Source organism: Haliotis rufescens, unplaced genomic scaffold (genome assembly GCF_023055435.1).
Source record: "Haliotis rufescens isolate VD_foot unplaced genomic scaffold, xgHalRufe1.0.p SCAF_1, whole genome shotgun sequence".
In the NCBI taxonomy this organism is placed as follows: domain Eukaryota; kingdom Metazoa; phylum Mollusca; class Gastropoda; order Lepetellida; family Haliotidae; genus Haliotis; species Haliotis rufescens.
Window position 1 is genome coordinate 78,029,385 of NW_025963779.1, and position 59,119 is coordinate 78,088,503.

Genomic DNA, 59,119 nt, shown 5'->3' on the forward strand with positions numbered 1-59,119 from the left:
GAGAGAGAGAGAGAGAGAGAGAGAGAGAGAGAGAGAGAGCTGATTCTGTGGAGACTGTATAAGCGTGAGTTTATGGTGTAAGAAAAGATGGACTTGTTAGCTGGTCTCCGAGAGTGAATGCGTGAGTTGATAGCTGGCTGGCTGACTGGCTGGTTGGCGTCAAAACATAATCCACAGAAAAACGAAAAACTGATGGACAGACAGACAGACAGATAGATAAAAGGTTTATGGATATATTCGTTATATAAATCCTTTTAATTTGGCAAGTGCTCTCAGCTCCACAGAGCATCATCAGGCTAGACATCCGTAATGTGTGTCTTGAAGAGGCTCGTTCGAATTGAAAGCACACGCCTATAAAAGGATTACTTCAAATTTGTATTTGTATCTGTATACTGCCCATGAGTTGAATTATAATATATACAGATATAGAGACATAGATATATAGTAAAGGTTATAGTTATATATAGTCTCTACTGTATGTGTAGTTTATATTAATGGCTGGGTAGAGTATGTGGAATTCATTGGGGGAATTGGAGAACAGTGAGTGAATGAGTTGGGTGCAACGTTTTAACTGTATTTCAGTTGTACCGGGTATGTCAACATAATGTGGGACTTAAGAACGAACTGTTATTGTGTATGAAAATGATGCAGCTTCGATCTAAATCTAGGCAGAACCGGAATTTAGTGTGTGTGTGTGTGTGTGTGTGTGTGTGTGTGTGTGTGTGTGTGTGTCTGTGTGTCTGTGTGTGTGTCTGTGTGTCTCTGTGTGTGTGAGTATGTGCGTGCATGGTTTGTGCCTGTACGTCTTTCATTCTGTGTATGTTTGTTTATTTGTTGTTTGTTGTATTCCAGCTATGTGACCGCGGTCTTTAAATAATCGAGTCAGACAATCCAGTGATTGACACCATGACATCGATCCACGCAATTGGAATACGATGACATGCATCAACCAAGTCAGCAAACCTGACCAGCCGAACCCGTTAGTCGCCTCGTACGACAAGCATAGTCTGGGTTGCTGAAGACCTATTTCACCCAGGATCTTCACGGGTCCAAAGGCAATCCAATTGTTAGCCTGAAGAAAGCAAGTTCGAAAAAGTCTACATAAAACAGTCTTACAGAGGCCAGATCTTACATGCAGTAAGTATTAGCCTTACCCACTTATGTTTGACCTACACCCATGTTGCCTGTATATTGAACACAAGAGATATGTTTTTACAGTTCTGAGATGTGAATTGTATAGTCACCGCCAAAGGAAACGTGAATACCATACACGTCGGTTAATATATAAAGAATTACTCATATTCAAGGATATTAGATATTGGTTTGATGCAAAACGAACATACTGGTATGTTGTGTGAACCGATGCCCATGAACGCATCACATGTGACGTCATGACTCGAGATTTGTCTTGTACAAGATTAAAGTTTGGAAATCACGTGCAGCATATCGTGATACGAATAAAGACACTCTATGGTAACACTGATTGTTAGTTTTGACATTGATTGATACATATTTGAACATCTCTTCTTAACGAACATACTTTTACATACATGTTTCTATGGTTCGCGTTTCTTTTGGCCGTGAGTATATATGATATACATGCCACTGACCTCCCATATTGACATGCCAGCGCGCCCACACTTTCCCTGCTTAATGTCAATATAAGGAGATTAACTCTGGTGTTTCTATTTGTGTATTTGATAAGGTCTATGCATTATAACAATTTGACTACAACATTTAAGATAAAAATCACATTGGTTCTGTCGCCTTAAACGAGATATTAATGGTTAGATTTAATACACTCAAGTGATTGTGTATACACTCATGAATAGGGGTATCATTAAAGAAGGTCGAATTTCCGAATCTCGTGACAGGTTATACAGGCAGTCAGCGAGACTATGACGTAAATCGGCGAGAGTTTAATGACTGTGGCGCCATCTTGGCAAACTTCTGTCGACATAATTTTCACCATGCCTGTCATCTAAGGGAATTAATGTCGGTAAATACCATAAAGCGATAGACTTTATTAGGTTGGGGACTGGTAAATAGGATAACTTAATCAAGCCCACCTTTGTATTGTCGAATATTGGTGTATATATGTCACAATCTACCTGTGCCAATTTCATAAGGCAACATCTCATTGCGCCTTTCACATCACTGTCCAACGAAGCATATGCGATAGAATATTTCCTTGCGATCGTCAATGAGTTGGTTCGTTAGTGCATGTCTGTGTGTATTTGTGGGGGGTAGATTCTGTAGATTCGTTCTAATTGCCATAGACCGCCTCCGTGGTCTTGTGGTAGAGCGTTCGCCCGGTGAGCGGAAGGTCCGGGATTCGATCCCCGGCCGCGTCATACAAAAAGACGTTAAAAGATGGTACTTGTTGTTACCCTGTCTGGCGCTCGGCATTAAGGGACTAAAACAAGGACTGATCGGCTCGGAGTCAGTATACTGTGTCTGAGTGGGATATTCATGTTAAATTGCGGCATGGTATCTCAGTGAGCTAGCACTATAAATCGGCATCAGTTCGGACTAGTACAAGCAGCCACACACACACATACACGTGCATGCACGTCGCTATATATGTGCAATAATCTTGGACGCGACATTAAACCCAATGTCACCTCACATCTTATTGCCATATCGTACCAGGTGGTTTTGACACTATGAAACACTAACGCACATTATTCTTTGTTATACTGAAGAGGGGACACGGATTGCCCAGTCGTCTGAGGCGCCGCGATTCGCTGTGCAGGGTTGCGTCCCTTGGGCACGCCAGAAACCAATGATTGTGGTTTCGAATCCCGGTTCGCCCTGATTATGTTTCTAGGTTTGTCAGCACCATACCCGTGCTCGTGGGTTTCACCGAAGTGGTAAACGTTTGAGACCTGCATCGGGCTTTCCTTCCATATTAAGCTGACACGCCGTGATATAACTGGAATAATGTTAAAAGCGGCGTTAAACCCAACTCACTCACTCACTGTTATATTGAAGACACCAGGTTTTCTTTTGCTAAACTACTTCCGCCCTAAGAGCAGCAGCCGTTAGTTTTAAGGCCGAGTACTTGGGTGGTCCTACATTACAGTTCTTTGGTGTCTAAGATCCCGACGGCATCAGTGGTCTAGTGGGTAGAGCGTGTGTCCGGATCGGAAGGTCGGTGGTTCGATCCGCTGGCCGCATCGCACCATAAGAGGATAACTGTTGTTGCCATGTACTCGTTGTTATTGAGATAAAACAAGGAATTGACAGCTCGTGGTCAGTATACGTGTCTGAGTGAGGTAGCCTTGTTAAACTGCAGCATGGTAGCTCCGTAGGCTGGCACTATAAAACCGGCTTGAGTCCGGACTAATACAAGCAGACACATGCACACGCACACGCAAACGCACACATAATTGCACATCCACGTAAGTGAATTATCTTGAATGCGACGTCATACCCCATTTTACCTCAACTCAACTCTTTCATCCAAACACATTGATGTGTGTTGGAATAATTCAACTGGTTTGAATTATCTTGAACGCGACGTTTTACTCAACTCAACTCAACTCAACTCACAGATCCCAACACATTGGTGTATGCTGGAATAATTCATTTGTATTTGGCATTTTGAAATACAGGAACAAGACCAAATATATAATCGTGCGTGAAAGATAATTAACCTCATGAATACACGCATCATTAGCCCTTTGGGGGACATAGACCAAAGCCAAATGCAACGATGACTTTAGTATCAATGTCTAGAGATTACAAAATCAATATTTTCTGCTTTTAATATCACCTCTGCTTTGTTGCAGCTGATCGAGAACATTTGTATGGTCCATGTTCCAATCGCCTACAGACGCCAATATAGCGATATCACGTGGGACAATATATGCCAGACACAATTCAATGACATTGATGACGTCCATCATTTTTGCATGGTTATAATGTACATTTAGCCTTACCGAATCACCAGCACACCAAAGCAACAGCTGTGCCATCAGCAATTGAATCTGTGTATTGGCTCAGAGGTGAGTTCCTACATGACTTTCTACAAGTCCAGGTTACGCGGGGTTCTTTGGACGACGGTCAGTCAACAACCTAGTGGCTGAGAATAAAAAAAATGCACACATTTGTGAAATAAAAAAAATATAAAAAACACAGACTTACCTCGATTCCCTAGTTTCGCCAGCTCGCTAACGCATACTTCAGTGAAGTTGTGTCAGCTGTATACAAACAAAAAAATATGAATACGCAGTATCGTTTATACTGTGTTGGCTATCAACACTAACGAAATCATTGTCGTGTCGACCACAGCCGGTGCACAACGGGAGGAATAAAAGTCGCATTGTATCACATACACGATGCCATTGTACTGATGGCTACAATTGTTAAGGTTTTGTTTGTTGTTTAACGCCGCACTCAGCACTATACCAGGTATATGACGGCGGTCTATAAATAATCGAGTCTGGACCAGACAATCCTGTGATTGACATCATGAGCATCGATCCATCGAAGACCTATTCTACCCCGGATCTTCACGGGTCCCAACTGTTAAGGAAATGTCAGTGGAATGTCAGGTTTTTCTGAAGACAATGATGGTGTCCGGTTCCTGAGAGGTTCGTTGATGCATCAGTGACCAAAATTATGTCCGATACAGTTCCATATTTTGACCTGTACCAAATGTGCCTGTCTGTGTTCAGGTGAACAATTGAGTTGCATTTGCATGCGTTTGTGTCAGGTGCCACCTGGAATCATCACTATTTGATAGTGATTCATAAACAAATGCTCGTGATTTAGACAGAATCGTACAATGGACTCTGCTGTAAGCATTGATAATTTTCTTATGATTACGGAAAGGGATTTATCGCCTTTATTTGGATCTCTTACATATATACATAAGTGTTTCTGGTTTCTTCAATGAGGCAAAGTGAACATACATGGATACATGGTTCCTTATGCCAACGTCTTACTGTAATACGGTCACGTTGTTGGCGTTCAGAAAGTCGCTAGTGATTCGAGCTGTGTGAGGGGAGGCGTTTTCCTGCTAAAACCTGCGTCCGTGGGTGTCGTTGCAGGAAAGGCAGTACCACAGGCCGCAAAACCTCATCAATGTAAAGACGTGCAGTGAGATTTCCGTCGATGATGACAAGATTTGTCTTTTGGTCCCCGCAGATGCCACTACCTTATGTAGGCTCCACGTCTTTGACGCAACAACGTGCCGTCCGTTCACTACGTCGTCGTTAGATTCGAACCCGCCCATCAGACTTGAAGAGCTGGCACCTACTCTTAGCCAATTTCTCTACTGCCACTGCTTTACAATCCTGGCCAATCTTAGTCTGTGACGTCGGTGTAGAAATGTTAACGTCATGCCCTTGAAAGGTCGATAGGCACAGAGACCATACAGGCGGAGTTGTCTAGCAACGGCCCTCCTGCTGACAGGATGTCCAAGGCTGTTTGCGGATGATGACGTCACAATTAGGAGTCTGGACCTTAGGTGAAGCAATCGTGAATACCGGTCTTCCTGTGGGGTCGTGACCTTGGGTCTTCCACTCCTCGGCCAGTACTGCCAGTTTGCCTATGACGTGTGACAAGTCTGGCGATGGTGCACTTGAAGCAGCCCATGATCCTGGCAACGTGCTCCTGCGTCGCTCCCATTTGCAACATGCCGATGGCTCCCTCCCTCTGCTCTGCGGTTAGTCGAGGCATGTTCGTTGTTTTAAACGGTTTCATGTGATGAGAGAGTACAATCCTGCTCATTTTTTATACCAGAATTTCCTACGGGTAACTTTGTGCACGTTTTGCATTTTTTTCGTGATTAAATGCACTTTTCTCGCAATTCACGTGAAGCACGTGCACATGTTCATAGGAATGGGTAAGTTGCATTTCAGCTAAGTGTTTCCATCTGTTTTCTTGCTGTTTGGCAAATTTGTTTAAAACTGACGACCCTTCATTATTCGGTGGCGTTTCTTTTGCCCGCTAGACCGCCTCCCTGGTCCAGTGAATGGAGCGTCTGCTCGGACAGTGGGAGGTCGGCGGTTTGATCCCCGGACGCATCGTACCAAGACACGTTATATAATTATCCTTGTTGATTTCCTGCCTGGCGCTTAGCATTGGGTGGATAAAATACTGTCTGGTCGGCCCGGTGTCAGTATACTGTGTCTCAGTGGGGTGTCCATTGTATCTCAGTGAGCTATCGCAATAAAACAGCATTTGTCCCGACTAGAACATGCACACATACAGAGAGAGAGAGAGAGAGAGAGAGAGAGAGAGAGAGAGAGAGAGAGAGAGAGAGAGAGAGAGAGAGAGGAGAGGGAGAGAGAGAGAGGGGGGGGGGAAATGAATTTAAATCCAGTTGCAAAAACCAACGACCAATCTTCTAATAACCTTCTACCTCTCCAATAATGGGACCCTGTAAAGTCAAATAATTCTTCATTGTAGAAAGTGAGTGGCACTTAGCCTGTGACGACATAAATACAAATACTTGTAAATCACTGAACCAACAGTTTAACGTCAGTCTGTGAACCTATGAAAAAGGGACATTTCAGTGGAGGTTGTCTTATGTCTTAATTTGAAGTAGAATTTACAAACTCTATGTTGAACAAGATCATAGTTCTTGGGATGATCACAGTTTGAATATTTCCATCGATCATCGGAAACATCTTAAACGCATTAGTTACTAATTAAGCTATTTCTCTATGTTGATTACAACGTAACGACGCCAAACAACCTTTGTCTCTGAAGTACTCGGGCCGCCGAGTTCGACACTTCAAGGTTGAAGCTCCTGTCAAAATTACCTCTTCAGACTCCAATCCCTCGCTGACCTTATCTATCAGAGTAAGACACGAGCGAGGCCCAGGGATCCCCATACATCACATATATATAGTATAACACGTCATATAAGCTGGCCAGCACTCCTGTATGCAATCTTCAGCATAATTTCAGTGCACAGATTCCGGCCAGACTGAAGTCTTCGCGATGGACTCCAGCCACTTATGGACTTCAGTTGTGAGGAGGTCATCGCTGCCAGCCCGGGTCATGTAGGTTAGCATTCAAATAACGGCGAGGTGATGGTTCAAGAGGGCATGAGTGGCTAGGAAAGATAACCAGGTTCAAGTGGTACTTTGAAGCTAGCCCACTGCAAACTTACTGTCAATGTACGCTGCCAGATTCCAACAAGTGTCTGGTGTTGTAACGTTTTTGAACACTATGAACATGACAGTACGGTGTGAAATATTTTCAAATTATCCTTAAAGGGTTACGTATTATGTTGTGCTACATCCCGTCACCTATAATGTTAAAGCACTTACATAAACCTTTGACTAGACTTGGCTCTTTCACTCAAAACACGGATACGTTTGTTCTAAAACTAGTTCAATATGAACCGTTATCTCAAACTAAACTGAAAAAGAAACTATACCTCCAGTGGAATTTATCGTATGTTTGATTTTCAGTTGAAAATATCTTAAATAAACAATGTTCTATCCAAAAATTATCTGTTATAGCCCTTCGTCAAAACTCAAAGAATACTTTCTACATGGTTTTATTTTTATAAATTTTGTTTATATATTATTTCATTTAAAACTTCTAAAAAAGCCAAAACATCACATAATACACAACAGTTGATATGTATCATTGACATCTTATCTTTGAAAATAAATAGATTTGCTTGTTTCGGCACAAATTCACAACATGTCAAACATGGTAGTGGTCATGTGGATGCTAATTATTTTCTAACCCCAGCTTTCATTGAACCAATATATTTTTACTCAGCCACAGATTATTTTCACATACTGCTCCAGTAGTTAATGATGATTAAATAGACATTATCAAAATAAACGGTTATTTAAATTTTCAGTTACAAAAAACAAATTTGGTATAATGGTATATTTTGCCCCTTAGTTTATGTGATTTGTCATGAACGTAGTCATATGTTTTTTCGTTAGCTACATTACATTCACAAAGCGGAAGAATCTTTGCACTTACGAAATCTCAACAGAACACCCTGAATTTCCGGGTTAGAACTGGTCTTCAGCAACCCATGGTTTTCGTAACCTGCAACTGACGGGAAAGGGTGGCCTGGCTCGCTGACTTGCTTGATGCAGGTCATCGTGTCCCAATTGCGAAGATCGATGCTCATTATATCAATCACTGGATTTTCGGTTTCAGACTCGATTATGTACAGGCCGACGTCATACAACTGGGTCCCTTTGAAGTAAGTATTTGTTAAATCACGGGCGTTTCGATTGTCTGATCACTTTGTTGAACGGGAAAATGGATATTGCTGAGTGAGGCTTTAAACCACAAACAAATGTACTCAATAGCGAATACCCATATAAGCTTGTTTTACATTAACCAAGGAAATACCAGTGTTGCAGTACGCGATCCAGGACTGTACATGTAATTTGCTGGCAACATGTTCTCCACTGCACAAGTGATGAAGCCGTTTTTGCCTTGTCTCCCACAGTCGCCGGTAATTATCAATCAGGCTACTGTCACAACACTTCAGTCAAAAAACAATGTGATTACATCCCCATAACCTTTTTGTACGGGTTTATAGATAAAATGACATTTTAACGCATAGCAATTTCCTCTCGGTTCACCCCTGGAGCATAAAACGCATACCATTGAATACAGAGACCTCGTTTACAAACTTTAATTTCACACACATGAAGTCAACTGAATTGAAAAATAAAAAGATTAATAGGAATGACAGAAGTTCATCTCCTATACATGTCATTCACGTGGTTCCCCGCCCTTCAAAAACTTTTGAACTGAAAACTACATATTTGCTGTTACTTTAACATATCTTATGCACTTAACAGAATGTGTGACACATTGTTTGTAATAATTAATGGAATTATTAATATTCATACAAAACATTAACAAGACTTGTGGGCGAAGTGAAATGGGGTTTAACGGTGCGTCCAAGATTATTCCACTTACATAGCGACGTGCATGCATGTGTGTGGATGGTTGTACTAGTCCGGACTGATGCCGATTTATAGTGCTAGCTCACTGAGATACCATGCCGCAGTTTAACATGAATACCCAACTCAGACACAGTAGACTCTAAAGCGACCAGTCCTTGATTTAATCCCTTTCAGCCCGGCGCCAGGCGGGGTAACAACAAGTACGATCTTTTAACGTCTTTTGGTATGACGCGGCCGGGGATCGAATCCCGGACACTCTGCCATTAGACCACGGAAGCGGTCTTAAATGTTGACATGCGTCTATGCATAAGTGATCTTTGTCAACATGTGAAAAAAATCCACACAAACTTTCGATGTTGTAATTTTAAGCTAGCAGTTGAGACTATCAGAGAATAAAAAACTGTGGGCACAAAAAGCATACACTTGAAAATTGTATTTGACAAACACATTACAAACGTTATCAAAACGTCAGTAGGCTGCAAACAATGCCCTGCAAACCTAGGGTCCAAAACTCAACTCAAAAACATCACCATCCAATAACCATTTCTTCAACCATCCAGGTTGTTCAATTATAGGAACGTGTTGCAGATCGTGCACCTGGCAGCTGGTGATGTAAATGCCACTACTTGAGGCTGCCAAGACTCATCCTTCTGCTACCAACCTGTAGTTCGTATAATCACAGGTAAGGTCTCTGTTGTTGACAACTTTCGTCAGTTATTCAAATATGGACCAAAATATCGTAAGTAACCTCCTACCAATTGGGATCACAACAATCTGCCCAAACAAAAAATCAGTACTATCAACTATTGACTCTAAAACATGAAGACCAGTTCATTCTTCTTTTGTACTGGATTCCAAAGCACCATGGGAACCCGTACCAAGCGAAATATATTGCTTGGTCCAGCAAATGTATCCCCGTCTCAAAGACTAACCATCCTCCTTAATGCAATCAAGGAATGGCTTTCTTTATATTCACAAAAATTATTCGAGACAAGTTGAACTAATACCATGTGGATTCTCAAAATCTCAAAGGCTTTGCTTGACTTTTTGCAATCTTTTGCAAGAACCAAGTATAGTTCTGTAAACAATATTGGATATTTTTACTTTGTACACCCCTATCCCACATGACTAACCTCCCTTGATGCATGTTACAAATCGTGGTGACCACAGATACAGTTACGTATGTATCTTTAGAGGTTCAGGACAATTTGTCAAAAATGAAAGTAAATGCCAATAATATTTGAAATGCTGGACTTCCTCATTGATAGCATTTATATAACATTTGGGGATAAGACATTTAGGCAAGAAGTGGGCATCCCCAAGGTTACATCATTCAAGACTTCACTGAAGCTTTCAAACAGTTTAATGCTAGACATGTGGAGGACATTTCCAAATTTGACGCATCGGTGTCAATATGATGTCCGATGCAATTCCCTACTTTGACTTGTACCATATGTTCCCGTGTTTTTTTCAGGTGAACAATTGACTTGCCCCTGCATGTGTTTGTGACGGGTGCCACAGATGGAGCAGGGTACGCTCAGATTTTTGCGGACACCTGGTATCATATATATTTTATAGTGATTCATAAACACATGGTCATGATATAGTCGGAGTCGTACAATTGACTGCTTTCTGCAGAAATTTCTTATGAGTAGGGAAAGGTTTTTGTTTTATTTTTAGCCACCATCAAACATGGGTGTATACTTTTTTTGCTCTAAGTATATCATCATGATGAAAGATATTGTTTCATGTAAATCCATACGTCGTTTTGTTGATGAAGAGCATATGTTTTGTCTGTGATTCCAACACTGAGGCAAGGAATAAATTTATTGTAAAATATCTTAGTAAGTTTCCTAAAATTACCAACTTCATGCATATTAAAAACTTGGCATTTTCAAGCATGTCAGTTAAATTTATACCATGTGAATAAAGAAACATATACATATACATACATATGTAGGTGACTGAATAGCTGGAGGCCTTTTACTTAATAGATTGTCAGTATGTCTGTCTACACTAGTAAGTATTGCACTAACCCCCGGTGAACGCTCATGACCTCAGTCCGGGAATCTTCAACGATTAGGGCGTACAACCACTACTGTAATCAATCGACGTTGTCTTCATTAAAATCTTCTTCTAATCACCTGAACAACTCTCCCTCAATTGCTCATGATGTCATGTGTATGTAAGTGGAAGATATGTGTTCTTTCTGTCTTGCTTTCGGAGCTATTCATGACAGGTGTTATTTAACGAGTGTGGTCGGGTCAACTATATCCGACACATCCTCGTACAGTTTTATTGACTGCCTGAGTACGTGAGTAATTTACTCGGTGCTTATTTCTGATTAACCAGGGTCACAAATTGCCAGATTGTTTCAGTGATCCGGTTTAAAGGAATACGGTGATATGTGCCTTTAGATTGCCTTTAGATGTGCCATATTTACACTAAAGTGTGCAGTCCTGGCGAGGTTTAGGGACCGATTCCAGGCAGACGCCACTAATCAACTGTCCGTTAACAAAGTTAGTTATTTCTGTCCAATTGATTCCCCAACGAAGCTAGTCCTGCAAGTGTATTCCTTATGGGGACTCTGTAATGAAGTTGTAGTAAACTGAATGTCTGAAAGATTAAACTGTGTGTCTCTGTGGTGGGAAGAATGACACGTTGTTGTTATTCCTGGTGGAAGGTATGGGCAGACGAGGAATCGTCAACGTGCGATCAAAGGGAGGCAACTTAAGCCCAGTCTTGAAGGGTCGTGCTTTTAGTGGTGCAGGTTAGGTGGTCTGGAACATGAGATCAGCTGAGACTGACTGATGTTGTGAATATTTGTTGTGGAATATTGAGATCAGCTCAGACGGACTTGGTGTTGTGAATATTTGTTGTGGAATATTTAGATCAGCTCAGACGGACTTGGTGTTGTGATTATTTGTTGTGGAATATTGAGATCAGCTGATATTGACTAGGTGTTGTGAATATTTGTTGTGGAATATTGAAATCAGCTCAGACGGACTTGGTGTTGTGAATATTTGTTGTGGAATATTGAGATCAGCTGATATTGACTCGATGTTGTGAATCTTCCCTTTGGAATATTGAGATCAGCTCATATTGACTCGGTGTTGTGAATATTTGTCGTGGAATATTGAGATCAGCTGATATTGACTAGGTGTTGTGAATCTTTCCTTTGGAATATTGAGGTCAGCTGATATTGACTCCGTGTTGTGAATATTTGTTGTGGAATATTGAGATCAGCTGATATTGACTAGGTGTTGTGAATATTTGTTGTGGAATATTGAGATCAGCTCAGACGGACTTGGTGTTGTCAATATTTGTTGTGGAATATTGAAATCAGCTCAGACGGACTTAGTGCTGTGAATATTTGTTGTGGAATATTGAGATCAGCTGATATTGACTAGGTGTTGTGAATCTTTCCTTTGGAATATTGAGATCAGTTGATATTGACTAGGTGTTGTGAATATTTGTTGTGGAATATTGAGTTCAGCTGATATTGACTCCGTGTTGTGAATCTTTCCTTTGGAATATTGAGATCAGTTGATATTGACTAGGTGTTGTGAATCTTTCCTTTGGAATATTGAGATCAGTTGATATTGACTAGGTGTTGTGAATATTGTTTGTGGAATATTGAGTTCAGCAGATATTGACTCGGTGTTGTGAATCTTTCCTTTGGAATATTAAGATCAGCTGATATTGACTAGGTGTTGTGAATATTTGTTGTGGAATATTGAGATCAGCTCAGACGGACTTGGTGTTGTCAATATTTGTTGTGGAATATTGAAATCAGCTCAGACGGACTTGGTGCTGTGAATATTTGTTGTGGAATATTGAGATGAGCTGATATTGACTTGGTGTTGTGAATCTTTGTTGTGGAATATTGAGATCAGCTGAAATTGACTCCGTGTTGTGAATATTTGTTGTGGAATATTGAAATCAGCTCAGACGGACTTGGTGTTGTGAATATTTGTTGTGGAATATTGAGATCAGCTGATATTGACTAGGTGTTGTGAATATTTGTTGTGGAATATTGAGATCAGCTCAGACGGACTTGGTGTTATGAATATTTGTTGTGGAATATTGAGATCAGCTCAGAGGGACTTGGTGTTGTGAATATTTGTTGTGGAATATTGAGATCAGCTGAGACTGACAAGGTGTTGTGAATATTTGTTGTGGAATATTGAAATCAGCTGATACTGACTAGGTGTTGTGACTATTTGTTGTGGAATATTGAGATCAGCTGAGATTGACAAGATGTTGTGAATATTTGTTGTGGAATATTGAGATCAGCTCAGACGGACTTGGTGTTGTGAATATTTGTTGTGGAATATTGAGATTCAGCTGATATTGACTAGGTGTTGTGAATATTTGTTGTGGAAGATTGAGATCAGCTGAGACTGACTAGGTGTTGTGAATATTTGTTGTGGAATATTGAGATCAGCTGAGATTGACAAGGTGTTGTGAATATTTGTTGTGGAATATTGAGATCAGCTGATATTGACTCCGTGTTGTGAATATTTGTTGTGGAATATTGAGATCAGCTGATATTGACTCGATGTTGTGAATATTTGTTGTGGAATATTGAGATCAGCTGAGAGTGACAAGGTGTTGTGAATATGTGTTGTTAAATTTTGAGATGAGCTGAGATTGACTAGATATTATGAAGTCCGCCCAATCTCGTCCGCACCCTGGGCATGTAGACAAGACGCAAGTCAAGTCGAAGAAGGCCAAGAATCGTCCTCGTCTCGCTCTTATATACAGACAGATTTCCAGAAATTGTCACTTCACGAAACTGTTCTAAGGATGTCGTTTGTCCCGGAGGTGAGATGGAGGAGAGGCGGGAGGGGGAACTCTTATTGCTCTGCCTGCCGCAGACTACTGCCCAAAGCGCAAAATTGTATGAGCGGTTCGTTCACATGCTGCCACTTACAATGACCACCACCTTCAACATCATTTTCTGCAACATTACACGTGGATCATTGAAGCACGGGCCTGGTGCTGGCAATCAGGTAAAGAGTGCGATGTATTCAATAAACGTGATGAAATTCTTTCGGAACCACATGTTCGCATAGGTCAGTTGCCATAGTGTTTGCTTGTCTCGCAGACACATGAGGTCAAATTCCCCTACAGGGAAATTATTTCAGGGGCTATTTTAAAGATTCCTCGGGCATTTCTATTCCATTATAACACAGAGGAATAGGTCTGTCGGTCATCCAGTAACATCACCTACTAGATACAGTCAGTAGATCAGAGTGTGCATTAGTGTCTAGACCCGTGAAGATCCGGGTTAGAATAGCTCTTCAGCAACCTATTCTTGCCGTAAAAGGCGACTATGCTTGTCGTAAGAGGCGACTAAAGGGATCAAGTGGTCAGGCTCGCTGACTTGGTTGGTGCATGTATCCCAATTGCGTGGATCGATGCTCATGATTTCAATCTCTGTATTGTCTGTTCCAGACTCGATGAATTTACAGACAGCCATCGTATAGCTTGAATATTGCTGAGTGCGGCGTTAAACAACAAACAAACATTAGTATCAGGTTGTAACAGGTTGTTTCACAAAGATATACATATTTCTCTTGATTATCACTATTTTCATTTGAAACGCGTCATAAAACACCTTGAGAAGTACCATCGCTTCAAGTCTTGAAAATAAAAAAATCAGTGCAAGTGGATAACCAGACTTGATTATCCTCCGAAACAGATTCCAGTTGGCGTAAAAAGCAAAATAGCTATAAAAAGAATGGACCACTGAAAATCAGTGATGACACCAGGTCTTCTCGAAAAAAGTAAGCACACCCTGCCCTTCACACAATTTGCCGCTGTGCAGAATTGCGTCCCTTGGGCACGCCAGAAACCTATGATTGTGGGTTCGAATCCCGGTTCGCCCCGATTTTGTTTCTAAGTTTGTCAGCACCATACCCGTGCTCGTGGGTTTCACCGAAGTGGTTAACGTCTGAGACCTGCATCACTTCGGGCTTTCCTCCCACATTAAGCTGACACGCCGTGATATAACTTTAATACTGTTAAAAGCGGCGTTAAACACAACTCACTCACTCACACAATTTGCATAGAAAAGTAAGTATATATTGCCTGACGCCGCACAGCAGGACCCCTGCCATGCGGCTGCAGCCTGTAAACACTCCAGACAATCATGTGATCGATGGACCAGAACATCCAGTGACACGATAGCGCATTTTCTGATTTCTTTTGATTATCACTCTTTTCATTTGAAAAGTTTCATCACGCACCTTCAGACGTATTGTGTTTAAAGTAAATCCCCCCAAGTCTTGAAAATCTCAATGCACAAATTTTACCATACCCCTATACCAACACCATAACATCCAAATTATTAACTTCAGAGACGTCCTGCAAACTGTACAGCAAAAGTGTGACCGGCAAAAATGCCGCTTGTGCTATGCGCCTGCAGGACATATCATCACTGATGAACTTTCCATAACTGATCAATGTCCCCTCCACAGTTATTTGAGAGTGTTCCCAGAATGCAAAATCAGTTTGGACTATAATTTCACCTGAGACATAGCTGCCATTGAAGTTTAATATGCTGAAACGTGGTCAAACCGAGAGAATGAACAAGTTTAATGTTTTTCTGGGTGGATCGAATCCATGGTTGCTGGAAGGAATCCTAAACACAAAACACCTAAGTACAAAAGACTACTGTTGTCACAAAATTCAGTTCTTACAAGTCTTGCTGAATTACAAACTTCACTTTCATTAGTAAACAACATAATGTGAACTGTCTACAAAGGATCTCGGCATTGGTGGGATAGCTATTAATCCAACATAAAAAGCCATTTGTACTCAACAACAAAAGTTCCGTGTCACCAATATTTTAGTTATCATATAATGGGTAGGTTTCTCGGCAGGATAAAGCCAACGGATAAAAACGATATCCGTTGGGGTCATATGCGGATAGAGATGCAAATATCAAAGGTCAAGTAGGAACTACTTTCACTGTTTATAAACAAACATGGCGTCGCCCTCGTCATTCGGCGATCGAGTCAGAATTAACCATCGGGAATCTGGATAAACTACACGAATAATTGCTATCATTATCAAAAGAACAGTCTAATATACTGAAAATCAGTGTCTAACTGTGACGTAGATAAGGCATTTTATAAGTTTTGGCAACTTTGGAGATATAAATTTCGAAACAATTTTGCGAGGGCACGAGGCCTAGCCAAAGCGGGATCAGTAGCCATATCTGTGCTTGTAGACCTCTGCGGCTTGAAACCTTCTCCACAAACGAAAATAGTTGGATTTGGCCGAAATATGTTTGAATTGTTACCGTGTTTCGTTTTGTCGCTGTGTGTACATCTGACTACACTTCTTAACGTTATGACAGGACAGACCGACTGTCAACAACGTCTGACCGTGGGCGTGACGTCTCATAGACTAGGGTAAGAGTAGCTTCCCTTTGACAAAGGGCAGTTACTCTAGCGGACAGACCGATGGATTGAAAGGCAATTAAAAACAATTGCTGTTTTGCGTATATGTTGCTTCGCCACTGCATAAGAAACAGATTTCAGTTGGAACTATATTGGCTACTGTCACTGTCCGACTGACACGTCACTTACCCTATGACGTAATAAATATTAATGCGCGCATTCCAGGAAATGTCGCAATGTTTCGGTAATGTTTGTGAGAGAGGGAAAGCGATTTCGAAGCACAGAATTAAAGAATGACATTATATGATAAAGAGGTTATCACGCTTGTGTGTTTGGGGATGGTAAATATCCTGTATTAGGAATAAACACTATGTATTTAGCTCGCCAAGGCTTGCTAAATACAATCATGTTTATTCCTAATGCAGGATATTAACCATCCCCAAACACACTCGCGTGATAACCTCTATGTATTTTTCAAACAAGTAAAGTTTGGTTTTCAATATTGTAGTACATGTATGGAATCAAGTCAACGCAACTGCTACAGAAAAGCATGCATTCCATGCAAAAGTTGACTTTTATGCAAGCCCCATGCATTTCACTCCCCAAGAATGGGTATAAAAACATGTGCGTTAACGGGATTCCATATGCATTGTTTAGCATCGTGCTGACAACAACCACTCATAAAAACGACAAAATTACGCAATTGTTCAACATTACGGAATGCCATGCCTGTCTGAAAATGAGCGTCTGCGAGCCATTGGTATGCTTGAAGCAGGATCGAGTCAACGTGATGTTTCAAGACAATTTAACGTCCACAGAAACACCATTTGGTGTTTATGACAACGTAAGCAAAAGATGAATGCAGTCAGAGACCATCCTCGGAGTGGCAGGCCATGCGTAACCAATAATCGACAAGAAAACTGGATTCGAACAACACACCTACGAAATCGATTCCAGCCAGCAACAGTGACTGCGAGAAGCATCCCTGGCCTTCGACGAATATCTTCACAAACCGTACGTCGTCGCCACAGATGTGCAGGGATTGCCAGAAGACCCGCCAGACGTCCCATTTTGACAGGAAACCACCGTCAAGCACGTCTACAGTGGTGCAGACAGCGTCTACGCTGGACGACCATGCAGTGGGGACAAGTTCTATTCACTGACGAGTCTCGTTTTCACCTCAGCCACAGCGATGGACGGATTCAAGTGTACCGACGTCGAGGTGAACGTTACGTCAATCATTGTGTCATGGAAGAAGATCGGTTCGGGGGCGGCAGCGTTATTGTATTGGGTGGGATTACAGCAAGACAGAGGACCCGTTTGATAATGGTAGAGGGAAATCTCAATGGACAGCCCTACCGCGACGAGATCATCGGCCCTGTTGTTCTACCGTTTTTGCGTCGTCATGGTCCAGGCATTACCTTTCAACATGACAACGCCCGGCCTCATATTGCTCGACTTTTCAGGATTCTCTTCAACAATACAACGTGAATATCATCCCCTGGCCGGCTCGCTCCCCTGATCTCTCACCAATCGAGTACATGTGGGATAAGATTGATCGTCGCCTTCGACGTCAACCACGTGTTCCACAGACACTCCAGGAACTTCGAAACATGCTCCAGCAGATACGGACAGATATCCCACAGGACTTTGTGCGACGCCTGGTCCATTCCATGAGACGAAGATGTGTAGCTTGCATCGCAACCAGAGATGGACACACACGCTATTGATTTGTAAATTGACATTTTGGCATGTTCATGTTTTTTTCGGCATTTTCTGATATCAGTATGGCAAATTAAACCATTTAAACACTACAGAAGTCTTTTATCTGTTGCAAACCGAAATTGTTTCAGATTTGGTAAAAAAAATAACTTTGCATGAAATCGTATTCAATGTCACAGGAACTTTTGTTGTTCAGTATATGTATACGTACTCGTGGAATTTCTATAACGTATGAACATAGACGTATTCTTGTTTTATACTGAATTTCTATGCTTCGTAATGATCCATATAAAGAGAGACCAATTGCAGCGTCCAGCCAATGTACCACCAAATCCATGTCAAAACTACTAAGAATAATTCTGACAATAATCAAGCAAGGACAAATCAGTGAATATATGAGATAAGAGGAGTTAATCACATGTGGATCTTGCAAAGGATTTTCAAGCTGAAGCATTTTTTACTTTTCCATCCATTACACAACTGTCCCTCATGATAAATTGAAAGAAGAATTACATTCTCGAATCAACAGGGCTTTTGTTTCCAAGGTGAAGTTCGGGAATGTAATTTTATCACAAATTTTGAAGGATGTTGGCAATTAATTAAAACAGAAAGTAACTCTACTCAGAAATAACCAGATACCCAGAGATGTGAGTTGCTGGATTTCCTGACTGACAATTTTAACAATGCCAAAATAAATAAGTAACATCATATCATCTACCCACCACACTTGGAAATCAAAGAAACAAATGAGAAAACCACATTAAGTGTCAATTCAGGGATTATACATAGTCCCTGTATTGGACATATTCCCTGTAACATATAAAGTGTCCAAATCACTTATTAAAGCATGTTACCACCTTGATCTTTTTAATGCCTTTTATGTGAAGTGCGCGGCGTGCGCGTGCGTGTGCGTGCGTGCGTGTGTGATTCATTGTACATTTGAAAAGCGACTTGTTTACATTATTCCGTTAAAGTGTATAAATCTCTTATTATCACTTGATCTTAATTGAATACATATCATATGTTATATAATATGTTATATACATGTATATGATATGATTTAGACACTTTAACGAAATAATATAAAAAGGTCACTATTCAAATATACAGTGAATCTGGATAGATGTTTCAAAGTCGATATATTTTAGGTGATGAAGGTTTTTCGTAATTTAAACATATCTATCCAGATGTAACAATTCTTTGGGGTATAAAGAAGTCGTTGTTGGAGAAGAGCTTCACACCTGAATTAATCATTGAAGCTCGTCTGCATCAGCAGATGAATTGCATAGTGTACAGACGCGGTCTCCTCATCATTGTCACGTCATGCCAGACCGTGTATGGTAGACCCAGGAATTTACTAGACATTATACGTTGCTTGTCAACAATATGTGCGAAGTTATCCCAAACCATGACCTTTACAGGGAGTTTCCATAACTTCTTACGTTAACGGATCGGGTGATCTTTCTGAGTGTCTTGGTTGACAGCGTGGCGTTATACTTCGACGACATGGGTTCTTGCTCATCATACAGTAACTGATCACTGAATTTTCTGGTCCAGACTCTATTGTTTACAGTCGACCGTCAGACTACAAACAAAGCTACAAACAAACACTCTTATTTTTATGACGTTGGTGGTAGATACTACCGATGGAGCCGGATATGCTACCCATTTTCGCAAACACAGGTGACACCTCTCATTTTAAGTGATCCATTCATATAAGTTGGATCACTGGTTTGCCTTTAGACTAACATCTGTTCTCTGAAATGAACATCGTACAGAAAAAAACCAGAGACTCTCTTCATTTTTAGATACTGCAGACATTTAGAATTGCCAAACATTGTAGACTTGCATGGGCTGTATTTGATTTCCTTGTATCAGGGTCTGTAAGACAGACTAGTTTCCCTGCTACGCTCTAGGAAGCGTTGTTGTTGTTAGGCACATCCTTCTCCTCCAATATGGATCGTTGGTCACATTGTACCTTCTGTCTCTGGTTTAGCTGTAATAGAGATGACACACTGTCACTGATAGGAAATATTCGATGGGGTTTTCTCTTAAAATACATTTTCTTACGGATATAGTTTCTTTTTTCACTCTATCGTCTGTACTTCGCAGCAGTTACCGTAACTCTCTCTAAACAGGTCTCTCCTTCTCCTCAATAATGACCTGATACAACGATCACACAATTGTTCCGACCTTCCACGCAATAGCGTGCTGTCAGGATGTTTCGAGTAGCAGGTCGACGTGCACGAATCCCATCTTCCTTCGGGCAGTTACCAACGGTCTGATCAGAGATAGCATGACAGGAATGCGGTTGGCGGTAGTGGTAGCTGTTGTGAAGCGATTACGAAGGTGCTGACGTCTAATGTGGTGACTCTTGGTTTGACTGCCCTGGGCCTATCCGAGACACTTCCGGTGCCATGACCTGTTGATGTTGCCCTGGACACATGCATGGTCCGAGCTACATCCTGCTTGTTAGCCCTGCCGCCAGACATCCGATGAAAGTGTCGCGTGAAGTTTGTGTCAGTATTGGTGTTGTTTGCCTGTCTCATATCCGATATCCTGTCATTGTAAAGTTTACCCATGACTGTCGTTGAATACGAGAAAGGACAACCTCATTTTGCACGTGAATGGATTCAGAAACATTTCACGTTAAACGTCTTCTCTTTTAGCGATTTCTTCTCGGGTTTTTTATTTTAGCGTTCAGTACAGTCTCATTGTCGATTCTGTAGCTGTGTATTCCACAAAATCTACACCCGAGAAAGTATAATGACATCGTACATCGTGACTCTCGTGAGAGGCGACTGACGGGATCGGGTAGTCAGACTCGCTGACTTGGTTAATGCGTGTAATAGTATCCCAATTGCGTGGATCGATGTCCCTGGTGTCAATCACTGGATTGTCTGGTCCAGACTCGATTATTCACAGACCGCCGTCATATAGATGGAATATTGCTGCGTACGGCGTTGAACAACAAACAAAAACAAAACAAGTGCTAAACAAGCTCAACTTCGCCCGCATCCATTATAGGGTAGGTAGTCTAACCATAGACGCCATGTTTTACGCTACAGCGTACAGTTAAAAGTGGGTCAATTTTATATTCGTTATGTTTCCAATATTTACAGTATAGAGTTAATGTCCTGTAAACATACAAATAGATCAGATAGTTGTTTTTTCAAGTGCATAGGTTTTTTGTTTTATGTTGAGGAACACGGACACGAGCGGAAGTAGAGATGGGCCATTTGGTACTCTACCACAGGGCACTTTACAACACTCCTTACAGTGATGAAGTAGGCACCTACCAGGACTAGGTCACTGTACCACAGACATGAATATTCATGATGTGGTGAGTAAACCGATCTTACTCTATGTAATGCTACCCAGATCACTTACGACACATTTGTCTTGTTGTTGGGAATATGGGTTGTCAGTGGAATTGTTGGTGATTATACAATAGAGACAAGTGGGACAGACACCGTGGCTACTTGAATATGTAACATGGACGCCAGGAGATTAGGCGTGAGAGTATGTTCGGATGCCCGTAAGGGATTAAACAGTCGCCAGTCGCCATGCTTCGAATTTAGATCATAGAGAAGATTTTATGTAGGTTTTATGTGGGCTTCTGTGGAAATGATAGGTGAAATATCGTTTAATTTTGAAGTGAGTACACTATGAAATGTTATCCAGGTCCAAATAATTGCGTTGGAGACTGCAGCCAGTGGGTTCCGGGGTAGAATAGGTCTTCAGCAACCCATTCTTGCCGTAAAAGGCGACTATGCTTGTTGTAAGAGGCGACTAAAGGGATCGAGTGGTCGGGCTCGCTGACTTTGTTGATGCATGTCATCGTATCCTAGTTGCGTGGATCGATGCTCATGGATTGTGTTTCATGACTCGATTATTTACAGACCGCCGTCATATAGCTTGAATTTTGCTGAGTGCGGCGTTAAACAACACACAAACAAACAAACGTGTCTGCGTGAGTGTGTGTGTGTGTGTGTGTGTGTGTGTGTGTGTGTGTGTGTGTGTGTGTGTGTGTGTGTGTGTGTGTGTGTGTGTGACTGTGTGTCTGTGTGTCTGTGTGCATCTGTGTTCTTGAACGCAGCACTCAGGAGTATTCCAGCTATATGACATCAGTCTGAAAATAATCCTGGCCAGACAACCCAGTGTGGGCAGCGAGCGACCCACGCCGTCCGGGTACGATGACATGCAGTCTACCAAGTCACCGACCCTGACCACCCGTTCCATCACGTCGCCTCTAACGACCAGCATAGGTTGCTGGAGACCTATTCTAATCCGGAATCCCCTTGCGGTCCATTAATGTAGTTACCGAGACTGGGTTTATGTCCCTGGACAAGTTTCGACTCCATTGCACGGAGCATGTTAAAACTCTTTCCTCCACTTTTCTTCAGGCTTCGACTTTTTGACTTGCTCGTGCATATCTATGATTTAGTTAGTTTTTTGCAAAAATAAGGCCCAATCATTTTATAGGAAAGGTTATCTTTGTTTGTACTTTTGTTGACTGTGTCCTTTCGTCTGAGTTATAACATAAATGCTCTTTGCTATTCTTTGCTCAGGACGTTAATTTCCTCGTTTGTTAGTTTGTTGTTTAACGCCGCACTCAGCATATTCCAGCTATATGACTGGACGTCACATCAGGTATTGAGGTCGTGTGTGATACGTAGAACATATTGAAATAATGACTATATTTGTAACATTTCAGACACATGTCACATGTCAATACATGAGAGTGAAATATAATAATCTATCCGTGAAGTTTGGGTAGAATTTGTCTTCAGCAACCATGCTTGTCGCTAGGCGACTATGTTTGTCGTGAGAGGCAACTAACTAACGGCGTCGGGTGGTCAACCTGGCTGACTTGTTTAATGCATGTCATCGTATCCCAGTTGCGGATATGCTCATGATGCTAATCACTGGATTGTCTGGTCCAAACATTACTTAGAGACGCCGCCGTAGAGCTGGAATATTTCTGAGAGCAGCGTTAAACAACAAACAAACTATAATAATCACTGCAAGAGTATTCTGTCCGTGACTTCACTTCATTTCCGTTGTTTAGAAAGATTTGGATAAAAAAGGAGACTTTCAGAGGACATTTGGTTAAACAGTTAAAAACAGCTCGTCACGCACTTGGCATTTAACCCATGTGAAATAAATCATTCCGTTTAGAAAGAATTATGTCCAAATTAAGAGTCATTACGCCTTCAGGCTGAAGACAGGAATGGTTAAAGGTCTAGGAACACGTTTTTGTAACGATTTTGTCTTCCTGCTTGGGAAAAATAAGCACAAAACTACAAACAACCATCTACCTGACACTGCGGAAACATCGTTTACGAAATAGCATCCCCAACACAAGTATCAACTAAAATATATTAAGCGAAATTGTTGGTATTATTCACAATTACCAAAAGAATTCAAAACTGTCGTTGCGCACTGAGAACCAAGAACCAGTAGATGTGAAAGAGGTGTTATGCCAAGAATGACACGTCGCTACGTTTTCTGTTGTGAACGAAACTTCACAATGCAATGCTCAGAGGTTTTTATTAATGTGATATGATCCAGGAATGAAGCTGGTTCGACGTTCTTAGCAGACTTAAAATTTCCTTGTCACGTAATGAGTATTATATAACTATACATTTATTTATCGTGATATCCACAGCAGCATAGGTCATAGAAACAATTCCAACAGAACATATGATCTTGCACCTTTAAATTATATTAATCCAGCCTTCAAAGTCAGGCTAACTGGTGGTGGACGCATACAAGCTGAGACGGTTTCAGTACTTTGGTCTCGGAGCAGTTACCATCGCAACAATAGCAAACACAATTCAACAAGCACAGGGTACAGCGGTACTGGGAAAGCGTCTGATTCACTTACATAAGATGTCATGCAAACATTCAACTTGGCACGTAGCAACAGGGCTCCGTTACAACTGTCATAAGTGTATGTTAAAGTATAGGTGTATAATCGCTGTGTGAAACGGGGCCCGGGGATCCGTGTTTACTTGACGTGACAGCAGAGGCGTGCGAACACGTCCACATGGGACTGAAATATACACGCAGATAAGTAAGTGCCATTTACGTTTTTAGTGTCATGACGCGTTAATATCGCTTTCTTTTAACATTTGTGCCAAAATACGATCCGGTAATGAATTTTCAAAGTATACCCCAAGGAACAGTTCCATTTGTTTCCCTCAATCATGTCACAGTTTTCTGGAAGCGGTTTAAATGCTTCAACATATCTTGCTGATCTTATGTATTATCTACTCTTCGAGACTTTCATTTTTAGAAACGTTGTAATTATGGTTGAGGTTGCAGTTATTGATAACTCAGAAACAGAATATTCACCCCAAGGATGTATTTCCCCATACCTTCATCATGTTGACCCCCACACGCTCATCAAGATGACCCCACCGAGTTGACCCTATCACCCACCTATACCAAGTAGACCCTCACCCCACGCCCCTCCACAGATATACCCCACCGTCATACCCACACAAGGTAAACCTCCACATCATACCCGTATCAAGCACACCTCCATATCATACCCACACAGGGTAGACCTCCATATCATACCCGTAGCAAGCACACCTCCATTTCTTACCCACACAAGGTAAACCTCTATATCATACCTGTATCAAGCACACCTCCATATCATACCCACATAAGGTAGACCTCCATATCATACCCACACCAAGTAGACATCCATATCGTGCCCGTATCAAGCACACCTCCATAGCATACCCACATAAGGTAGACCTCCATATCATACCCACACCAAGTAGACATCCATATCATACCCACACCAAGAGGACCTCCATATCATACCCACACCAAGTAGACCTCCATATCATACCCACACCAAGTAGACATCCATATCATACCCACACCAAGTAGACCTCCATATCGTACCCACACCAAGTGGACCTCCATATCATATCCACATCAAGTAGACATCCATATCATACCCACACCAAGTGGACCTCCATATCGTACCCACACCAAGTGGACCTCCATAACATACCCACACCAAGTGGACCTCCATATCGTACCTAGCTTAGGTAGACCTCCATATCATACTGGCACCAATTAGACCTCCATATCATACCCACATCAAGTAGACATCCATATCATACCAACGCCAAGTAGACCTCCATATCATACTGGCACCAATTAGACCTCCATATCATACCCACATAAGGTAGACCTCCATATCATACCCATACCAAGTAGACATCCATATCGTACCCGTATCAAGCACACCTCCATAGCATACCCACATAAGGTAGACCTGCATATCATACCCACACCAAGTAGACATCCATATCATACCCACACCAAGTGGACGTAGATCTGTGGTCACCACGTTCTGTAAAGAACGCCCCAGATCGCATGAATATACAGTAAACTACGGTTATAACGAACACGCTTATAACGAACTGACGGATATAACGAACTTACCTTTTGGTCCCGACTATTTGCTTTAGTTATGCTGTATATATGCTTATAACGAACTACGGTTATAACGAACTAAAATTAGTAGTCCCTTTAAGTTCGTTATAACCGTAGTTTACTGTACTTTATAAACACAATAAATTTCGCAATTTAAACATATAACAAATCATGAACAGATGACCTGCTGATACTCCAAATGGCGTTGACATACTATATTCATAATTTTAATTTTATATGTAAATCCTACAGCACAGAGAAATTAGACCTCCATATCATACCCACACCAAGTAGACCTCCATATCATACCCACACCAAGTAGTCCTCCATATCATACCAACACCAAGAAGACCTCCATATCATACTGGCACCAATTAGACCTCCATATCATACCTACACCAAGTAGACATCCATATCATACCCACACCAAGTAGACCTTCATATCATACCCACACTAAGTAGACCTCCATATCATACTGGCACCAATTAGACCTCCATATCTTACCCACACCAAGTAGACCTCAAAATCATACCAACACCAAGTAGACCTCCATATTATACCCACACCAAGTAGACCTCCATATCATACCCACACCAAGTAGACCTCCATATCATACCAACACCAAGTAGACCTCCATATCATACCCACACCAAGTAGACCTCCATATCATACCAACACCAAGTAGACCTCCATATCATACCAACATCCAATTGGCCCTCTCCTCACCATGTAGAGTGTTATGACTTGACAACACTCAATGACGCCATGGGACACGATCATCGGTAACACCACGTTTTGCCTATTCGTCGCTTGAACGTATTCCGGGGCACCAGAGACTTGGCAACTGACTTCAACAGTACCTTCAACCCAATGGCCAACACATGGCTGCAATCTCAAATTCAGACCGATCATCAATAGCACGTAATTGTTTGAGTCAGTTCTTTATACCTAATTATGTTTCCTGTTTTCCCCCAAGTCTGCATATCAAAGGTAATTACTGATCTGGGTCATCTGCACATGTCCGAGCACACCAATTAGCATACATCTATGTTAGCATACAGACACAACAGTAGTTTCACCAAGGTTGTGTTGCACTTCAGAGCCGTGGCGGAACCACTTGTTCCAAGAGTCTGAGAGTCATCTAGCTCACTGTGTCATCGTAACATTGCCCACACAACTGCCTGCATGACACATGTACCGAGCAGGAGGGGCGCGTCGATGAAATGTCTCACAGCTTAATACGAATACACGCAGATGTCTCTTTCAGCTTAATGTCAGTGCAGTCAGGCATTACCTTTATTCTGCTGAACCTCGTTATACCAGAACCCTTCTATTCTGAATATGACCATCCGTGATCAAAATATTTTAATTCTTACGTAATACATCACACATTCGAATGCATTTAGACTCATAGTGCACCATAATGTCTAGTCTAAAATACCAACGCGGTAGAACGTAGGTCTAATACCCCTGATTGTCATAAGACAATGTGAGGGATCGGGTAGTTTGTCATGGTTGTGCGTGGGGTGGGTCGTTGATGTAGTTTGTTATCATGTTGAATCTGTATGTATGGATCTAAATATGAAACAGATGAGGCGGTCTGACTGGTCTTTTCTATTTCTAGCTCAGATGGGTAAATCGATGGAAGGGAATTGGCTATTTGAGCATTATTGAACGATATCAGATCATCGATATGCTTGAGGCTTAGGTGTATCTTCTTGTCAAAATTGCCGTGTTTTTAATTTGCCAATCCGAGGAGAAACTCATAAGGAAACAGATCAACAAAGTGCGGAGAATAATTGATTCCCATGTAGATGTCTACTTCTTGTCTGATTGTCCGATCAATGGCGAAGACCAGAATTTCTCATATTGTGTACGCAGTAAACTCCAGACAACATTTGGTTACGGTTTTTCAAAAAAAGGTCCTACGTGTACGTAGATCTGTGGTCACCATGTACTGTAAAGAACGCCCCAGATAGCATGAATATACAGTAAACTACGGTTATAACGAACACGCTTATAACGAACTGACGGATATAACGAACTTACCTTTTGGTCCCGACTATTTGCTTTAGTTATGCTGTATATATGCTTATAACGAACTACGGTTATAACGAACTAAAATTAGTAGTCCCTTTGAGTTCGTTTTAACCTTAGTTTACTGTACTTTATAAACACAATAAATTTCGCAATTTAAACATACAACAAATCATGAACAGATGACCTGCTGATACTCCAAATGGCGTTGACATACTATATTCATAATTTTAATTTTATATGTAAATCCTACAGCACAAAGAAAAAGATCATATGATGAAAAATTCATATGAGTGACACAAACCTACTTACTTATCAGAATTATTATGTCTTTAGACAGGTTAGATGTCACATTACTAGATTAATACATCACCCGACGCGCCTATGCTAGGATCTGACGGCACAGATGGCGATAGTGTCAGAATACGGCATATTATTTGTACTGGTTATGTTGACCCAGTGCTGATGGCTTTGGGGGAAAGATTGATGCTAGGTTTTCACCAGGATGACTAAAGGTCTATTGCCGTGAGATAATCGGATTCCCTGAGATCCATCAGATATGTTCCAATCCAGAACTATTCCTCAATCTGTACTTGAGAATGTCAATCGATCGATATACAACCTGCACGTTACAAGGCTGTTCTTTGGCAGTGGGGATATAAATACACTACTCTTAATATGTGCAGTCTTATTTTGTGTAGTCCCAACACAGATTACAATGAGTCATTGTTATATTTCATTCACTTATTGACCAGTATACATAGATATCAATGAATATGTGTTTGTGTCTGTGCGTGCCACCGTGTGTGTAGATGAGGATGAGTGAGTGAGTGAGTGAGTGAGTGAGTTTAGTTTTACGCCGCTTTTAGCAATATTCCAGCAATATCAAGGCGGGGGACACCAGAAATGGGCTTCACACCTTATACCCATGTCGGGAATCGAACCCGGGTCTTCGGCGTGACAAGCGAACGCTTTAACCACTAGGCTACCCGACCGCCCCAGATGAGGATGAGAGAGAGAGAGAAGAGGGAGAGAGAGGGGGAGAGAGAAAAAGAGAGAGGAGGAGAGAAAAGAGAGAAATAGTCATGCTCTGAGCTTATGTTGCATTCTGATATTAACGTTATTCATAGCATAATGGATGAACGTTTAAACAAACTTTTGGCTTTATTGTGTGTACTCATAATAAAAATACTTCCACCTCAAAGAAGAAAAACTATATTCGGTAACACAGAGCGCGTTATTGCCAGGGTCCGACCATGTGTCTGGAGATTAGAAATTGTTACAGCTACTGCTGCAAAACCAGATATTTTTGGTTAATTTAAACTATGAGCGGATTTTTTTATGAAAAACTCATTGCAACAATGTAATCAACAATGTAATTTTTGTAGCAAACATTACTTTTTTCAACAGTCTGAAGTATAATATTTTTTACGAATTTTCTGGGACAAATATTTTTTTTTTCGATTAAATCCCAAGCCCAATATTTTCAAAACTATTTTTTGGTACTTAAATATCTTTGCTATGGTCATCAGGGTCTGGGTGAAGGGAGTGAACGAAAAAATAGTTTCTTTTCACAAACAATTGACTCCCTGTCAGAGGACATGCTAGATGTTCTGAACCATGGGTTATGGGTTATTTTGGAGGCTAAACAATAATTTATATTATTTGAAGCACTACATGCTGAAGATATGTTATATCCTAGACCAGAATATGTCTACTTGAAGAAAATTTCTACTTTCCTATGATAAGAATGATACTGGTCCACAACAGACAGGTATATTTTACCTGCAGCTTGCCACAAGGTCCGTGACACTGAAACTGGAATCGATTTTTTAATTGCACCGTTTTTAACCATTACATAGCACCAGGTCCTGACTACCCTTCCAATAGTTCCCTCGTCTTCCGTGCATCATATGATATGACTTGTTAGCATCTGGAAAAAAACATTATGCTCTCCTCAGGTTGTGTGTTACATATCTATCATATGTAGATATTTCCTGTGTTTAAGGAAGATCGGGATGTTTGAAAACAAAGGAGTGCTACTAGTCAATGTGTTTTTATGAGTATAATGCTTTTTATGCATACATGGAATTGACGTAAGTGTACCTTGCAATCTTAAACGCTTCATCTAAACTATCAGCCAACACGGCCGATACGCCCTCAAGCGATGAAGTGCTATCGTGAAATCATGGGTGAATTGATGTAACTTGTCTGTTAGAAGAACTGTTATTTATCATGTACTTCGCGCATGCACATATATATCTAAAGTTACATGCGATCTTATCGCCACTATTCAAAATCTGACAACGCCTATGGTGAGTGTAATCAGACTGTACGTCATTGCACTGTCGATGACGTCATCGCGTCACAGTGTGTCATGAACCAGAGTGCGGTAACTGTAAATAGTTCCTGTTTTTTCAAATCTGTTAAATGTTTATCTAAATTGCTCTATAAAACATATATAATACTGATAAATATTTCAATAGTGGCAAACGTCATGTGATTCTGATCTGACTGCCCGTCGGTAGGATTGCAAACCACGCAGCCATTTATATATTTGTCTAAAATCAGAGGACATCTATCAAATTATTTCCAAGACCTGAAAACAGGAGAATTACTAACATTTTGTAAATTAATTATTGTTATAGTATCAGTATCGTTATATTTGAACTGAAACAATAAGATTATTTTTACATGCTTCACTGTTCGCTGGGTGAAAACACGAACACCACACAGCCAATATATGCAGCAACCTCTGTATTCAAGGGCAGATGCCTTCTTATCTCATGCCTGCTAGCTCCTCAATGCATCACACAACACGATCGATCTGTGTTTGCCCTTTGTAGTACGACGATCACTGGTATAAAATATTAATGCCCTAAAACTAGAATTCAAACTATTAATTGTCACATGTCAACGAACAGTGTCCAAACAAACCGCAGAAGCAACGCATAATAAACTGCACGCACGAATAATCGTGGCTACAATATGAACACCAGCTGTTCGCGAAACAGGTGTGACGAACATCCTACAACAAAACTATGAAGCCTGTTGATCAGACTTGTAAACTACGTGCGTCCGTCCTATATACATGTACATAAATCCCCCTGCACCATGTGTTGTCCGGGCGCTGTATCGATAAGCTGTCACAGGTAAGAGGATTGCTGTATCACTTTGTCCGTTAACCGTCATGGTTGGAAGAGGTTGTCACGCTGTGTCACACCACATTGAAAAAACGTCACGATCTGTCTGTAATTGGTTTGGTTTTATTCCCTCCAGTTGGGTCACGGGGCACGTTCGAACCTTAGATGCATCTCAACAGTATGCGATTGACGTACCTTGTCTGAGTACGCACCGCCTTCTATATGGTTATTTAAGACATCACAGCTGTACTCGAAATGGACGACGGTTTTTGAACAAATTACTTTAATCTAATCGGACCTAAATGTATAGAACATCGGGTATGTTGTTCCAAAATGGTAAACAATATTTTCTAACTATAATATACACATTATTCCACTCAAATGTTTAAACTAAATTAATACAAGCATTGCGTTTGTTACATCATTGTTTCAATTTCTGATAACCATTTTGTTGTTTTTTAAATTCACAGCCAACGTAATAAACGTTCCGTTAGTTATTATGATAGTCTGTAAATAATGTCAAGTGCAGCTGGTGTTTATAGATGAAAAAGGATTCTGTTTGTATATTGGAGATAAATCATTTCACATGCTGGCAGTACGTGACAAGCTGTCACGGCAGTAGCTAGCTGCCACCCAACACAAACACCGCGCTTCACGCCCGCTGTTGTCAGTCAATGAGAGGATTTATGTTGGTTTACGTTCGAGTCCGCTGATCGGCAAACCAATGACCGAAAGCATGAGCAACAATCCGGGTACAATGACACACAATCAGCAAGACATGCATGCGTTTATTCGGATCTTATGACAAGCATTTGCTCAGTCGGCTCGTACGGCAATCAGGAGTTTAGTCGGCTCTTATTACAAGCATGAGTTTAGTCGGCTCTTATTACAAGCATGAGTTTAGTCGGCTTCTACAGCAAGCATGAGTGTAGTCGGCTCTTACAGCAAGCATGAGTTTAGTCGGCTCCTACAGCAAGCATAAGTGTAGTCGGCTCTTACGGCTAGCAGGAGTTTATTCGGCTCTTATTACAAGCATGAGTTTAGTCGGCTCCTACAGCAAGCATGAGTGTAGTCGGCTCTTACGGCTAGCAGGAGTTTAGTCGGCTCTTATTACAAGCATGAGTTTAGTCGGCTCCTACAGCAAGCATGAGTGTAGTCGGCTCTTACGGCTAGCAGGAGTTTAGTCGGCTCTTATTACAAGCATGAGTTTAGTCGGCTTCTACAGCAAGCATAAGTGTAGTCGGCTCTTACGGCTAGCAGGAGTTTAGTCGGCTCTTATTACAAGCATGAGTTTAGTCGGCTTCTACAGCAAGCATGAGTGTAGTCGGCTCTTACGGCTAGCAGGAGTTTAGTCGGCTCTTATTACAAGCATGAGTTTAGTCGGCTTCTACAGCAAGCATGAGTGTAGTCGGCTCTTACGGCTAGCAGGAGTTTAGTCGGCTCTTATTACAAGCATGAGTTTAGTCGGCTTCTACAGCAAGCATGAGTGTAGTCGGCTTCTACAGCAAACATGAGTTTAGTCGGCTCCTACAGCAAGCATGAGTGTAGTCGGCTTCTACAGCAAGCATGAGTTTAGTCGGCTCCTACAGCAAGCATGAGTTTAGTCGGCTCTTACGGCTAGCAGGAGTTTATTCGGCTCTTATGACCAGAACGAGTTATGTCGGCTTTTATGAAAAGCATGAGTTTAGAATACCTGTTTGCGGTAACGTCTATATCAATCAATACAAAGGGGCATTACTCTGTATCCATGTTTCCTGAGTTCAGATACTTCGACGGATGCCACTGGGGCGGTATCATCCGGTTTTGCGTTGTTTCGCTGCGTTTGCCTAAATCTAGATAGATGTTTCATCACTGACGAACGTACCGGCACTTTAGCCCAAAGTGGTTTTTGCCTCGACAGTCGTGTTTTCAATTAGAGGAATGCTAATAACAGGGCAATGCACAGTGTACAAGCCACTAAACGTGGGCACTGACAATGAAGATGAACCACACACATCTAAATAAACCCTTCCGATAGGTACGGCATGCATACAGACAATAAATTGCGAACAAAATGAAACAGGTTATTTAGTTGTACAAATCCTATTTTCATCATTGATAGGATCAAATTATAAACATGCACGGGAGATAATTATTCTAAAATGTTGTCACGCGAACTAAAAACTATAAGGAAGCGTGTGTTTTTTTTGTTTTGTTTTTTGTTTAACATGATGAATATTTAACAATAGCAATCATCCGGAGAAAAACACCCAGAGGAGGTGACTTGATGTCCACATTGATCAGTAGGTGATCGGTTGACCTCAATAAGAGGCCCAGTAGTCACATCCGCTGGTTTGTGTCCCTTTGTCATGCCAGGATCCGCTCGTCGTTTAATAATCAGGTTTGCCTCGATTAGGATCCTTGGTTTGATTTTCAACAAAAGATTAATGGTTCGGCGTGGTTTGCTAATCAGAAGAAAAACGACTCTCAAGTACACGGATATAATACATGCAGGTCGCTAAATAGACCCGTGAAGATCCGGGATATGATAGGTCTACAGAAACCAATGATTGCTGAAAAAGACGACTATGCTTGTCATAAAAGGCGACTAGAGGGATCGGGTGGTCAGGCTGGTTGACTTGGTTGATGCATGTCATCGATCCCAATTGCGTGAATCGATGCTCATGATGTCAATCACTGGATTGTCTGGACCAAATTCTATTATAAATAAAATTTTACAGACCGCCGTCATATACCTTGAATATTGCTGGGTGCGGCGTTAAACAACAAACAAACAAACAAACATCGTCGCAAAATAAGTGCAACAATCTTGAAGGCGACGTTAAACCCCATTTCACCCTAACCTGCTTAAGAGGATGTTATATCTGTTTTAGGAAACCAAGTTTTATCTAGTTATCCTATAGTTCTAATTGTGGCGAATAGTATATCGATAAAAGTCCATAACATTGCGACCGCGGGCATTTATATACTTTTTGTGTGAAAAGATTCTCATTTTACTGCTCCAGGCGTAAGTAGATATACAAATTAGTAAGGCTGTTTTGTAACATTTAGATATACAAGCATTGAGTTTTACGTTGTTCCGCTGCGTTTGCCTAAATCTAGATAGATGTTTCATCACTGACGAACGTACCGGCACTTTAGCCCAAAGTGGTATTGCCTCGACAGTCGTGTTTTCAATTAGAGGAATGCTAATAACAGGGCAATGCACAGTGTACGAGCCACTAAACGTGGTCACTGAAGATGAACCAAAAACATCTAAATAAACCCTTCCGATAGGTACGGCATGCATACAGACAATAAATTGCAGGAAAAGCGAGGCGAACCAAATGAAACAGGTTATTTAGTTGAACAAATCCTATTTTCATCATTGATAGGATCAAATTATAAACATGCACGGGAGATAATTATTCTAAAATGTTGTCACGCGAACTAAAAACTATAAGGAAGCGTGCTTTTTGTTTGTTTAACATGATGAATATTTAACAAGGGCAATCATCCGGAGAAAAACACCCAGAGGAGGTGACTTGATGTCCACATTGATCAGTAGGTGATCGGTTGATCTCAATAGGAGGCCCAGTAGTCAAATCCGCTGGTTTGTGTCCCTTTGTTATGCCAGGATCCGCTCGTCGTTTTATTATCAGGTTCGCCTCTTCCTTCGGTTGATTATCACAAAAAAAATTAAAAGGCGACTATGCTTGTCGTAAGAGGCGACTAACGGGATCGGGTGGTCAGGCTCGCTGACTTGGTTGATGCATCGTATCCCAGTTGTGTGGATGGATGCTCGTGATGTCAATCATGCACGACTGTCACTAAATAAGTGCAACAATCTTGAAGACGACGTAAAACCCCATTTCACCCTCACCACCTTCACAGGATGTTACTTCTGTTTTAGGAAACCAAGTTTTATCTAGTAATCCTTTTAGGTCTAATTGTGGCGAAAAGTATATCGATAAAAGTCCATAACATTGCGACCGCGGGCATTTATATACTTTTTGTGTGATAAGATTCTCATTTTACTGCTCCAGGCGGAAGTAGATATACGCATCACATTAGTAAGATTATTTTGTATCATTTAGATATATAACGCATTGAGTTTAAGATGTATGAAAGAAATGGTTATTGTTGTTGTAAACAGAAAATATAAGTTATTGACTGGGAGGTTTAGGGTTTTATGTGGATTTCACTTCACAGCTTGTCATCTGAGATGTGAGAACAGAGCGACGCAGTTCACAAACGGTAACCATTGACATCAAATGACTGTACTTTGGATTCTTTTGGGAATCGAACCCAGGACCTGTGGAATCTGACAACGTTGTTACACAGCTTTCAACAGTTTAGATAACTGGCCACATAACCAATAACCTATAACGATAACCTGCATATAACTCATAACTCATTACATATAGCCCATAACCCATGACCAATAACGTGCAGCCAATAGCCCATAGCACATCATATCAGCATATCGCTGACGAAAAAGATAATATACATAACTGATAATAGTAATGATGATGATGTTTAGGAGGAGGAAGGTTTACATAATTTATAATGAACCAGTATGTTCAAATCGCTACAATTTTAATAAAGGACGGATACTGATGTGATATTGTTATAACTACATGTGATTAATGTGAGTATGGTTTTATGCCGCTTTTAGCAATATTCCAGCAATATCACGGCGGGGGACCCCAGAAATGGGCTTCACACATCATACCCATGTCAGGAATCGAACCCGGGTCTTCGGCGTGACGAGCGAACGCTTTAACCACGAGGCTACCCGACTGCCCCTATAAGTACATGTTGACTATAAGACACATATCTAGTTCATCAAACAGGGTGAGGCTATGAGGGGTTGTTACTGAGAGAATCGAACAGTTTCATATCATATTCACACGTAAATGTGATTACCGATTATATTTAATGCACACAAGGGAAATACAACGTTACAAGTCTCGCAAACAGCGTGACAAAGAGTAGTGGAAAGCGTCAACACATCAAATGGAAAAATCAATAACAACATGCAATAGGCATGTTGATAAATTTGCGAGACGCTCCCAGTGGGTTTAAAAGTGGACATGAGCACCGCTGGGCGGAACTGATAAAGTAAATGTTTTAAACAGTTAGAATCTACAGAGCACAGAGACACCTACATGAACGAGTCTGGCATAGGCATTCCGAGCTTGTACCGTCGGAAACATATGTCATTGAATTCGGCGCACTTCAAAACCATCGGTAAATTCGGCGAGGGCTGGCCATATTGGAACTTGATTCAAATATTTTTGAGTTCATGTGATTATCACATAACCCATATTTAAATGTTGCTCGGTATCAACTTGAATACGGCCATATGAAACGGATAGTCAGGTTCAGTTACATGGTGGTTGAAAACATGTCATTTTATCTCAACTGCGCGGGTTGATGTTCATGATGTGAATCACTGAGCCTCACTGGACTGTCTCGTTCCGACTCGACTATTACAGTGAGTGAGTGTGGTTTTAAGCCGCTTTTAGCAATATTCCAGCAATATCACGGCGGGGGACACCAGAATGGGCTTCACACATTGTACCCATGTCAGGAATCGAACCCGGGCCTTCGGCGTGACGAGCGAACGCTTTAACCACTAGGCTACCCGACTGCCCCTCGACTATTACAGATCACCATCATATACGGATGATTGATAAGTACTAAGCCTCATATTTTAGATATTGCGTAAAAGTGAAATATGTCGTTATGGACATTATGTGATGTCATAGATGGATATCCTCAGAAACGTATATCCTCAGAGTCATTGAGTACATTGTCTCACTGTGTAATCCATTTTCGAAGACCCGTGAAGATTCCGGGGTGGAATAGGTCTTCAGCAACCCATGCTTGCCGTAAAAGGTGACTATGCTTGTCGTAAAAGGCGACTAACGGGATCGGTTGGTCAGGCTCGCTGACTTGGTTGATACATGTCATCGATCCCAATTGCGTGGATCGATGCTCATGATATCAATCACTGGATTGTCTGGTCCAGACTCGATTATTTACAGACCGCCGTCATATAGCTGGAATATTGCTGAGTGCGGCGTTAAACAACAAACCAACCAGCCAACCATTTTCGAAAATGGGCAAACTTGAGGAACAGGTGGTGATCAAATACTTGCAGAGAAAGAGCTTAACCTAACGCCATCCACGAAGATATGAGTACTAGGGAAGCCCCTTCCTGTGCCTGCGTAAAGTAGTGGACAGCTGAGTTTTACGTGTGCCAGGGGGAGTCTTGAAGTCGACCCCCCTCCTGGAAGGTCTGTCACGTCAGCAGCAGAAGAAATGATCCAGAGAATCCACGAAATGGTGAGAACCGATCGGCAAATAACTGAATGTCGTTTTGCCGGTTCATTAGCTATTTCCCAGGAGAGAGTACATTCCATTATCACAGAAACTTGAAGAATGAAGAACGTATTAGCTCGTTGGGTGCCAAGCGTCTGACATCTCATACTAAACGCCCCAGGCACAACATGTCTCTTAATAACCTTGCTCTGTTTGAAGCTGGAACAGAAAGGTTCTTGCAACGATTTGTAACTATGGATGAAACCTGTATCACCACTACACGCCTTAGTCCAAACAACTATCAAAACAATGGAACCATATGAGATCAAGGCGACCAAAGAAGAGAAAGACGGCCCCATCAGCTGGAAAGGTTATCGTCTCCGTGTTCTGTGATGTCGAAGGTTGTGAACTATCTATAAAAGACCAGACAATATACAGAGCATCCTAAGATGCACCTTTGAGGCAATTACGGGATGAAATTAAGACTAAGAGACGTGGGAAGATGAAGAAAGGTTTGGTCTCCCACCAAGAGCATGCGCCAGTGCACAAATCAGTCACCGAGTGTGGCTTTGAACTCCTTTAGCATCCACCCTGTTCTCCTGTCTCTGGCTCCGTTAGAATTCCATCTGTTCCCATCTCCAGCCGGAATCCAGTTCGACTCGAACGATGACGTCATAGTAGCTGTGGCGATCTTTTTGGACAGCCAAGAGAAGGACTTCTAGGGATAAAGTCCCTCTAAGATCGTTGGCAAAAGTCTATCAATGTAGAGGGGGTCAATGTCGTTAGGTCAAGTCTTTTGGTTCAATCATCCCTCGTAGCTAGAATAATGCTGAATATGACGTCAAACAAACAAACCGTACGCGTTTCAGTTGCAAATGAGTGATTTGGGTTTAAAACGGCTTCTAACACTGCTTATATTAGTTACCCCCATAACCTCGCCAAATATTTTATCTAGCTTGTCACTGCTCCGCGTGAAAAATGAGTATCGCAAGCAGTCAGCGTGCTCAATCATATCTGTAACACCCACGATGTTCACCTCTCAACACCAAAAAACAAGTCAGCAAAAATGTGACGTACTTCCGGCTGACGTCACATATCAAAAGAGTAAGTCCGCCCATCCTAATCGGCTTCAGCCTAGCGTTCCTTTGATGTAGGAGGAAAACTGAGTGACGCATGTTATAAACTTCTGCGACTTCAACGAACACCTGTATGGTACTGACAACCAATGATTATAATCAAGGCGGAGCCCTCGATCAAAATACGGTCATTGCACACCCTAGGAATGCATCTTTGCAAAGCAGCTCGCGGTCTTCAGCCAGAAATTGAAGGTTGTCCTAATTACGTTCCACAATATTTTTCTTTTTTAAGGGGTCTCCTCATCCTTTTCAATAATATTTTTTTCGACGATTCTGTGATCATAAACATGTCACTCCTTTTAACTATTTAATTACATTTATGTTCATAAAAAGTTCCACCAGAAACATCGTCATGTTTTAGCCACATTTATCAGTATCAGGATCAGATATAGGAAAAACATTTAAGTCTAAAATCAATCCACTACACTCATTAGTATCCCATCACTTTATGAGATGCTACATCTGACAGGGGATGGTTAATACATCTGTCAGTGTCTCAAAACATTTATATTCCATTTTCCAATAAGAAAAATCATCCTCGTACCTCCCCTTCAGCAAAACAAGTGAGTGAGTGAGTGAGTATGGTTTTACGCCGATTTTAGCAATATTCCAACAATATCACGGCGGGGGACACCAGAAATGGGCTTCACACATTATACCCATGTCGGGAATCGAACCCGGGTCTTCGGCGTGCTTTAACCACTAGGCTACCCGACCGCCCCTCCAGCAAAATAAGAAAAAGAAATCATTTTGATATAGACTTAAGTATGCTCTTTGTTATACGTCTTCTACACACACGAGTACTCGGGACCGGATTTAGAAAATTTATTTCAGAGTACATATCTTTTTTAATTTGCACGCTTCACCCCAATTTTGTTGTCTCCTCTTGACGAAAAAGCCTATAACGTCATCTGTATCAGGGACACGTGGCATCCAGTTTTCGTGGAAACGCATCATCAAAAGCAATTTTGTTGAAGAAAAATGTTCTTTTCACACTTCTCGCCGATTACGTAATCAACACGAATTCCATTAAATCGGAAGCTGCGGTGCCGAAGCTGGTTATGAATTAACGAACACCTGGTCACATGTATCATCACTTTGATAGCGATTCATTAACGCATGCTCATGATATAGTCGGAATCGTACAATGGATTCTGCTTTGATATGAATGCGGAAAGGTTTTTGTCGTTTTTATTGACGTAAGTTATTAAGGTGGAGACCCTCACTGTGTTTTGCCGTATCAATGTCATACCAAGAAGAGAAAGAAAAAGAGAAACAACTTGGAATCAACTAAGAAACCCGTACTCACGAACCACCGTACTGTATATTGAGGGCACCAGGTGTTCACTAAACGGATGACCCTGTCTTGCCGGAAAGACCGCCTCCGTGGTCTAGTGGTAGAGCGTCCGCCCGGAGAGCGGAAGGTCCGGGGTTGGATCCCCAACCGCGTCATATCAAAAGACGTTAAAAGATGGTACTTGTTGTTACCCTGTCTGGCGCTCGGCATTAAGGGGCTAAAACAAGGACTGGTCGGCTCGGAGTCAGTATACTGTGTCTGGGTGGGGTATTCATGTTCAACTGCGGCATGGTATCTCAGTGAGCTAGCACTATAAATCGGCATCAGTCCGGACTAGTACAAGCAGCCACACAAACACACACACGTACATACACGTCGTTATATAAGTGCAATCTTAGACGCGACGTTAAACCCCATTTCACCTCACCTCACCTCACCTCTTGCCGGAAACCGTCATCGTGAATAAAGGTCAAGGTCACGTTAGAATTGACATGACAAAACACTTTAATGTTGTGACAATATGAGGTCGTAAGTGTTCCCTTGATAACTAAACTTATCACGATACAGGGGTTTAAGATTACATTCATATATTACACGTTTAGTTTGATTAAGCAACCAACTATACATTACTTTTAGTTGGGTCTGGAAATGGCGTTTTGGTTTTATTGAGATGTTGGAACCATTTGGACTAGAAGAAAATCCTAGACAGCCGACATCAAGGTAATGAGGCGTTTCATAGGCCCCGCGTGTCTCACTAAGTCTTTTAAGATGAAGTTAGTGCATCAACTGTAGGAGGAGGCTTTCAAATAAAATATCGTATTCGAGCTGCTATGCTACAAGGAATTGTTTAGTAGAACCTGCCTCGGGGTTTATATACCAACACTCTTGCCCCTTAGGCATCCAAGGACAGGTCGGGGCGGTCGGGTAGCCTAGTGGTTATAGCGTTCGCTCGTCACGCCGAAGACCCGGGTTCGATTCCCGACAATGTGTGAAGCCAATTTCTGGTGTCCCCCGCCGTGATGTTGCTGGAATATTGCTAAAAGCGGCGTAAAACCATACTCACTCACTCACTCCAAGGACAGGTCACTGAACCCTGTTCTATATTATAGGTGCAACATTTACACCCCGTTCTTTATCAAGCAACGGACACTCTCGTCACCCGGGCCCGGATGCCCTCAGGAGGTGAGCTGCCCAACACGGTTGCCCATCCAGCTACTCTCCGCCACAACCTTGTCTAACTTTGCATGATTTGTAACCTTTGATCACTAATCAAATAACCTGAAATTTCTGAATACAATAAAAAAGGTTACCGCTGTGTACATTATAAGATACCTATGAGTGAGTGAGTGAGTTTGGTTTTACGCCGCTTTTAGCAATATTCCAGCAATATTACGGCGGGGGACACCACAAATGGGCTTCACACATTGTACCCATGTCGGGAATCGAACCCGGGTCTTCGGCGCGACGAGCGAACGCTTTAACCACTAGGCTTCCCGACCGCCCCAGATACCTATGAACAATCACACATGAAACGTCAACAAATGTGACAATGACCTTTGTGGACTTTGACATAGCTGAGGTCATGTCAGATAGCTCGATATATTAGATAAGTAACTGTTTTCTGCTGCACCACAGTATCAATACGTATGATAGGTTCACACATCAAAGATAATGAAATGTAGTGTCAGTATCTAGCTTGCCGTGCAGCAATAGAAAACAGGCAACAAAGAAACAGTTACTTTTCATGTACATTTTGTGAGTGGCGGGTGCTGCCGGTAGAGCAGGACAAGCTTACCAAGTTCTCGAACACCTGTTGTCATCGCTGGTTTTCAGTGATCCATTCATATCAGTTTTACCTCAATTTGGCCCCCAATGTTATTTTCTGGCGTTGACGTTTAATATTTACATAGTTAACAATATTTCAGCGTTATTAGGGCGCTAGAAATGGGCTTCACACATTCTAATCATGTTGGGAAACGAACGTAACGCTTTAAACACTCAATGCCCCTCTCTAGGTAATGTATTGCGCGTCGAATATTAAATGATATCGACCTACTGACAACCTGTCAAAACCACTCCACTCAATGTTTCGCAACACCCATGGATGTCCAACAACAACCGTTTCCACTCATCCTTTATAAATCTGTCTGGAAGCGCTACTCCCGTCTAGGCGGAAGGGTGCGCGCATCACAACCCCGAATCCCCACTCGGGCCCCGGGACCAGCTTTGATCTGTAGTGTCTATTCGTGGCAGTGAGGCCAGTGTTAGATTAGATTTGGAATCGACCCGGAATGGTTTCCGTCGTAGCCTCAGGGCTTGACCTCTGTGTTCGTGTTATCGTAATGAGATGATCGAGCTAATAACCTTATTGTTGGACATGGTAGAGTTTGGAGGCAGCTTTGAAACATTCTAATTCTCTGTCAACTAGAAGATGATTATCATTTAACTTTGGATCAACATGTATCTTTTGGGTATTGTTTAATATTAAACAGTTTCAGAAAAAAAGGAACATAAAATCGAAGTATATAACACACGCTGATAGCCGTTGCCAATTGGAATTTGTTACAATTTAAAAATGTTTAATCTGCTTTCCCGTTGCAAAAAATAAATGCATTCATTCAACACCGAAAGATAAATGTTAATGATATTGTATACCTGTGTTTATCCGGCTAGTTCCTTAAAAAGAATTAATTAGTTATTGATTAATCAATTTCCAGTCAATGATGTTCCTGTAAATTAATGAAAGTTAGATAATGATAGTTGAACTGTTCCCACTAACACTGTTCAAGGAGCCGAGTTTCTTTTGGGGTAGCTGAGTCGGGGGGAACGGGTTTAACAGTGTATGCTCTTGTAAAACAGATTGCCGCTTTTTAACTGACAACAGAACTGTATAAATTAAACAGATCTCGTACAACACTCTCAGCAGTTTTAGTGCCTAGGCTTAGTCTAATTCTGATTCTAGTAACGTTAATTTGATGATAATAATAATCATCATCATCATCATCATCATCATAATAGGCTTTGAAGCTTTTTTCCAAACTAGATACCATGCTCAAAGCGATACCTCGGTCAATGGATCAGTGTGCTCTCGATTTTTTTATTCTCAGCTCCCTGTGGAGTATTCGCTAGAAGGTTTACAGCCATATTACTATATCATCCTCCCGGGTACCTAGTCACAGCTGAAGGCACCACATGTGAAAGTGAAAAAAGACACCACATGTGCTTCAGTGTGGGTCAGGACCGAAGCCCAAAACGTTCAAGCTGCTGAGGAGGATGCTCACCCATTCAACTACCCTCCGCCGCCCATGTCGCTTATCTTCACCGGATATACGACCTGTGCGCTGTAACCAGGGCAATGTGCCACCATTGTATATTACATCCCCGTTTTCTATTCTTCTGTAACACACCTGCATTAATTACCGAGTTCTGTATCATATAGTCATTAACGACCGCCTTATGTACCATATAGCCATTACCTAGCGTCCTCGGTGCCATATAACATTTAACTACCGCCTTCAGTGTCATGTTGCCATTAACTACCGTCTTCTGTGTCATGCAACCATGAACTACCGTCTTCTGTGCCATGTAACCATTAACTGCCGTCTTCTGTACCACGGAACCATTAACTACCGTCTTCTGTACCACGTAACCATTAACTACCGTCTTCTGTACCACGTAACCATTAACTGCCGTCTTCTGTACCACGGAACCATTAACTACCGTCTTCTGTACCACGTAACCATTAACTGCCGTCTTCTGTACCACGGAACCATTAACTGCCGTCTTCTGTACCACGTAACCATTAACTGCCGTCTTCTGTACCACGTAACCATTAACTGCCGTCTTCTGTACCACGTAACCATTAACTGCCGTCTTCTGTACCACGGAACCATTAACTACCGTCTTCTGTACCACGGAACCATTAACTACCGTCTTCTGTACCACGTAACCATTAACTACCGTCTTCTGTACCACGGAACCATTAACTGCCGTCTTCTGTACCACGGAACCATTAACTACCGTCTTCTGTACCACGTAACCATTAACTGCCGTCTTCTGTACCACGGAACCATTAACTACCGTCTTCTGTACCACGTAACCATTAACTGCCGTCTTCTGTACCACGGAACCATTAACTGCCGTCTTCTGTACCACGTAACCATTAACTGCCGTCTTCTGTACCACGGAACCATTAACTACCGTCTTCTGTACCACGGAACCATTAACTACCGTCTTCTGTACCACGTAACCATTAACTACCGTCTTCTGTACCACGGAACCATTAACTACCGTCTTCTGTACCACGGAACCATTAACTACCGTCTTCTGTACCACGTAACCATTAACTACCGTCTTCTGTACCATGTAAAGAGTTGGGTGAGGGGTGGGGGCATGCAGAGAATGTGGTGAAGGGTGGGGGCATGTAGAGAGCGGCGTGAGGGGTGGGGGCACGTGGAGAGTGGGGTGATGGGTTTGGGGCATGTAGAGAGTGGGGTGAGGGGTGGGGATATGTATAGAGCGGCGTGAGGGGTGGGGACATGTAGAGAGTGGTGTGAGGGGTGGGGGCATGTAGAGAGAGGCGTGAGGGGTGGGGGCATGTAGAGAGTGGTGTGAGGGGTGGGGGCATGTAGAGAGAGGCGTGAGGGGTGGAGGCAGGTGGAAAGTGGTGTGAGGGGTGGAGGCATGTAGAGAGTTGGGTGAGGGGTGGAGGCAGGTAGAGAGTGGTGTGTGGGGTGAGGGACATGTAGAGAGTGGGGTGAGGGGTGGGGGCATGTAGAGAGTGGGGTGAGGGGTGGGGACATGTAGAGAGTGGGGTGAGGGGTGGAGGCATGTAGAGAGTGGTGTGAGGGGTGGAGGCATGTAGAGAGTGGTGTGTGGGTTGGGGCATGTAGAGAGCGGCGTGAGGGGTGTTGGCATGTAGAGAGTGGTGTGAGGGGTGGAGGCATGTAGAGAGTGGGGTGAGGGGTGGAGGCATGTAGAAAGTGGTGTGAGGGGTGGAGGCATGTAGAGAGTGGTGTGTGGGGTGGAGGGATGTAGAGAGTGGTGTGTGGGGTGGGGGCATGTAGAGAGAGGCGTCGTGATGGGTGGGGGCATGTAGAACGTGGCTTGATGGGTGGGAACATGTAGAGAGAGGCGTGTGGGCTGAGGACATGTAGAGAGAGGCTTGTCGGATGGAGACATGTAGAGAATGGAGTGAGGGGGTTTGGGCATGTAGAGAGTGGCGTGATGGGTGGGGGCATGTAGAGAGAGGCGTGAGGCTGGGGGCATGTAGAGAGTGGCGTGAGGGGTGGGAGCATGTAGAGAGTGGCGTGAGAGAGGGGGCATGTAGAGAGTGGCGTGAGGGTGGGGGCATGTAGAGAGTGGCGTGAGAGATGGGGGCATGTTCTGTGGTCGACTATACATCACAGGTATGTGATGCCGGCTGCTGAAACAAGGACGTGACATCACGAACCATCAATACCCTGCAAAACCCGGTCAGCCGATGATGGAACATATTTGCACATGCCAGAACTAGTTTTATTACAAGAGTGCACGAGTACTCGGTCATTCAACCCAAACTAAAACCAAAACTCAAACAGTAAAGGTTCGATAAGTTTAATAAGTGTCATTCAATCGTCAATGATACCTTATTTCAAAACAGTTAAATAAAGGGCCCGACATGACATTCTCAGAGTGGTCACGTGTTTCCGGAGAGTCTGTTTTAACTGTCACATTTTAAGACCTTACGTCCTTTGCAATGTTTCCAAACTCCACATGCTGCATGACTCCTTCTGTTACACGGTTGAAAGTACATCTGCTGGCAGGACTTCACATTACACATACATCACAACCTGTCAGTGCTTTACATCTGGCAGCCGTCAGCTCGTCACCATTCGCCCCTTTCCGTAACCTACAAGAAGACTCGTCCCCCTATCGATGAATGGTATGTGCGAAAATGCGACAAACTGATCAGAATGCGCGTATGACTTCAATTACTAAGGTCAAAGAATCCCTCGGAAATAATTTTTGATTTTACGCAATGTCTTGCAGTTAAAAATATACCCAAGATAATTTAAATGTGTTCAACTATACTGTATAATAATGTTAGTCCCGATGTGTTTTCAATAACATCAGCTCACTTCGGGCTTTCCTCCCACCTCAAGCTGACACGCCGTGATATAACTGGAATACTGTTAAAAGCGGCGTTAAACCCAACTCACTTACTCACTCAATAACATCAGGAAAGTATATGATATGTTCTGGAAATGTACGTGAATCATGACGCATTGAGTTGACAATTCTTTTAGCGATGTCCGTTTGCGCTTAGACGGAACCCACTCGCAAAAATGGCCACGAGAGAGGCACGAGTCGCTATTCGGTTTGTACCGGAATAACACGAGTTGGTCACGAATGGCAGCCGTCTAGACAAATTCGAGCAATCTCGTGTGATTTATCTTCGCCATCTGCAATGCAAACGTCATTGGAACTCTCGCTTGTGAGGCAGACGACACCTATTCAATAAAGCCAATCCGTAAAAGACGGTACTTAATATATAATAGGTACAGATGTAGTTCTAGACTTGACATTGATTCACACACTGTTTATGGCAGCCAGAAATACTGACCCCTTTCACGCTTTCTTGGTGATAATTCGAAAACGAGGCTTGGGGAGCTTACCGTCACGTATGTATCAACTGATATTGGCGACTGGTTGGCATTTTCTTGCACTTAAAACATATATAGAGACTACTTTTGAAAGTATCTCTTAAACTTTCCATGTTGAAAGTCATTCCGGGATCGGGATGCTTCTGATTATACAGAATGGGCTGGGTGGCCCAGTCGTCAAAGGCGCCGCGATTCGCTGTGCGGAGTTGCGTCCCTTGGGTATGCCAGAAACCTGTTATCGTGGGTTCGAATCCCAGTTCGCCCCGATTATACTTCTAGGTTTGTCCGCACCATATGCGTGCTCATGGGTTTCAAAAAAGTCGTAAACGATCTTTCCTCCCGCATTAAGCTGACACGCCGTGATGCAACAGGAACAGTGTTAAAAGCGTTAAACCCAACTCACTCACAGATAAACAGAGAACTGCTCGTGTTATTTGTAAATACATAGACCTGTATGAAACGGGCGTTTTACTAGATATGCCGAGTTGTGGGACTGGATAATAAGCAAGTCGATGTTTAGGAATGCCGAATAATGGACAAACACCAAAATACTTGCGGCCCCGGTGTGGGAGGCTCAAATGACTCCCCAGGCTCCAATGACTCCCCAGCCTCAGACGACTCTTGAGTTATTTGAGCCTAGGCTCAGATGACTCCCCTAAGGCCCAAACGACTCCCCCGTCGTAGGCTCAGATATTTCGATTATTGCAACCCTAGTTTTTCGAAATAAAGTTAAACATAAAACTGTAATAAAATAACTGGTACTAAAACATCTGAAACACAATATTGGGGATTGTTCTTAACCTGACATTTCAGAATAGAAAATGAGGAAGAGGGGTTGAAAACCTATATAATACAAGATATGTTTGATCTTTTCTGTAATTATTTTAATTCAAAACAAGGGGAGTCATTTGGGCCCAGTAGGAGAGTTAGATGAGCCTTGAGGGAGTGTTTTGAGCCTGGCTAGGGGAGTCGTGTGAGCCTAAGCCCATATGACCCTATAGTCTGTTGAGCCTAGGCTCGTATGACTCCAGAGTCAAATTCATGGGGAGTCGTTTGAGCCTACTACACCAGCCTCAACCACAATAAACCGCAGAACTTTTGACAAAGATTTTAAGTACCCATTCTCGGTTGTCAACTATCCGGCCCATAACTCATACGGTGGACTAAAGTTAAATAATGGCATACTAACGTTAAGTAATGTCTTAAGAAGAAATACGGATAACTAGATATTTTCGTTTGATCCTGAACATGGCCTCTTTCTTTTATTGTAACAATCGTTGGTGTATTCCATGCATCCAAAATTAGCTCAGCGTCCACAGATGGCACCTGTGGTGTCACCAGTTGAATATGTTCTCAAACACAAAAATAACAATGACCACGTGAACGTATTGATAACACTGATAAGGGGTGCGATAACTCTGACTAAGCGGCTGCAGCAGATTGGCTGTTCCATTATTTAACTAAATACACAAACTACTTGTTGTGATATACTGTGTGATGACGCACGAGACCTGGGATGTCGCTTCATGTGCATTGTGGGCACAAACAAAATTTATAAATCAAGTCTATTTTTCCCCTTCAAATTGATGAACATCTCCAGTTGAATATAAACTTCACCATAACTTGGGTAACAAAGGCATTTTTCGAATTGGAAATTTGGAATTTCAATTTCAATTTTCAGACCAAGCAAAACACCAATATACTTTAAATCTTCAAAAGAAGCAGATAAAAAAAATTATTTTTTATATTTTTTATTATCATTAACATAAGAACATGATCACCTTTACTTATATATTTTTATATAAACTGCCGGTCAAAAGAAAGCATACACTTTCGTTCCTTGGCTAAAACCAGTCGCCGAAACATTGATAACTTAAAGTTCAATACCGCCGATGATACCCACATCAAATACATCACCATCGAATAACCGTTTCTTGTTTGTATCATTTTCAGCCACCATCAAACATGGATGTATACGCGGTTTTTCCTGCACTTTATATGTTAAATATGTCGACGTATTTCCATCCTCAACTGCCGCGGTGTTCAAGACTACGGAACACACGAAGCATATTTGCATCATATTCTTTGCGATCGTGTTATCAACATACACGCATCCCAGTTCATACTATTCCATCTTGGCTAGAGATCAAACAGTGGTTACTTTCAATAACCAACACCGTCTCCGTGTTACAATATAATTGGCACCCGCTCCCTCTTTAAAGTACATACACTCTGTAATTTAAAATACAATATAATATTTCCGCAAGGATAAGAACATTTAGTGCACAGTTACAGTGGCTAGTGTAGCGATACGATCGGGAGCGTCAATAAAATCCATAAGCCGCCGTGTTTCTTCGCGAGGCTAATGTGATGGGATGGGTCTGTCGTGAACGAGCTCATGTGTAAGACGACCCCTGTACGTTTATGGCCAGTCCGTATGTTCCATCCAGTTAATCATGTACACATATGTATACACTTCTCTTGGGTCGGTGGGTGCATGTTATACTTTGTTGAACTTGTCACCGTGAAAGTAAGAATTAATCATTTCTGCACCCAGAGAGACAGAGAGATACAGAGAGAGACGGTAGAGAGAGAGAGACAGAGAGACGGGAGGGAGACAGTGAGAGACGGGAGGAGAGAGAGGGCGACACAGAGAGAGACGGGAGGGAGACAGCGAGAGACACAGAGAGAGACGGGAGGGAGACAGTGAGAGACGGGAGGAGAGAGAGGGCGACACAGAGAGAGACGGGAGGGAGACAGCGAGAGACACAGAGAGAGACGGGAGGGAGACAGTGAGAGACGGGAGGAGAGAGAGGGCGACAGAGAGAGAGACGGGAGGGAGACAGCGAGAGACACAGAGAGAGACGGGAGAGAGACAGAGAGAGGGAGATAGAGAGACGGGAGGGAGGGAGACAGAGAGACTGGAGGGAGACAGAGAGACTGGAGAGACATAGAGAGGGAGATAGAGAGACGGTAGGGAGACAGAGAGACGGGAGGGAGACAGAGAGACGGGAGGGAGACAGAGAGACTGGAGAGGCATAGAGAGAGGGGGGGGGGTAACACATAAGAAATGAGTGAAGTCAGTGTAGTAGAATAAACACACGGCCTCTACAATCTCTGACATATGCCACTCACTCGCCGGTTACGCTACGTCGAAAGCCGTGTGGAAATCTAACGCTGGCGTACGGGACTCAACGCGTCATTACACAATAGGACAACAATGAAAGCAGTTAACGGTTCGTGCATGACGTCAACGTCGGAAATCATTGTTACACATGTGCTTTGTATGGACTTTTGAAATGGAGGAGTGAGTGAGTGTGTATGGTTTTACGCCGCTTTTAGCAATATTCCAGCAATATCACGGCAGGGGACACCAGAAATGGGCTTCACACATTGTAACCATGTCGGGAATCGAACCCGGGTCTTCGGCGTGCCGAGCGAACGCTTTAACCACTAGGCTACCCGACCGCCCCTTGAAATGGAGGAAAGATACAGAGATAAGGAGTCGCCTTCTTCTTTTTTTAAACCGTTTTTCCTATTAACCAATGTTTTTTGTAATAATTTATTAATTGGATTGTTATAACTTGTGTTGCCGGCGTGGTACAAGTGGCATGGTATGTCAGTATATGTGGCGTTAAGAATCGCACAAAATAGTACTCCAACCCACAAAGTTCACCACACGAGATACAAATTTCAGTAATCTGATTTCCCTCGTTTATATTCATTCAGGTTAACTATCACGTGTATCGTATACATAATAAACAACCAGGATGCTCGCGTAAGGCCTCGCGATCACGTGACTGAAGACGGAATCCAAAATGACAGCCAGCAGAAAATTAGATTTTGCTTTGACGCAAGTGATATTTTTCTAAATCATCATCGTCGAGTTTCTTTTTACGAAATAATTGCGGACAAAAGGAGAAGGATAAATTTATTTTTTACAATTACTGCATTTCCCGCCTCGTTCCATTTCCGTTTTGTTTCAATGTCAGCGATGAAAGTACGACTGACAGGCTTGATGTTTTTATCACAGTTATCTTTAGGCGAAATCTCCATGTTTTCACGCTATCAGTGATAATTTTGTTTTCACTTTAAACAGTTTCGACATTACTGCGGATCGCGACGGCAGATCAAAACTGGCATAGCTGTCGTTAGCTGAAAATCGAAGATAAAAACAAGATCTATTGAGAGGGGCGTTCTTAAGATCGGAACATTTGCAGAGCCCATTCGATGGATCAAAGCCGCCGTGCGCGTCTGCATATCTTGTATATATGTCTGTAATGCAAGTTTATATTGAAAGGTGTAAGACCGGATTCGAAATAGATATGGCCAAGGTGTTCATTTTCTTTATACTAGAATACTATGCTATGCTATGCTTTGCTGTGCTGTGCTGTGCTGTGCTGTGCTGTGCTGTGCTGTGCTGTGCTGTGCTGTGCTATACTATACTGTACTGTACTATACTGTACTGTACTGTACTGTACTATACTGTACTGTACTATACTATACTGTACTATACTATACTATACTATACTATACTATACTGCACTGCACTGCACTGCACTGCACTGCACTGCACTGCACTGCACTGCACTGCACTGCGCTGTACTATACTATACTGACTGCACTGCGCTGTACTATACTATACTGTACTGTACTATATTATACTATACTGGAATGTACTGTACTGTACTATACTATACTATACTGTACTATACTATACTATACTATACTATACTGTACTGTACTGTACTATACTATAATGTACTATACTATACTGTACTGTACTATACTATACTGTACTGTACTGTACTATACTGTACTGTACTGTACTATACTATACTATAATGTACTATACTATACTGTACTGTACTGTACTGTACTATACTATACTATACTGTACTGTACTGTACTGTACTGTACTGTACTGTACTATACTATAATGTACTATACTATACTATACTGTACTGTACTATACTATACTATACTATACTATACTGTACTGTACTGTACTGTACTGTACTATACTGTACTGTACTATACTATACTATACTATACTGTACTATACTATACTGTACTGTACTAAACTAAACTATACTATACTATACTGTACTGTACTGTACTGTACTGTACTGTACTATACTGTACTGTACTGTACTATACTATACTATACTGTACTGTACTGTACTAAACTATACTATACTACGGAAAACATCAACTCACTGTACCAAACTGCTGGGCAATAGAAAGTATACAAGTTTGATGGTGGCTACAAATGAAACACACAAGAAATGGTTAATCGACGGTGATGTATTTGATACGAGTGTCATAGTTGTGTTTTAACCTTAAGTTTGCAGAGTTTCGGCGACTGTTTTCAGACAAGTAACGTTTCGTTAACATTTTTAATTCTGGGGCAAAATCCAATCTTAAGTGTATACTTTCTTTTGCCCGGCAGTTTATATAGAACATGATCTAGTTCTTTATATAGAACATGATCTAGTTCTTTATTTTATCGAAGACCACCATCATGTATTCAGCCATATTAGAAATTAGTCTATCATCGGTTAACCATTCACTGATGAGTTAACAGAGGAATATTTCGAACAAAGTCGAAATTGCCTTAGGGGACACCACATTTGCTACATGTACTTCAGTGCATCCTCCCGAGGCAAGGGAGTTAACTGACTCTAAAAGTCCAGTTTCGACCCTTGCGGAACTTGGCTGGAATATCTGGGCTCGATCTCAGCGCCACCAGTGGCTATTACGAGTTATCATGTCGCTTCTATGTCACTCCTATTGACCAATCAGATTCCACCTCTCATATCAGTTGCATTTGCTTCAAACAAAATGGCGGGGCCCAGACAAGACGATCTAATCGATGATCAACATATATATTGTAATAAAACGGGTATTACCTCGTGAAGTGCATGAAATCACGTGAGCACCTTCATTAAAAACATGAAAAGATTTGGAAAATATCTGTCGACGTCCATTTGGCGGTTCCCATCTTTTGTAAACCCCGCAGTTGATCGACATATGCACGTTGAAATCCGTGTTATTTTGCTTGGACTATGCATAGACCCGTTAGTCCAGCCAAAATATAAGTCCATAATTGCAGCCTATGTCGGCAAGGGTGAAAACTGGATTTTTACACTCAGTTAACTCCCTTGCCTCGGGAAGATGGCTTGAGTATGGGGCAGGACAGAAGCTCTCAGCTGCGGAGGAAGACGGTCACACATCCACCTACTTTCCGCAACCAACATCGCCCAACCTCGCCTGATTTGTGACAACTGCTCTGTACCCACGACCACGACCACGCCCATACTCACGTTTTACAAAAAAGGTAAACGTCTTTGATGTGCGACATATTGGATTTCCTCCTATATTGATCTGGCATAGTGGCTTTAAAGCCAGCTCACTCATTCACCCAAAATCGCCCACTCAATCACTCACCCAAACACCCACCCACTCACTCACTCACTTACTAACTCACTCATTCACTCACCCAAACATCCACCCACTCACTAACTCACTCACCAAAACACACACCAACTCACTCACTCACTCGCATGCTAAGTTTAAGAACACATCAATACATAAAACATTACATCAAACTCTTTCTCGGTCAGATTTTGAAATTGTCAGTTGATACTATCATAAGTGTCATCAAACGAAGGGGAAATATTCATTCTCTATGGGAAATATCTAAGATATGATGTAAATGCTTGATTGCCTGATGCATAAAACAATCCACTATGTCGTGTATCATTAAAAAGAGGATTTCAAACCTGCCACATGTCTTCCTAACTCCGTAGCTTGAAATATCCAGGTCACCTTGACATGTTATGCAAATTATGAAATCAGATGCGACAACAGTTGAAAATAACCGTAGTTTCTTAAATAACCTTTACCAATACGTGCTATCTGTCAGAAACACTACAATTACACGAACTGGCATACGCGAACTTGAGCGTCAATCTTAGATGAATGAGTTTGTATTGAAATGCTGTTCATGGGGATTGTCACACAACTGACTTCTACACAGTGGTGTCTGGTGTACACTGATGCAGTCAGACATTTAAACAAGAGCACGAAACTGGAGGTTATTGATTCCTGTCACAGACCGTGTCACCCACCAGGGCTGTCATGGCTCGTCAACGGTGTGGCATTGACGACATTGACGACATCGGCTGTAGGTCGCCTTCGGTTCCAAATTGAAAATAATAATACAAATCCGTGGATTATTTTGTCTCTCGTTATGTGTGTGTTCACCCACTCATCCACTCACCCACTCACCCACTCACCCACTCAACCTCTATCTCACTCACTCACTCCCACATCTCTTATTCGAGTTCCCTAGTATCCTTGACATTAAAATATTGTATTCATGAAAACTCCAGATGTCTCTGCTATTTAAAACTACCGCATGGTAACGAATGTATCAGTCCGAAAGAGTGTGTACCTCATGTCACCACGGTGGCTATCAAATACTGAAGTATTAAACAGAGATGCACTGTAGATCATAGGAATGAAGTATTGCGTTTTACGTGACGAATCTTCTTGCATTGGATCCAGCAATGTAAGTAGTAATATCGCGGGGTAAACAGCTTACACGAGGAGGAAAGCTTTTATGAAACACTTGAGCTCCTATGAGTTCAAACCAGCTCCACCTTATGCCAAATGGACACGACTCTGAAGCTTGGCAGTGCACATGTACGTCTTCCACTACTGACACACTGTAATATGTCATCTGGGGCGCGATACATCATACTCTGTAACATTATACACTGTGATTGGAACTGGGTGAAACAATCCAGATAGATCATAGCGACCGACATTGCCCTAGACCCACAGTCAAGGCGGATCCGGGAAAATGTGTCCTCAGTGTGGACATGGGGTGGAGGATGTAAGGGCTGGGAGTCAGGTAGGTGGTCAGATATATCACAGCGACCTGCATTGCCCTGGCCCCACAGTCAAGGCGGATCCAGAAGAATGGGTCCTCAGTGTGGACATGGGGTGGAGGATGTAAGGGCTGGGGGTCAGGTAGGTGGTCAGATATATCACAGCGACCTGCATTGCCCTGGACCCACAGTCAAGGCGGATCCGGGAAAATGTGTCCTCAGTGTGGACATGGGGTGGAGGATGTAAGGGCTGGGGGTCGGGTAGGTGGTCAGATATATCACAGCGACCTGCATTGCCCTGGGTCCACAGTCAAGGGCGGATCCAAGAGAATATGTCCTCAGTGTGTAGACGGGGGTGGAGCCAGATATATCACAGCGACGTACATTGCCCTGTGCCCACAGTCAATGCGGATCTAGGAGAATATGTCCTCAGTGTGGACATGGGGTGGAGGATATAAGGGCTTGGGGTCGGGGTGGGGAACTTAGAGCTAGATATATCCCAGCGACCTTCATTATGCTGGACCCACATTCAAGGACGGGTCCAGGAGAGTGTCCACAGTGTGTACATTGGGGTGGAGGAAGTACGTTTCTGGGGTGGGGAACTTAGAGCTAGTTATATCACAGCGACCTTCATTATGCTGGACCCACCGTCAAGGGCGGGTCCAGGAGAGTGTCCACAGTGTGTACATTGGGGTGGAGGAAGTACGTTTCTGGGGTGGGGAACTTAGAGCTAGTTATATCACAGCGACCTTCATTATGCTGGACCCACCGTCAAGGGCGGGTCCAGGAGAGTGTCCACAGTGTGTACATTGGGGTGGAGGAAGTACGTTTCTGGGGTGGGGAACTTAGAGCTAGTTATATCACAGCGACCTTCATTATGCTGGACCCACCGTCAAGGGCGGGTCCAGGAGAGTGTCCACAGTGTGTACATTGGGGTGGAGGAAGTACGTTTCTGGGGTGGGGAACTTAGAGCTAGTTATATCACAGCGACCTTCATTATGCTGGACCCACCGTCAAGGGCGGGTCCAGGAGAGTGTCCACAGTGTGTACATTGGGGTGGAGGAAGTACGTTTCTGGGGTGGGGAACTTAGAGCTAGTTATATCACAGCGACCTTCATTATGCTGGACCCACCGTCAAGGGCGGGTCCAGGAGAGTGTCCACAGTGTGTACATTGGGGTGGAGGAAGTACGTTTCTGGGGTGGGGAACTTAGAGCTAGTTATATCACAGCGACCTTCATTATGCTGGACCCACAGTCAAGGGCGGGTCCAGGAGAGTGTCCACAGTGTGTACATTGGGGTGGAGGAAGTACGTTTCTGGGGTGGGGAACTTAGAGCTAGTTATATCACAGCGACCTTCATTATGCTGGACCCACCGTCAAGGGCGGGTCCAGGAGAGTGTCCACAGTGTGTACATTGGGGTGGAGGAAGTACGTTTCTGGGGTGGGGAACTTAGAGCTAGTTATATCACAGCGACCTTCATTATGCTGGACCCACCGTCAAGGGCGGGTCCAGGAGAGTGTCCACAGTGTGTACATTGGGGTGGAGGAAGTACGTTTCTGGGGTGGGGAACTTAGAGCTAGTTATATCACAGCGACCTTCATTATGCTGGACCCACCGTCAAGGGCGGGTCCAGGAGAGTGTCCACAGTGTGTACATTGGGGTGGAGGAAGTACGTTTCTGGGGTGGGGAACTTAGAGCTAGTTATATCACAGCGACCTTCATTATGCTGGACCCACCGTCAAGGGCGGGTCCAGGAGAGTGTCCACAGTGTGTACATTGGGGTGGAGGAAGTACGTTTCTGGGGTGGGGAACTTAGATCTAGATATATCCCAGCGACCTTCATTATGCTGGACCCACATTCAAGGACGGGTCCAGGAGAGTGTCCTCAGTGTGGACATAAGTGTAAGGGTATGGTTGGGGAACTTGGAGCCAGATATATCACAGCCACCAACATTGTGCTGGGCCCAAAGTCAAAGCGGATCAAATAGTGTGTACAGTGGCCCTCGTTGTGTACATGGGGGTGGAGGTGAGAGGATTAATGGTGGGGAGTGGGGAACTTGACGGGTGGGAGTTAGCGGGGAAGACAAAGAAAGGTCCAAAGGTGAATGCTCCAAATCCCGAATTAAACTACATGTGGAATATATATGCATATCCAAAATTAGCTCATCGTCCACAGATGGCACCTGTGGTGTCCCCAGTTGAATATGTTCTCAAACAAATAGATCTAGCAATGACCACGTGGACGTATTGATAACACTCATAACTTTGACTAAGCGGCAGCAGCAGTTTGGCTGTTCCATCATTTAACTAAATACACAAAATACTTGTTGTGATATACTGAGTGATGACTCACGAGACCTGGGAGGTCGCTGCATTGTGGGGACAACGAAAATTAAAAAAAATCAAGTCTTTTTTTCCCCTTCAAATTGATGAACATCTCCAGTTGAATATAAACTTCACCATAACTTGGGTAACAAAGGCATTTTCCGAATTTGAAATTTGGAATTTCAATTTCAATTTTCAGACCAATCAAAGCACCAGTATACTTTAAATCTTCAAAATATGCAGATAAAAGTTTTAAATTTTTGGTTTTTATTATCATTAACATAAGAACATGATCACCTTTACTTATATATTTTTATATAAACTGTCGGGCAAAAGAAAGCATACACTTGATGGATACATAAAAATGGATTGACCAATTACAATTACAATCGTTATCGTTAACTGATAACTGAAGGTTCAGTACCGCCGATGATACCCACATCAAATACACCACCATCGAATAACCGTTTCTTGTTTGTTTCATTTTCAGCCACCATCAAACATGGATGTATACGCGTTTTTTCCTGCACTTTATATGTTGAATATGTCGACGTATTTCCATCCTCAACTGCCGCGGTGTTAATGACTACGGAACACACGAAGCATATTTGCATCATATTCTTTGCGATCGTGTTATCAACATACACGCATCCCAGTTCATACTATTCCATCTTGGCTAGAGATCAAACAGTGGTTACTTTCAATAACCAACACCGTCTCCGTGTTACAATATAATTGGCACCCGCTCCCTCTTTAAAGTACATGCACTCTGTAATTTAAAATATTTGATCGTGATAGAACGGTATGTTCGTTTAGTAAATCATTTCGGAAAATGAAAAGATGACAGCTTATAATATTTCCGCAAGGATAAGAACATTTAGTGCACAGTTACAGTGGCTAGTGTAGCGATACGATCGGGAGCGTCAATAAAATCCATAAGCCGCCGTGTTTCATCGCGAGGCTAATGTGATGGGATGGGTCTGTCGTGAACGAGCTCATGTGTAAGACGACCCCTGTACGTTTATGGCCAGTCCGTATGTTCCATCCAGTTAATCATGTACACATATGTATACACTTCTCTTGGGTCGGTGGGTGCATGTTATACTATGTTGAACTTGTCACCGTGAAAGTAAGAATTAATCATTTCTGCACCCATGAGTGAGAGGGAAAGGTAGAGACAGACAGACAGACAGACAGACACACAAAGTGACAGTGAGAGAAGGGGGGCGATCAGAGAGAGACACACAGAGAGAGATAGAGAGAGACGGGAGGGAGACAGAGAGACAGACAGACACGCACACACACAAAGAGGAGAGAGGGGGGAGAGAGGGACACACAAAGTGACAGTGAGAGAAGGGGGGAATCAGAGACAGACACACAGAGAGATACAGAGAGACGGGAGAGAGAGACAGAGAGACGGGAGGGAGACAGAGAAAGACGGGATGGAGACAGCGAGAGACAGCGAGAGGGACGGGAGAGAGAGACGGGAGGGAGAGAGACACACACGGAGAGAGAGAGAGAGAGAGAGAGAGAGAGAGAGAGAGAGAGAGAGAGAGAGAGACATATATATATTTATATATATATATCATGAACAAGATTCGGAACAGGATGATGAAAACTTTAAATGTTTATAATTAAACAGTTGATGAATGTGGATTTTAGAGGACGAAATCTGACAATACGTTGGTTCAGGCCATTTCCTGGTTTCAGATATAAATCAACATCTGCATAAACCCGTCTAAAAGATATTTTTGATAAGTTAGATTATTGCTGCTAACGGGTAAATAAATCGGAATCTCGCTCCGGATTTGATAGATTCGATCCAGATTAAACACCTTGTCTACTGGGCTACGTCACTGCTTAACTTGATATGACAAATGTTACAGCAACCTGCTGTGTTGACTACATGGTGCATGTGGTGACATGTGTCATGTTGCCAGCGCACAGGGCACACACCTGTTGAGCAAATGAAGCCAAGCAACGCTACTCGCGGAGAGTGGTGGATGGGTGACAGTGATCGGCAAGCTTGACCCCTGGGAGTTTCTAGGGCTTCGGTCCTGGCCCACACTGAAACACATGTTACATGTGGTGTCTCCTGATGCACGTGACTTTGTACGAAGTATGTCACCCAGCAGTGAATGGGTACCCGGTAGGATTATGGTAATGTGACTGGTATCCTGCTAGCTATATGGTAGTTATATCAGCTTATGCTGACACTGCCCAGGGAGCTGAGAAAGAAATTCAAGTGCACAATGATCCATTATTACTGCTAGTAGTAGTAGTAGTAGTAGTAGTAGTAGTAGTAGTAGTAGTAGTAGTAGTAGTAGTAGCAGTACCAGTAGTACCTTCATGAGCGTTATGATCAGTTAATATGTACGTACAGTTGTGCATTCTGGCATTGACGAACGATTCGGTTTGCCAACTCTGTGGGCACGCATCAAGTTAGTCTAACAAGAGTTAGTCCCCTTTGATGCTGCCTTTAGCTTTGAAAACGGCCGAACATTTTAGTGCAGTGTCTAATATTAATATTATGATAATATTGTATATACAACAGTCTAGCAATTAAAGGTAACTCAAATCACATGGAGACTATGTCTAAATTCACATTAGTATCAAAGGAAATAAGCACCAAACCGTAGAGGACAGTCCTTCAATCAGAATATATCTCACACCCCAATCAGAACAGAATATGTTTCGTATAGTCTCGCCATGAGACCGTTTTGGACAATGTGTTTGGACAATGTTAGGCACATTGGGACAGAACTCTTCAATTTATATAATATTGGCTTTGGAATTTCTATGTTTACTCTTTTTTTCA

General features: G+C 42.4%; 1 protein-coding gene across 1 annotated transcript; it reads right to left on the reverse strand.

Moving 5' to 3' along the window:
* Positions 1–19,958: 19,958 nt before the first annotated feature.
* On the reverse strand, positions 19,959–44,815 carry LOC125372123. The gene is made up of 2 exons (XM_048381171.1): positions 42,944–44,815; positions 19,959–20,042 (listed from the first exon to the last, which is right to left on the reverse strand). The coding sequence occupies exons 1-2, from the start codon at positions 44,813–44,815 to the stop codon at positions 19,959–19,961; spliced, it is 1,956 nt and encodes a 651-aa protein (XP_048237128.1).
* Between the last annotated feature and the right edge of the window lie 14,304 nt (positions 44,816–59,119).

Coding starts and splice junctions, on each gene's coding strand:
- LOC125372123 (XM_048381171.1), bottom strand. CDS start 44,815: ATGCCCCCATCTCTCACGCCACTCTCTACATGCCCCCACCCTCACGCC. Junction 20,043..42,943: donor GCAACATGACACTGAAGGCG/GTAGTTAAATGT, acceptor TCTCTATTACAG/CTAAACCAGAGACAGAAGGT.